The 60948-nt window shown below is 42.1% G+C and overlaps 2 protein-coding genes across 4 annotated transcripts; one reads left to right on the top strand and one right to left on the bottom strand.

The window, feature by feature from the left end:
• Positions 1-2671: 2671 nt before the first annotated feature.
• On the top strand, positions 2672-5856 carry ckma (creatine kinase, muscle a). The gene is made up of 8 exons (XM_030746450.1): positions 2672-2813; positions 3994-4201; positions 4298-4452; positions 4569-4701; positions 4811-4982; positions 5114-5237; positions 5336-5525; positions 5615-5856. The coding sequence occupies exons 2-8, from the start codon at positions 4009-4011 to the stop codon at positions 5791-5793; spliced, it is 1146 nt and encodes a 381-aa protein (XP_030602310.1). The 5' UTR covers positions 2672-2813; positions 3994-4008; the 3' UTR covers positions 5794-5856.
• Positions 5857-12269: 6413 nt separating this feature from the next.
• On the bottom strand, positions 12270-51099 carry mark4a (MAP/microtubule affinity-regulating kinase 4a). Of its 3 annotated transcripts, XM_030745939.1 has the most exons (18): positions 50487-51098; positions 47943-48140; positions 46342-46395; positions 42791-42839; positions 41068-41133; positions 31641-31711; positions 31491-31547; positions 30757-30993; positions 25852-25971; positions 25670-25769; positions 25447-25556; positions 24602-24788; positions 24118-24329; positions 22975-23078; positions 17233-17517; positions 13434-13516; positions 12806-12850; positions 12514-12716 (listed from the first exon to the last, which is right to left on the bottom strand). In XM_030745939.1, exons 1-18 carry the CDS (start codon positions 50538-50540, stop codon positions 12652-12654), a joined length of 2097 nt encoding a protein of 698 aa, XP_030601799.1. In that variant the 5' UTR covers positions 50541-51098; the 3' UTR covers positions 12514-12651. The 3 variants fall into 3 exon arrangements, with proteins under 3 accessions (XP_030601797.1, XP_030601798.1, XP_030601799.1); XM_030745937.1 differs by lacking the exon at positions 13434-13516 and having other exon boundaries at positions 12270-12716; positions 24118-24344; positions 50487-51099; XM_030745938.1 differs by lacking the exon at positions 13434-13516 and having other exon boundaries at positions 12270-12716; positions 50487-51099.
• Positions 51100-60948: the final 9849 nt, after the last annotated feature.

The following is a 60948-nucleotide window of genomic DNA, read 5'->3' as shown; positions in this document are numbered from 1 at the left end:
CAGTATCTGATAATTGCCATATCAATTATAAGTCAAGGGTTTCAGATCTCTGTAGTGCAGGGCAACATTTTTGGATGCTCAAAAGTAATTGGACCATCAGCTGGCAGGCACTTTCATGAGGTTCTTTCCCTTTTCAATTTTAATAAGCAGGTAAAACATCTGGAGTTGATTCCAAGTGCTGACCTTGCATATTGTATCTTTTTACTGGAACTGTTGATATGAGGTCCAAACAGCTGTCAATGCAAGTGAAGAATGGCATCATTAGGCTAAAAATTACAAAATAAACTCACCAGAAAGACAGCGAAAACTTCAGGAGGGCCCAAATCACCAATCTGATACGTTCTTAAAAAGAATAAATGCTCTGACCTGGAAGATCACAGAAGACAACCAAAGTATATGACCATCAAATTATTATTTTTTTTTGCTAAGAAAAACCCCTCTGAGTGTCTAAACACTTGAGAAAATTCAGATTATCAGAATCTACAATCAAGAAATGCCCTCATTCAGCACAATACAGAGGGTTTACAGCAATATGCAAACCACTGGTTACACTGGAGAACAAGAAGACCAGAACAGACTTTGCCAGAAAGAGCTGAAAAAAGTGTTTATTGATGACGTGACTGCTCAGGATGAATTTTGAAGTGTACAGGGCTACGCTTTCTACTCAGCCAAATGCTGCTTCACACTGCAAATGGATAATGACCAAAAGCAACCCAAGAGTTTATCACGGCAGTGAAATGGGAAATTCTTCAATGGCCGAGTCAGTCACCGGAACATAATCCAATAGAGCATGTTTTTCAGTTACTGGAGGTCAAACTGAATGCAGAGAGACCCACAATCAAGCTGTCAACCCTTTAACAGCCGAAGGTGACTGCAGTAAAGGCCTAGCAGAGCATCTGGAGCGAGGAAACGCAGCATATGGTTCTTTTCATGGGTTCTAAACTTCAGGCAGTCACTGATTTCAAGGTCTATCTTAATTACTCCTGGCCCTGCAAACAGAGGTCTCGCTAGGGTGAAATATTGCATTCACCCATTTGTCATTCTTTCAGTCACAGAGTTGCTGATCATTCCCTAATGTGCAACCACAAGATCATGCTGTCTTCTCTGATGATTAAATCCAACTTGGCCAATCTGATTCTCCTCTGGCTTTGAAGAACAGAATAAACCGGATCGGTGTCACCAGGATTAGAAGATCCTAGATCCATAGATCACCCAGGTAATCTTTTAAGGTACTTACAATGAAAAGGCCTAAGAGTTTTGAGCTAAATGCTCACAGTGATTATGCTAATATCATTATATTTCTAAAATATAACCCCAATTCCAAAAAGTTGGGATGTTGTAAAGTGTAAATAAAAACAGAATGCAATGATTTGCAAACCAAAATTTTACATTCTTTTTGGAAAGAATGGACACTGCATCTTCCAGACTGAAGAGGAGAGGGACCACCCAGGACTATCCACGTGGTTATCAGCTTCACTTCAAAAGCTTAAACCACACACTGCATATATTACAACAGCATGGCTTCACAGTAGAAGAGTCTGGCTGCTGCCTGTAGCTCAGACCTTTCTCTAATTAAAAGCATCTGGCTCATTATGAAGCCAAAAATCAGACAAAGAAGATGCAGACAAGTATGAGATGATATTCTTCTCCCAAAAATCCAGCAGCTCAGTTCTCAGAGATTACAGACTGTTAAAAGATGACGCTGCAAAGGGTTAAACAGGGCCCCCACCTTTCTGAGATGTGTTGCTGCCAATAAATCTAAAATGACCTTTTGTTTTTACTAAAATGGTACATTATCTCAGTTTAAACATTTGATGCCTTTGCTATATTCAGTTGTGAATAACATATGGGTTTATGGGTTTATCTGCAGATATTGCACTCTGCTGGGACTGTTACATGTCCTCATGTAACATTTGCTTATTAGGTAGAGTACAGCTGATGCTGATAGAACTGTTTTGCAGGTATTTTGAATAAACGTAAGTATTAAATTAATTAAAAATTCCAAGTAGAAGAAAACTACAAAAGTCCCTCTGAAGGTATTCCTATGGTCAGTCGGGAACATGAATTGCATGGATCAAATTCCATGGTAGTCGATTACAAAGCAATTGAGAGATTTCAGTCTGTGTCTAATGACCAAACTCTGACTAATCACACTGCTGTTTGTTTGATACAGTGTGTTCATACCTTCCACAGTGCAACACTGACCAATCCAGCTTTGGGGAGGGGTGGGGGTGGCTCACCTTTAAGAAAGTATCAGTCAAATGCTAACTGTTTTGGATGAGCAGACTCATGTGTAGAGCATTTATATGTGACAGCCATTTGATAAGTGAAGAAAACACCAACTCTTTCTAACCTTCACACCTACAGTAAGGAGCCCTGATCTCCAGAGTGAGCTCGACAAAAGTGAAACTCAGCTTATTTCAGTGGCCTTTCCCCATTACCACCCCAACCTCACTCATGTGACCTCCTCCTCCCCCTTCACATACTCCCACAGTCCAACTACAGCTATGTATGGGCCAAGGGTGGGTGTGGGGTTGTGAGGAGGATGACAGGGGGTGAGGGTACAGCTGCAGCACCCGTCTTGAATGACTGAGCTGTAAATGTGTCCCTTTCATAAACTGTTCAGTATCATTGCAGAGGCTCTGGCCAATGAGGCTGCAGCAGGCACTAAAATGGCCAAGCCAATGGCCCTGTGTCTGCCCAGTATATAAACAGGGGCCACAGGCATCCAGAGTTGGGTGACCCCTATTTTGGCTGTGGTGAACAGGATCTGATCCCAAGGACTGTTACCTCTGTTCTTGTCTGGTGTGCAGGTAATGAAATGATTAGTTTTGTGGTGTTAAAGAAGGAGCAGGCATGGAGATGTGGATGGATTTGGAGAGCTATCCAAACATTTAAAATGGCACAAATAACTCTGTGTGGCTAGTTTTTCTTTAAATGAAGGATTGAGGACATGAAGGCCACGATGAAATCAAAAGATAAATGCAGAAGAAGTCTGGTATGCTACTGGCTAGCAGAGGTCACTGAATTTTGTCAGATTATTCTCAGTTCAGATTGAGCTTGAAGATGGTGCTTTAACACGCTGACAGATGGACTGTGTTTCTAGTGTTAACTTGTATGACTCCACTCATTGGCATATATTTCTCTCTTTTAGACAGTGATTTATGTGGACAGGTGCTGCACAGTTTGATACCTGTAGGGGAGACGGTCTGCAGACCCCTCTATGATGTCCTCTGTGACTTCTGCTATTTCAAAGTCACACTTTTGGTGCTTTTGGCTTTAAACTAATGAGAAAATTGCCATTTGAAAAAAGGTTACTGCATCACAACTAGTCTTATAAACCAGCTTCACCTGTTGGCGCAGATCATATGTCACGTAATGTAACAAGTGCGTCACTGCGGTCGGTATTTGGGTTGAAGAGCATATCATCATAGGATGAAACTAATTATGATAAGGTAATCAGAGTAATAAGGGCATGTCCATATGTTGGTGGATCATGGTAGATGAACAGGGCCGCAGCTTGTCAGACTTCTATCAGCGTAGTGACTGTAACTGATGCAGAGACACAGAGAACTTGTAGTGCGTTCAGAGAGCAGCCTAACCCTATGCTGGAAATTCATTTATGTGTATTTATGTGTCCACATGCAGTTGGGACAGCTGGATTGTACATTTAAAGCTTTGCTTGTAGATGCTGAGGACATAAAGGGCATGCAGTCAGATGTGCTTGTGCTAAAAATACCCAGCCAACAGGCGCTCCTGCCTGTACTCTGTTTCAAACGGACATCTGAGCTGCTGGAAATTGAGTGACACTTGTTACCAGCATTCCTCTGCCAACACCACTTAAAACTTAGCAGCTGTCCTGAGGAATGTCGCATATCTCCAAATGCTGCCGAGTCTTTGTGACGATTCAGACGGCCTTCACAGACTGTGTCAGGATGTAATGGTTTATTATCATTACAAAACTTGATTAAAGGCTTTTCCCTCACTTTGCAGTGTTAGAAAGCAATCATGCCTTTCGGAAACACCCACAACAACTTCAAGCTCAACTATACAGTTGACGAGGAGTTCCCAGATCTGTCCAAGCACAACAACCATATGGCCAAGGCTCTGACCAAGGAGATATACGGCAAGCTGAGGGACAAACAGACGCCCAGTGGCTACACTCTGGACGATGTCATCCAGACTGGTGTCGACAACCCTGGTGAGACATGTTTCATTCACGTTAGCAGGAAGAACATTCTTTTATTCATACTGCATTTAATAATCCCCCCCACTCTGACTTGCTCCCATTCTTCAGGTCACCCCTTCATCATGACTGTTGGCTGCGTTGCTGGTGATGAGGAGTCCTATGAGGTCTTCAAGGATCTGCTTGACCCTGTCATCTCCGACCGTCATGGTGGATACAAGGCCACTGACAAGCACAAGACCGACCTCAACTTTGAGAACCTGAAGGTGAACCAAAACACCTGCTGACTGATGTCATGGTTCAGCACATCTCCACCTGCAGAATCATCCATCAATTCAGGAACTCCATTTTCACGTGGCATTTAAATTTTCTTTGTCTTTAGGGTGGTGACGACCTGGACCCCAACTACGTTCTGTCCAGCCGTGTCCGTACTGGTCGCAGCATCAAGGGATTCACCCTGCCCCCCCACAACAGCCGTGGAGAGCGCAGAATCATTGAGAGGCTTTCCATTGAGGGTAAGCATTCATAAGATATTGATTGTGTCATGGAAGGACAAGCACTGCATTTTGTCCTCACTCATTCAGTGACAGAATAGCCTCATCACTGCTCACCTCCTAACTGCAGCTCTGAATAGCCTGGATGGTGAGTTCAAGGGAAAGTACTACCCCCTGAACGCCATGACTGATGCTGAGCAGGAGCAGCTGATTGCCGATCACTTCCTGTTTGACAAGCCTGTGTCTCCCCTGCTGACTTGTGCTGGTATGGCCCGTGACTGGCCTGATGCCAGAGGCATCTGGTGAGTACTATCAGTAAATGTTAGGGGGCTGGATGTGAAACATTTTTTCCAAAAACTCTGTGGAAATTTGAACTTTCATAATTTTTCTGCATTATTTGTGCATTCTCCTGAATATGAATCTCTTTGCTCAGGCACAACGAAAACAAGACCTTCTTGGTCTGGGTGAATGAGGAGGATCACCTTCGTGTCATCTCCATGCAGAAGGGCGGAAACATGAGGGAGGTGTTCAGGCGTTTCTGCGTTGGCCTGCAGAAGGTATGCAGATATAACAGACCTCGGCCATGATAATGTGGCTGAATGAAAACAGTGTAGATTGTTCAAGATGACTCCTCCTCCTCTTTCACTCCTGCCAGATTGAGGAGATCTTCAAGAAGCACAACCATGGCTTCATGTGGAATGAGCATCTCGGCTACATCCTGACCTGCCCCTCCAACCTGGGCACTGGCCTGCGTGGTGGTGTCCATGTCAAGCTGCCCAAACTGAGCACACATCCCAAGTTTGAGGAGATCCTCACCAGGCTGCGTCTGCAGAAACGTGGCACAGGTAAACACCCACCTGTAAACTTGTGGACCAGCTTGACCAGCCCGCTGAAATCTCCGATGTGAATCTCATCCTTTGTCCTTCCTCTTTAGGTGGTGTGGACACTGCCTCCGTGGGTGGTGTGTTTGACATCTCCAATGCTGACCGTCTGGGCTCCTCCGAGGTGGAGCAGGTCCAGCTGGTGGTTGACGGTGTCAAACTGATGATTGAAATGGAGAAGAAGCTGGAGAAGGGAGAGGCCATTGACGGCATGATCCCAGCCCAGAAGTAAAGAGTGACAATCTTCCGTTTTTCTCGTGACCATTCATGTGTAATCGAGCCAGCGGACGGGCGCGCAGAGGAAACAGCCGCTCACCAACAGACTCTTGACTCTGCAAACTTCTTTTTCTTTCTTCCTGCTCTTTTTCATTTCTGTCCTTTTTTTTTTTTTAAAGTTCTCCTGTGTTGGTTGGTAACATCCTGGGATCAGCCTCCACTGAGCTGGGCTTTGCCTGGCAAATGTGGCGTCACCTACTTTTTGTTATGAAAAGTAATGATTAGCTCATACTGCTTAATAAAAAAAGTCCCCCGAAAAACAACTATGAGTCATTTTTTTCTTTTTGCCAGCATGAAGGAACAGATCAAGGTCTTGAAAATTACAAGCTATGAAAACGATTAATTCAATTCAATTTCAGTTGTTATTTATATAGCTCTAGATCACAACAGTTGCCTCTAGGGGCTTTATATTGTAAGGTAAAGGCCCTACAATAATACAGAGAAAAGCCAACAGTCAAAACAAACCCCTGTGAGCAGCACTTGGTGACAGTGGGAAGGAAAAACTCCCTTTAACAGGAAGAAACCTCCAGCAGAACCAGGCTCAGGGAGGGGGGGTCATCTGCTGTGAGGGGGCTGAGGGGAGACAGACACACTGTGGAAGAGAGCCAGAGATTAATAGACACCAAAATGAAGGAAAAAATGCCAACATCAGTGAATTTTATTCATCTTCAGCTCCATGTTCTCCTTATACATCACACCCACTCATTTCAGGTTACAGTTTGCTTCTGATGGGAGGAATTAAACAGTAGAAGAGAGTAAAATTACTCGTACAGGTCAAACTGTGTCTCTCTTGCATATAACATCAACTGTATCCAAACTCAGTTTTGAAGTGACAGTGAATGTTAAATACTGAGCTCCTCGGGTTTCTAATACTGTCATCATTCCACCATTTAAACCAGACCAGTGATACACTTTCTCTGAGCAGATATACAAGCATTTACCCAAACACTCAGGTCAACAAAAACTCTTTTCAAGAATTTTTCACAGTAGAATCCACCGTAAGACAATGTTCATCCAACTTATACTACGAGTGAGCTGTTTTACAATAAGTTATTTGCTTTCTTTCTTTTTTTTAAACCCATTTTAGTTCAAAAATTCTCACTGAAATGCTCAGCAAACGACCTGAAACGTTTCTATGGCTTGAATGCAGACAAGAGATTTCGACATTGTTACTGGGACTAGTGTAAATTCAAGTTAAAACTGAGCCAAACTGCACAATTTATTCCAGCTGCTGCTGTCCTTGTGCAGGATCTAAAACTGAACAATGTTCTTATGTACGAGGTGCACTCAAAGAGTCCAGGGACTCCTGCTGCACACGAATGCAGCACGGCAACGTCACATGTACCGTATTTTCCGGAGTATAAGTCGCACTTTTTTTCATAGTTTGGCTGGGGGTGCGACCTATACTCCGGAGCGACGTATATGTGACATTTATAACACATGAACCAAAATACTCCAGCCACTTGACATCTCCGTGAACTGCAGCTTTAAGGCAGTCTTGCGTAACCTGTGGGCGCAGTGGATGATGGATGGAGAGCACAGCTTAACGGCAACTGGGAGAATGCGCCACCCAACTTTCCTGGAAGTCATTGGATGGATCAAGAAAACATGGGCTTCAGTGACAAACCATCCTGTTGGGATTCAGAAAGGCTGGAATAATTGGAACTGCAGCTGACGACGAGTCTGACTAACGCGACACAGAAGAGGAAGCGGCGCTTCGTCTACGGAGTGTACGGAATTGTTTAGAAGTGACACCGAGGATGAAGAATTCAATGGATTGATGGTTTGGTTAACTTGTTAGTATGTTCTTTATGCTATGGTTATCTGAATAACTTAATGTTACGTTAACATACCGAACACGTGTTCGTCATGTAGCTGAATGTGCTACGTTAGCATAACGTAGGCGTAACCGTGTTCGTCCTGTTCTTTAATCCATTATTATTTTAAATTGCCGTTCAAGATGGAATTTCTGCTCTGGGTCTCGGATTCTATCAACCCCCCCCCCAAAAAAAGTGCGACTTATAGTCCAGTGCGACCTATATATGTTTTTTTCTTCTTTATTATGCATTTTTTGGCTGGTGCGACCTATACTCCGGAGCGACGTATAGTCCGAAAAATACGGTATGTAAAAAGCGGGAACTTGGAGTCGAGACTCCACATGATGTCGGTCTATCAACATGGCAACCCGTGCTGGACAAAATTCTGTGATCACTTGCAGATAGGCTTTTGCAAATTATACCACGGGTCAGAAGCAGCATGTAAGGATCTCCATCTACAGGCACAGGATGATTCACACCCAGGATCTTCATTTCATTGGTCTATAGCTATGACTGGACCACGAGCAAGGCCAGAAACTTTCTTTAGAAATTTTCTTTAGCTGTGAATTTGTCCCTCAGTGTCATACTGTTCTACTGTAACATCCGATGGGAGAACATTCAGCTCAAATGCCCAGAATTGTGGTTCAATGGCTAAAAACATACACGTTTTGGGACCACACCAGCACGATCATCGCTCATTGCACACTCTACTACACAGACTCGAGCTCCTGTGACCTTGACCTCTTCAACACAAAATTCAGAATTCAAGTTGAAGGGTTTGGGACTTCCTGGTAGGATTCCAGAAGGAGACCTGGGAGCAATGCAATCTGCAAAAGGTCATAATTTGAAGGGGATAGCAACCAAATTTGAATCAGCTACAGATTTTGCTTTTCTTGGTGAAGTCTTGTAATTCTTTGGCTGCACCTCGTACTCTACATTGCGGTACATTTTATGGCATATCCAAAGACTTCTATGAACTCAAGATGGCCTCTTGAATATACTGAACTTCTCTTGCTGCAACAAGGTGGAGTGAAGTCTCTATCTCACATGAGCCCTTCTGTAATTTTTGTGAAAGGGGGAATAATCTGGCGCTTCATCGAGCAACTCAAGTCTAAAAAGTGGCTGTGTCTGCATTTCACAAAGCTTCCAGTCCAAGATGTGCATCACATTTCATTTTTTCCAATAAAACCCAAACTCTGAACTCATGCAAGATTGCAGGTTGGTTTTGTTCCCCATTATCACTGACAGAAACGGCTTTAATCTAGAATTACTTCCCTTGCTCTAGCTATAAATAAACCTTGAGCTCTAAGATATATACTATATTCATATATTTTATATACAGCCATCAACTGACTGATATAAATCCTGTTTTTTTTAATGATATTATTCTAAAAAATAAATAAAGTACCTGTGCAAATATCCACAAATTGAAGTGTTTCACATTTAAGACATTGGCGCCTTCCAGTGGCTAGTTCTGGGTATTACCTATACAGGTACACTGGAAGGAGCTGATTCAAGTCAAAGCAAAGTGCATTGAGGTCTATATTACCTAATGCTAATATACACCACAATGAGAAACGTCCAGGGAGAGGACGAGGACAGACTCCCGGTGTCCACTCTGGTGTCTGCTTCTCACCCTGAGGGGGAGGGCAGGTCAACATCAGCTTCCCCTGTTGGGCTACATGAACAGCAAACACCAAACTGGACTGAAAAATGTAGAACAATGTGAGCGAGTGGATGATGGCTGACCGTTTCCCTGCAAGAAAGAAAGACAAACTGGAAAAAGTTGGTGGTACGTATGAAGGTGGCAAACAGAAGGTCAGAATCCCTGTTAAATGTAGGGGTGTTGGGGAGGGTGTGGGAGGTGTGGGGGGTGGGGTGGGGGGTGTGGGTAGGGTCACCATGAGCAAAGCCACAACTGAGAGACAGTATTAACAGTAAATCAGCAGCCAAACAATATGATCTCTGTAGCCTACGCAAATATCACAGTACATTATTCACTAAAAACAGGGAGGGAGACTAGAAATCTTTCTCAGTTTTTTCTGTCTTTTTTTTTTTTTTTTTTTACATTAAATGTGTATTTATGAAGGCGCTGGGGGTAGTTCACTTTAAAGGCAACTGGACTAACAAGAAGAAAACACTGTCCACACTGCCTTCATCGCGCCTTTCTCACATACAGGACACTCTCCCTGATCCCCACAGTCATCAATAATGGACAGAGCAGTTAATACACCGTGCCACAAGAGAAAGAGGGTGGGCGTTAGGGAGTGCACGCCACCTCTGTGTGCATGAAGGTGTAATCTGAGAGGTTTCGCTGCTTGGCTGATCCGCTTTTGCCGTTTCCCACCGACAGAACTGAGACGACGACTAAGGTGAGATCACGACTGAGGTGAGATCGCGTGGCACGGAATAGACCCGACAGAAGAGCTGCATCGCACTGAAAATTCACAGACGTACAGCATTGCTCTGAGTTTGCTGCGGGGAGACTGGCTGCTGTTTCGTACATCACCTTTGCTTTAATGAAAACTGAGGGCCCTTGGTTAAGTATTTTCTACATCTACTGTGTCCTTTATTACAAGATTGTTAACGAAAAGTGATGAAAAGAGATTAAAAGTCAGTAAAATCAAGATGACTGAGTTGGCTGTCACTCACAAATGACAGACATTGATTTCAGCCAATCAGAGAGCAGCATTTGATTCTTTCAGAGGGTCATCAAAGACAACTTATTCCACTAAATTATGGTATGAGAATTTTCAGAGCCTTATCCCAGGAAACATGATCAAAACATAAACATTATTTCCCCAGTCATAGACTGAATATAAAAGATGGATATAGCCAGAGTGAAATTACCCATTGAAGCCTCAATGGTAGCGTTCTGGCGGCTGGTAGCATTTTGGAGCCTCTTAATTTTAACTCTCTCTATACACTATTGCATTGGACAACCAAGGGTGGCCTACAGGTCGCTACCATACACAGCATATTGGCTTTGGACTCTGTATGTCATATTATTTGCCAGATTATTTTATTAAAAAATATCCAAAAGGTAACAATTACTCAAAAATAGTTCAGAGATCCAGTTCAGTAACTCAAATTAACAGAGGTGAGGCCTAGCAGATGCCGATCAGCTACCTGTGTCTGCACACCTACAAATCAAACCATGTCCCACCTCCAGTATCCGTGTGGATGAGTTGTAAAATAAATCTTTTTTATGGACAGGGAAATATTATCTGTAAAGTCCAAAAAATTTTATGTACCGTACTGTCAGCATGCTTTTTAGTGCTGTGGAGTTGGGCACTTTAATATGGGACTCTAGGGATAGTGATGCACATTTGAAGCCTGCCTCCAGTGGCCACTAGAAGAACTGCAGGCTTTGGGACTTAAACATGAAGTTTCTTTCCATTTTTCATATGACCTGAACGACAGCTGGACAGCCACAGAAGGTCCAGTCCACGTGTACAGACCATCATTACTGGATGCCTGTTTTTTGCTTTTAAACAGACACTTTACCATCACGTATACCACCGTATATGTTCATCCTGTCTCACTGCACTGGAAGGGGAAGTTTGAACTGTGACAGTCACTGCCTCTACTCCATGATGGCAGCAGTTTTACAGCCACTGCCCACTGTGATGGACAGTCAGCTGATTAGGATAAGAAATGCTCGAGTGTTCTTCATGGTGAGAATGTTTTATACGCTTTAGGTAATCGGTACAGTTTTCACTCTAGAACTATTTTTCAACCAAGTCTAGATGACTAGCATTGACAGCCAGCCAGCAGCAATTCAACGATGAAAGGTTTGCTGGGATAATAAAAGCAGGAAATCAGCTGGATTCATTTAATTTAAAAGAAGACTGAAAAATGGAGCTTGACCTTACAGCTGAACTTATAGTGTATATTAAAAAAACATTAGTGACCACTGAGTAACATTAGTCAAATTTGAAATGTCTGTTCCTGTCGTGCAGAGAAACTAATGCGACTGACAGGCCATAACTCTGCACTCGACTCGAGCTCCTGACTGGCTGCTTCAACAGCCCGTCAACCCCACTCCCCTGACCTTAATCCGGTGCATTTGTCACTGCTGTATTTACCCAACTCAAAGCAACGTAACACTGCGGCTGCTCGTCTGATCACTGAATCCGACTATCTCCACATTTGTGCATGTTAATAGGTGGGGGGGAGGGGGGGGCAGTGTACATAAAGGTGACATATAAAAGAAGAGTTTAAAAAGAGGATGGTTGAGAAAGATAAGACAGCAGATGATTTTCTGTAGTGGTGAAAGTGACAGTGAGTAAAAACAATGATCAGAGCAATAAATAACAAAATAAAGAGTCATTATGGCTAGGAGTAGCAATAAAAAATATTCAACTAGATTCCATCTGATCCAGATCCAGTGGGTGCGGCAGCTCAGTGAGGGGGATGGCTGAGCTGTGTTGGGGAACAGAGTGGACAGAGAGGGGGGGTGGGTGGGTGTTATAGTCTGTGTGACTTTACGGATCAGATGTGTGTTTATCAGTGTGTGTGTGTGTGTGTGTGTGTGTGCGGGGGGGGGGGGGGGGGGGGGGGGGGGGGGGTAGTCTTGAAAGAGACAGAAGGAGACGTCCTTTCTTTCGGGTCCAGCCCCTCACCTCTTCTCTGTTTTTTGTTTTCTTTTTTAATTCCCTTTGCGCACACACACATCAACACTCACACAAAACCACGCACTCGTTTGCAAACACACCCTCCCAATCAAAGTTCAAGGTCCTTAGAGATTTGGGTGGCAATGTCCCGGAAAGCTAGCGGCGCCCCCCAGAGTCGCGTGTAGCGCACACCGTTAGAAGTCTCCGAGGTGCCCGTGGAAAGATGGCACACCTCAGCCTCGAAAGCCACGCGGCCCCCTGCCACGCCATGGGTGCAGGAGAGCAGAAAGGGGCCAGCATGGTGGACCTGACAGCCACATCCGAGAGCTGCCTCCCGCAGAGCCAGTACCACCTCCGCAGGGTCCCGCCGCCCACCACCTCTCAGATCCCAGCCACGTCCGACGGCCCGGGGCTCGGACGCTTTTTGATACCCAGGTAGATGGCAACTGAGGAGAGGGGAAAACGGGAAAAAAGTTCAGACACCGGACATCCTGTTTCTAAATGCTGTTAACACAGGCAGAGCATGCGTACTGACCTTGTGACCGCAAATCTCCTGATTCCCTCAGATTCATTTGCGACCCTGTTGGACAAACAGGCAGAGTAAGAGGTAATCCGCCAGAGTACAATAAGCCTCGTGACCAACCCACAACTCTCAGATCAGACGGCATTCAGAAGTGGATATTATACAGCGAGACCGAGCAAGCATCAGCAACAACAAGCATGTGATGCTGGAGAACAATTTGTCCTCACATATGCACTCCTCACTCACAACGTCTAAAGCATGCAGATATAAACACCGTCTTTCAACTTCTGTGTTACATTTGCATTCAGTTTACTCAACATCACACGGAGAAAACATTTAATGAGTTTCACCCTATCAACCACAAAATAGAAACACTATTTCTACAGGAATGCACAGGATGATAGTGGAGTAATTATAGTCTTTATAGACAATGACACTGATCCTTCCTTGATTGCAACCATGCTTGGAAACAAATGTGTGGGACCTGGACAGAATGAAGACCATTCAGAAGGCATGCAGACAAGCAGTATGGGGAAAAAAAGTCAGGCATTTCTGGACTTGAGCAAATTCCAGTGTGAGCAGGCAGACAGATGAGGCAGCACAGGCAAACAAGAAGAAAGAGAGAGACATGGAAACTTACTAACTGTTTTTGATCCTTGTGGAAGAGTACAACCCGAAACTGATTTGTTTGAGCCCTGGCGCTTGGATGGGTCAAGATTGACCCTGATGCCATGACACAGAGAAAACAGAACGAGATAAAGATGGAGAGAAAAAAGAGGGAGTAAAAGGGTAAGAGCGGGGGATTTGGGGGAGGAATAAGAGAGAATATAAGTAATTCACAGGAAAGCAAGTGGTGGAAAAGAGTGCAGCACTGCAGCTGATTGGCAAGGATGAAGCTGAGGTTTGATAAGATTAGACATGTGTGATTATGACTAGGAGGGAGAGGGGAGCAGAGGATAATCCAGGGCCACAGAAGGGCTTGCCAAAAGGCCTGGGTGAATTAAATGTTTTGATAAGCATGGATCCATACCCAGCCTGTGCTCAAGATGAAACACGGAACTTCACAACAACTCTACATGATTTTGTTTCATTTATTTGATGTCCTTGGTTTGAGTTTATAAGAATCTTACACCCACTGTGATAGCAAAGCCAATCATAAATCTTTAATTGCCAAAAAAAACCCCAAACAAACCAAAAATAACAAATAAAAATATATCCCTCTCAACAGCTTTTGACAGACATCTCATGTCTTCTTTTCAAGGACCATATGGGAACATGCAGAAACCAGAGATAGAATATGCAGAGTTAAGAAGAGCTACACTGTGAGGTAGTGTAATAACTTCATTAATGAAGACTGTATTCTACTGTACTGAAAATTTCCAGCTCATGTAGTTCAAAGTGTAAAAAACTGAATGAGCTTTTTAATACTGCAGAATTATAACAATAAACTGACACAATATCTTATTAAGTAAAATGCGTCTTATTAAAATCTTTATATTATTAGCTACACTTATGACACTTAAAGAAATATTTGGACATTTTGGGAAATATGTGCATTCACCTTGCTGAAAGTTATGTAAGAGAAATGATAACACCATCACATCTGTGTGCCGAAGTGAACCAGTTCTATGTTTGATGCTTTTCTGTCACAGACAAATTCCCCACTGGGCCCACGGGTGGTCTGTGTTTGTCTTTCAAGTTCGGGTCCTCTACCAGAGACCTGGGAGCTTTACGTAGTACCTTAGCTGTTCCTAGGACTGTGCTCTTCTGGACAGATATCTTGGATGTCATTCCTGGAATCTGCTGCAGCCGTGGCCCCGAGTGTTCTGATTACCACAGGGACCGCTGTTACCTGCACCTTCTACATCCTATCTAGCTCTTCTCTCAGCTCTTAGTATTTCTCTTTCTTACTGCCATCTATCGGCCTTCTTCCTCTGCTTGTCCACCACTACTATGTCCGGTTGGTTAGCCATCTGAATCAGGAAGTCCCACAGGATCTCAACCACATCTGGGGGTGTATCTTGCCTCTCTTCTTTCTCTGGTTTCTGCTGCCTGAGGTACTCACTAAGCAAATTATCAATTGTGGCCGTCTTCCTGATGTACTCATGGATCGTCATTTTATCTAGAACAGTGACACTCACTAGTCCTCAGCCACCTTCCTTCTGCTTAGAGTACACTCTCAGGGTGCTGGATTTGGGGTGAAACCCTCCATGCATGGTAAGGAGCTTTCTTGTCTTGTTCTCAGTGGCTTCTATCTCCTCCTTTGGCCAGTTTATCATCCCAGCAGGGTATCTGATGACTGGCAGGGCATAGGTGTTGATTGCCCAGATCTTGTTCTTCCCATTCAGCTGCCTCTTCAGGACTTGCCTTACTCTCTGCAGGTACTTGGACATTCCCATTTGCGTGTGGAACTCCAAGGTACTTGTAGCTCTCTTCAATGTCTGCAGTGTTGCCTTCTGGTAGTGCAAGCCCCTCAGTTCTGACTACCTTCCTTCTCTTTGTTACCATCCGACTACACTTCTTCAGTCCGAATGACATTCCAGTGTTATTGCTGTAGATCCTGGTGTGTGTATCAGTGAATCAATGTCTCGTTCACTCCTGACATACAGCTTGATGTCATCCATGCAGAGGAGGTGGCTGATGTTTGCTCCATTCCATAGTTGGTATCTGTAGCCAGTCTTGATGATTTTGCTGAGGGGATTCAGGTCTATGCAGAACAGCAGAGGGGACAGAGCATCTCCTTGGTAAATCCCACACTTGATGGTGACTTGCGCAATTGGCTTGAAGTCGGCCTCTAGTTTTTTTTTCCCCACAACCCCATTGAATTCCTGAAGAAGGCTTTTAGGTCCTGCTGATCTTGTAACGTTTTAGGCATTCCAGGATCCATGTGCAGCATTAAGTCATAGGCTTTCTTGTAATGAATCCAGGCGCTGCACAGATTGGTCAGTCTGGTCTTACAATCTTTGCTGATCGCTGTATTGACCAGTAACTGGTGCTTTGCTACTGGTATTTGTTACTGTCAATTCCGTTCTGGCCCTGCTCTTGTACTGAGCCGCCTGCCTGTTTGTCTTAGCTTCTATTATGCCTTACAGTAACTTCCATGTAGTGCTAAGGCAGGTTATTGGCTGGTTGTTGGATAGGACCTGTTCCTTTTGGAGATCCTTGGGGCTCAGGACTGTCAAGCTTTTGGTTAGCCATTCTGGGTGCATCTAATTGATTAGCAGTTGTTCATTTGTGCTGCCAGGTGCTCGTGGAGTGCAGTTAGCTTCTTTAGCCAGTAGCTGTGAATTATGTCAGGGCCTGCTGTTGTCCAACTTTAACTGGATCCTGTTCAGGGAGGTTGTTGTGGTTTTCTCTTAAATCTGCTGGCCACTGAACATTGTTGTTATGTGATGCCTCCTTCTTCATGCTCTTCCAGTATTGCTCTGTCTCCAGCCTTGGTGGTGGTGGTGGTAGTAGTGGTTCTCATATTGTTCCCCTGTCACTGGGAGAACACCTTGGATAGTTCAGTTGAGAATATCAAGTGTGAATCATGCACTGTACTAGAGTCCAAGCCTAAAAATACGGAGTTGAATTTAGCATAACTTTAAACATATTAATGCAGCCCTGTAAGAATTAAAATAATTCCAAGTTTAAATAGCATTCATAAATCTGATCACATATTAAATTTTTGCTGAAGGTCTCATCCATCAGCAATGCCATAAATTTAAGTAAAATCATGTCAAGTTCTATATTGAACTAGCACAGTAATTTTAGCCCTTTGTCATTGTTGTGGAATTTCCCTACAAGTACCCCCCCCCCACCCCCCACCCCAGCATCACATTAGCAAAACATAATACCAACACACTGTTAAAGTAGTACACATGTGTATGGTGTCTTCTCAGTAAGTAATAACATGCTAGCTGAGTGTGGTTCACACAGACAGGAAGCAGGGAGAAGCAATAAGACCAATACCAGAACTCCAAACAGCTACACCTTTCTTAAAGAGTACAGCTTATCTAATTTGTTCAGGGATCCACTTACTACTATTGCTACAGGCTATTATGAGTTTAGTAACCTAACCAAAGAAAACAACAGCTGGCTGATTTTACTCGAGTCTGTACATACTTGAAAAAGATAAATAATCTGCTCAAAACTAGATGTGAAAGTGTTTGGAAGTGAACTTTAGAAAAAGCCAGGATAGCTTTTACAATGTGCTTCCAGTCTTTATGCTAACGTCTCATGGCTCATTTATATTTAACGCATAGATATGGGATGGTATTAATGTTCTCATCTTGAGCCATTACTTTAAACAATATTATTCTATTTATTATTTATCACCTTATCAGTTACTGAAGGGGCAGCGTGTAGCAAGAGCAGTTTTGCCAGGCTGCTAATGTAAATAAGAATTTGTTTGCTATTCCGCCTGATGTAAGACGTGACATGCAGTGCAAGTCTACCTGCGAGTGAGTTTCGAGGTCAGCTTGGTGAAGAGGTTGGAGGTGGCCCTGGTGCGGGCGTGGGTCAATGGGCTGGCATCGTGGTGTGACAGGGTGGGTGAAGTAGGCGGGGCCGAGTAGACCGGGGGGCCACGATCCCTCAGCTGTCCCCCATGAAAGGTGCTGCGGATTGTGGAGCCTCGGGTCAGGCGGCATCGGTCTGAGGAGGAAGAGGAGCCTGCAGCTCCGGCCGCAGCGATGCTGAGCGTGGAGGGAGAAGCCGCCGGCATACGGTGGCCCAGGGAGCTGCAGGGGACAAGAAAATGAAGCTAGCTCAGCCATTAGGTCTCATTGATTTATCATTTTTGGTAAAGGCATGGTTTATTAGGACTACCACTTTCACTGACTTTAGGTAAGGAGTACAATTAGCCTTAAAATGCCTTACAAAAAGCAATAGCACATGACATATTACACTGTCACTATTTATTTAACAAAAGCCAAAATTCAGGAGCAGCGTGTGAAAAACTAAGTGCGCCCCATGATTCAATAGCTTGTGGAATCACTGTCAACAGCAATAGTTTGATGTGCCTGTTCTGACATTATCAGTCTCTCACATCGGTGTTGAGGAATTTTAGGCCACTCGTCCTTACGATGTTGCTTCAGTTCATTAAGGTTTGTGGGCGTTCGTTTATACACAGCTCTGTTAACCTCTCAGCATTTCAGCTGGGTGGAGTTTTGATCTGGGTCACTGAAACACTTCGACTCTTTTCTTTTTCAGCCATGCTGTTGTAGATTTGCTGCTGGTTTCAGATCATTGTCCTGTTGTATGACCCAATTTCGACCAAGCTTTAGCTGTCAGACACACGTTTGACTCTAGATTACTTTGGTATACAGAGCAGTTTGTGGTCTCCAAGGTGCCCAGGTCCTGTGGCTGCAAAACAAGTCATCACTTCTCCACCACTGCGCTTGACAGCATGAGTACTGATATGCTGTGTTCGGTTTTCAGTAAACATGACTCTGTGCATCATAGCCAAGCATCTTTACTTTGGTCTCATCTGTCCAATGGACATCGTTCTAGAGGTCCTGTGGTTGGTTCAGACAAAACTTTGCTAAGCTGTGCTGCCTCGTTCAATTTAGAGACAAAAAGGCTTTCTCCTGCCAACCCTTCCAAACAAGCCACACTTGGAGATTTAACATGCTAACATGCTAACTGAGGCCTGTAATGTTTGACATGTAGCTCTTGAATGAATGAATGAATTTATTTATTTAGTAGGGACAATGCACATTAAGAAACAATCCTGTACATGTGCCAGAATTAGCCAAAAGGCTATTTTTCATCTGTTGTCCCTGGACAAATCACAATTTGTCATGCTAAAAACAAACAAAAGTTATACAATCAAGATTAAAATGACTAAACTACACAAAATTGAAGGAGAGAAAATACAAGCAATACAAACAATACAATACAATAAATACATATGGAAACTACACAACAATTTTCATAAAAAGTATAAGTAATTAAAACTAAATTACTTGTTCATATTGATGCCACAGGTGGTCCCACGATTGGATTAGGAGAAGGTGTTTGTTATACAGAATGTTCACAGATGTGATGTGTTATGAACCAATTCTTTAGTTGTTTTTTAAATTGATTATAAGTGGCAGATGTTCTGATTGTTCCACTCCCGCGCAGCTGTAACCGAAAATGCACTCTGACCAAAAGCACTTTTCCAGAAAGGAACAACACAATCTTCCCGGATTGCCCCTCTTGTTAATCGAGATGTATTGTTCCTTATATTTACAAACAGAGTGAGTGGTGGAGATGACAGACCTTTAACAATTTTGTAAAAAAGACAGAGATTTGAGAATTTGAGGACATTCTCCCAACCCAAAAACCCATGTTTGTCTAAAATATTGCAATGATGATATCTTAATGGTTTTTTGTCCAATATTTTCATTGTTTGTTTGTATAATGACTCTATGGATTTCAGTGCTGTTGTATTTGCTTGTGACCAAGTTGTGAGACAATAAGTTAAATGTGCGATAAAACACATGCATGCATGAACAATTTAGAAGCCTGTAGTGATAACTGTGGTCTTATAAACCTAAAAATTGATAAAGTAAATTTAACATGATTACAAACTTTTTTAATCTGAGGTTTAAAAGTGAGTTTTGAGTCTATTATGATACCGAGATATTTACATTCATTCACAAGTTGTAGTTTTTCCCCATCCACATAAATATTTGCCTCACAATTTGGAAGTTTTGATTTAGAAAAGCACATTCCAACTGTTTTACTTACATTTAGTTTTAAGCAGGACTGGTTTAACCGCTCTGATACATTAGCCATGGATTGTGTAAGTTCACTGGCTACTTGAATTATGTTTGTGCCATGTGTGTAAATAACAGTATCATCTGCGTACATTTGAATAAAGACATTAGGACAAACTGAGGGAAGGTCATTTATGTATAGAGCAAATAACAACGGCCCCAAAATGGAACCTTGGTGAACACCTGTAGACAAAGGCAGAGAAGATGAAATGTAGTGACCAATTCTAACTGACTGTGACCGATGTGATAGATATGATTCTATCCATTTTATTGTATTTACAGAAAAATTAAATTTACTTAGTTTGGTCATTAGTATTTTATGATTTATAGTGTCAAAAGCTTTTTTTAAATCAAGAAATACAGCACCAACAACACCACCCTTATCCAATAAGTATTTTAGGTTTTCAATGAAAAAACAATTTGCGGTCTCTGTTGAGTGCTGAGCTCTAAAGCCAAATTGCATGGGGTGAAATGAAAAGGAAGAGGTGTTTAGATGTGCAATCATTTGTTGAGTAATGAGTTTCTCAGCTATTTTAGACACCGTAGGTATAATACTGATTGGTCTGTTGTTACTGATGGATAAAGGATCACCATTTTTATAGACTGGAACGACATACTGCCTCTGAGGAGGATTGATTTAAGAGTTTGGTTAATGGGGTTACAAATGTAGAACTAAGCTCTTTCAACATGAATGTATCCATACCATATATGTCTTTTGTTTTGGAAGGTTTAAGTGATCTTATTGTCTGTGCGACTTGAGAGTCTGTAACATGCGCTATACTAAAAGTTGGCTCTAGACTATTTATGGGACCCATATTTAATTTATTAAGAGGAAAACTCTGGGCAATCAAGGATACAGATTCGATAAAAAAGTCATTAAAAGCATTTGCAACTTTCTGTGGATTATTTGTAATGTCACCATTTATCTTTATTTCTACAAGCTTCTTTTCATTTGTGTCCTGTCCTGCAAGTTTTTTCAAGCAACTCCAGATTAATTTTGGATCTCTCTTGGCATTCTCCAGTATAGTCAAGAAATAATTAGCTTTGGCCTGTCGTATATTTTTTACTACTTTATTCCTAAGAGATATAAAGAGATTTTTGGCACTAGCTGACTTACTTTTGATTGCATTTTTTAATGCAAGATCCCTATCTTTCATAAGTTTCAGTATGTCAGAGTTTATCCAGGGCAGTACATTTTTCTTTCCTCTGTATTTAAGTTTAGAGCTAAAGCTTTTATTATCCTCTGTATTGTTGTTACAAAATGGGTACAGTCCATTTCACTATCAGACCCCTCCAATATTTTATCCCACTCAATCTGCTGAATGGCAGTTTTAAATTCTTCCTGTCTTTTTTTGGAATTCCTATAAACTGATGTTCTCTGACACAATAATTGAAAGCTTCCTGGCCACAAGTATCAAGTTGTGGTCTGAAAGAGCTGCTAGCATGTTATAGGATTTGACTGTTCTCTCAGGACGATTAGTGAATATTAAATCAATCTGTGTACTGCTTGATGAAGTGATTCTTGTAGGTTTTTGAATTACTTGGACAAAATCAAATTTGTCAGTTATTCTTTTAAGATTCTTTCTGCAAGAATTATCTTCCCAGTTTATGTTAAAATCGCCAAGAATAATGGTCTCCCTATTTAAATTACAATCTTTAAGTAATTTTTCAAACCTATCATAAAACCCACTATCTGAAGAGGGGGGACGATGCAATACAATAATTGTGAAAGACATTTGAGGAGATAACATAATATTTAAACCTAAGCATTCTAGATCATGCCAATTCAGCCCCTGAATTTCCTGACACCGAATGTTATTTTTTATATATATCAAGACACCACCACCCTTGGCTCCCTCCCTATCTCTCCTGAACGTGGTATAACCAGGGATGTTAAGAACTGCAGAGGGGGCATGTTTAGAGAGCCATGTCTCAGATAAACAGAGGTAGTCCAGATTTGAATTAAGTAACAGATGATTAAAACCTTTGGGCTTTGCATTTGGATCCCAAACAATTTTCGAGTTGTTGACAGTATGAAAAAACGCCCATTTACGGTTTTTAACAATCCCTGGGTTGAGCCACTTCCCGTTTACCCTATGCATTCCCATGGTGACTGATCGGCCAATCGGATTGTCCCTTAGCAAAGTTTGTTGTTTTGTGACCTGGTCATGTGTTCCGCTCCCAGGCGAAGCCACTGCCGACGCACTTAGTCTCTTCCGCTGACTCGCGTTCATCACCACCATTCGACATTCCCACACTCGCCCACGGATCCAACGTCATGTTATACGGCTCGCCAGCAGCCCTCCACGGTATCTCTTCTTCTGCCATGCCGCCGACGACTCTCCCTTCGATCAGCTCAGGCACAGTTTGTGCCGGGCACAGAAGAAGTGAATTAGAATGGTGTACAGAAGAACACTGAGGTGTACCTGATGAGCATACCTGTAAGGCAGGAATGATGCTTGAATCCATTGCTGTAATTGCCTCTTCCAGCTTTTTGGCGTGGGCCGAGCCCGGACAAGGGTGGATGTCCCCCGATAACATCAAACGAATAGTAATAATGAGTCCAGTGGTCAGTGGAGATTGTGTTGCTGTTGTTCTTTTAGGCTTCCTAGTCATCTTATTACATAGCGATGGGTAGACCAAAGTCACAGCCAGTGTATAGGTTCCATAACCGATGCTTGTCTTTGCTAGTTCATTGTTTGTTATTTTATTAACAAGATAATCATAAAATGGTTTGTCTTTTAAATCTTGTAGTAAAAGAAAGTCAGCAGCCCTCCGAGCTGGATCAACATGAACGGGCTTTGTAAAATTTAAAAACAAACAGTAAACCAAGAGCACTGTCCCTGCCCCACCTGCCATTCCTCCTGCAGCCATCTTGCTTGAGTTTTGGGGAATTTCTCTGAGCACTGCATGGTCTGACCTTGGCCAATCTGTCCACTCCTGGGCAGACTGGCAGCTGTCTTTAATGTTTCCCACTTGTGAATAATCTTTCTCACTGTACAATGATGGACTTTAAATTACTTAAAAATGGCCTTATAACCCTTCTCAGACTGACTGGCAGCCACAGTTGCTTCTTTAAGATCATTGCTGAGGTCGTTCCTTCTTGGCATTGTGTTAACACATAACTGAATGCTCCAGACGCATGTCTGCTTTTACAGAGATGCTCACACTTGCTGATGATCAATTAATCATGTGCATTTGATTAGCAGCACCTGGATACTACTTACTGTCTTAATTCCTGTGGAAGCAGTAAGGGTGTAGTTAGTTTTTCACACGTTCTGCACGTTAGCTTAGTTTTTGTTGAATAAATGGTGTAATATGTCATGTGTTGTTATGGCCTGAGAAATGCTGGTGCCCTGTCCAGGCTGCACCCTCCCTCTCACCCTATGGTAGCTGGGATAGGCTCCAGCCCCCTATGTCACAAAGTAGTACCTGTTGTCTTTGCCGTTCTGCAGAAGAGAGTGTCTGTCAGCGCCTGAACGGTCGGTGCACACATATGTATTCCGGCGTGTCATGGCGCTTCCAGGGATGTTATTCTATCCAGGGAGAAGAGTAATTTCAGAACACATATTATTTAAAGGTTTGTTAAGAAAATTGTGATTCCTAAAGTGTAGCTACTAATACTGCAATATGATCTGTATCAAATTCTCTGTTTATTTAATAAAGACAGCTGTAGTTGGATTTACACTGGAAACAGACAGGACTGTAGCTATGTAGTGAATATTGAACACCTAAAATGCTTTTTTCTATGTTACAATTGAAACACTGCAAAAATATGAGATAAATAATGATTATTACCCCCACCAAGGAGGTTATGGTTTTGGGAGGGTTTGTGTGAGTGCCTGTCATTCTATCTGTAAACATGATGGCTCAAAAAGTTTGGAATAAATTCTGAGTGGGGTCATGCTAACAATCCATTAACATTTGGCTTACGTCCACCGAGGTCTCCAAGCTCAACTTAATGAATCATTGGTTGAAAACTGACAACAAGCCTTAAAACTTAGAAACTTTGATTCTTACAAGTGTGGTGTGTATTGTAAACATATAGAAAGTACCGTATAAAGATTCAAAATATCACGTCACATTTGACCTCTGACCTCTCCTTCAAGGTCAATGGATTGATCTGATGGTCAAAGTTATAATAATGCTATATATTTAAAACTATGTTTATTACTGCCATTGTTTGTATTGACAACATAGGCATACAGAGGATGATATATGGGGATTCTAAATATCACATTATAGTTCAGATCCAAGTATCATGTCACCTTTGATGGAGTTAATAAGCATAACAGATCCCCTTTAAATTGGTGGTAGTAGTGCATATAGGAGAAAATGAGTGCAAGATCAGTCTGAAGTTCTTAGTTATTTAATCTCAATTCTGATTAAAAAATGCACAGAGTCCGACTGATGACACAGCACGATGTCTGTGTTTCAACTTAATTGAGAGGACGTCATGTGACATTCGTGGTTAATTATGTCAGGGCTGTTAGTAGTCTTCTTCTGGCAAACGCCTGTGCCTTTTGCCTTGATGGCCATCTTTGTCCCTTCTTGAAAAGGAAATGTGTCACTTACCGTGGTGGCAGTCATGTCTTTGCGGCGGTCTGGGATCTCAGACTTGTTGGGGTTGTTGGCACTGCTAACCATTGGGCTGGAGGGAGGTAGGCTGCGGCTCCCCATCACACTGCAGCTGGCCTTGCGCGGAGGCATCCTACCCTCCCGCAACTCCCGGTCGCCTGTGCTGGTCGGGCTCCGTTTGGGGTGCATGACGGGCATGGAGGGCCCGCCTTTGTTGTGGAGGACAGCAGAGCAGAGACACATAGAAATTCATATAAGGAATATTCTGTAGAATGGCCGGGTTACGCAAAGCAGGGCTGATTCACACAGCAAATCACAGCGCACAGACAGACCTGAAAAAAACAAATGCCCAGGAGTCCCAAATAATTGCAAATTTGATGGAAAACTTTGCTCAGGGCTGCATTATTCCATAACAGAAGAACCCTCCAGCTGCAACCAACAATTGCAGTTTATACAGAAAGAGTTCAGAGAAGAGACTCACAGAAGTCGCTGTGTCGTCGCTGCCTGTGGTAGGTGGAGGCACTACGCTGAGTCTTGCTATGTGAAGAAGAGGTGGAGGAGGAGGAGGAACCAGTGGCCGAGGAGTGCTTGTTAGTCCCGTTGGTGATGGGGCTGGGTCGTACCCTCGCCAGGGACAGGCTACTAGCGGTGCGGGCGTCACCGCCGTCCTATAATGTCCCGGTGAGATTGGATAGAATGGCGTTAGAAAGTGTGACAGACTGCTTGGAGAGATTACAGAGGGATAGGTTGTCACGGGAAGATGAACGTAGCCTGGTTCTAAGGTTTTTAAGAAACAAAGATTTGAGTCAGAATTTCCAATAAACCTCAAGACTTTCTGAACTCTGAGAAGAGATATGAAAAAAGAGATTATTGAAAACAAACAACAAGGAATAAAATAACTGCCACATATTACTGATTAAACATATATTAACACTTCCTGACTGGACCCATTGATCCTGGTCAGATACTGTTAGAGAACGTGTGGCTGTTGGGCTGCGGTGGATCCAGCCCACCATCACTTTCACTGAGATACATGTATGTTAGAGTTCAAAGTCAGAATCTCCATCTAATGACATTACCAGATCTGTTGTGTGGATATTTTCTGTGGATTTCGTTGATTCTAAATTGGCTGTGTGTGGATGTAAAGTAGATAAAGAGCTGTGTGAAAAAGGTAAATGTGGCTAATAGTGGTCAATAAGACTAGAAAAGTCATGTCAGTCCCTTCCATAAGCATTTATAACAGGTCATTAAGGACAAGGCCAGCCTGGTGTTTCACCTAACACGCATAAATAAATAATACAGGTAAGCTACGTCTGTAGAACTCACATCGCCTTTGCGGCCAAGCAGTAGGTAGGTAGCGGTGACCTCATTGTATTTTTGATTAAGCAGAGAGTCTTTGATTTCCTCTGGAGTGAAGCCCATCCCGACCATAACCTCTGAGCAATGCAAAAAACAAAAGTGAAAGGTAAGAAAAGCCACACTGGTGATCTCGTACCATCACTGCATAGACCTCAGGTTCAGTGGACAGGCTGACACCCAGCTGACTCACCTATGCGTTTTGGATCGCTGTAGTCCTCAACAGGTTCTACATGGGGCTTCAGCTCTTCCCCCTCATACCCTGAATTTATCCACTTGTCCTTCATGACTTGCTGTAGAAACAGAATCACAGAAGAGCTTCAGATGAGTGTGAATTTCACAGGAAGTCTGTTCTGTCCATGTTGCGATACTCACCTCGAGCGTGCAGCGTTTGGCGGGATTGAGCACCAGGAATCGGCGAAGGATGCCTTCACAGTCTGTGGACATATAGAAGGGCACGCGGTACTTTCCCCTCAGCACGCGCTCCCTCAGCTCCTGTTGGCCACACCAAATACATGTTACACAATCAGCATCATACAAGGGGAACAAGAACAAGCGAGTCCAGTCCAAGTCATTACTTCCTGTTTTGTCACATTTATCAGTTATTTGATGTGTAAGAAATATTGACAACATATCCACTGACGCAAGTCTGGTCGAGATGCGCTGCATAGACATTTAAAGCCTGCACCTCCTTCACTGCAGGCAGTATGTGGGGGTGCAGTCACATTTTGAGAGGGGTTAAATACATCCTTGTCTCCGCCCTTTGGGCAGCATTCGTTGCCATCTGCTAAATTTTGGCTAGAAGTACTATTTTTAATTTTTTTTAGGCAGCAGGTCCCACAACACAGAGTAATAACATTACAGAACACAAACAGAGCAGAGTGACCACAATGCCAGTACATGATATCTGGATGTGAATCTGAAAGGTCAATATTCTTCTTGAACAAGCTGTCCGGATGGAGTCTTTCCAGGCTGCCAACAGCCACCACGACAAAGCTGCTTGAATAAAGTGTAGCTACATGAGCGTTTATCTCATGTCAGAGCACATGGGACTGTTGAAGTATCGTGATCTTACCCAGGACATACAGAACACACGTACAGCACTGTATCTGCACGTTTCTCCAGGATCCAGGCTGCAGAGCTGGCCCTCGAGGTGACCAGGAGGGTTTGAACTTAAGCACAGAGCACGAGGACTGACAGAAATTCAACCACATGCTGACTGAAAACTTGCAATGCTGCAAATCTTTCATTCTCCAGGCATGACAGCATGTCAAAAACAACAAGGCTAAAATGAATGGCTTTATAGAGTGATGGCTGTGAACCACTCAAATCTGAAAACATACACTAAACGAAACAGAGAGTTTAAACTGCAGCCGTCTTGAATTTAGCGACTTTGTACTATTATTCAAATACCTTTTAATTTTAGTAGCAAGTATGCATGTTTTTGGAGATGTTAAATAATACATTACTTCCTGAAAAATGCATTGCCAGTTAGAAATGTGTTTTCATGGTAACCTGATCACACACGAGACGAGCCAAGAAGTAATAAACACATTTTTTAAAGACTATTTTTAAGCTTTTAAATTGGAGAGTTATTGCGGTTGGACCTCGGCCACCCTGAGTTCTGTCTATCAATGTAGTGTTCTGTGCTTACATACTATAAAGTATGCTATAAATAGTATATAAATGGTGTCATATTGGATAGATAAGGTTCTCAATATAATAAAAAATGTGAGATACTATTTCAGTGTACTAATTACTGTTAATATGCAATTTGGGATTCAGTCTAACCCTTCAGTCTATAACTAATAACTGTTGGATTTACAATATTTATGACATACATTAAACTATCATAGTCTGACATCTGCTCAGCTTATGGTGGGTATGTTGATATTGCTGCATATGTCAACCAACAAGCAACAAAACATTGCTTCACGCAGCATTACAGTAAACACTTTTTGATCAAATGACAATGCATACATAGTTCATTTGTAGCTTTAAATCCACTTGAGGCAGGAGCCTGTAATCAGATTCAACTACCTGTCTATGAGGAAGACAAGCCTCTGATGTGAACACACAGCCAAAAGTATCAGCCAATCACAGAAGGCATTTAAATCAAACATTTAGATGATGATATTCAAAAGAATATCAGCAGCTTATATCTGTGTCAGTGATGCCATTCTCTGTGACTGACTGAGACACTCTGAAGTACTCCACTTGCAAAAAGTCTTAAGACATCCAAACCACAACCTGTATCCACCTGATTTACAAACCATAAGCATCCCAAGAAGCGACTCTACAGATCTGTGCAGGGTTTGTGTTTGTTTTTTGAGTTCTTAGTGCTAAAAAATTGGGCAGAAAAACAGGTCTTTTGTACTTTTCTTCAAAAATCCCGTGGGTGTCTGTGGGGCAGTTAGATGGCACTCCTCTCACTCAAATGGCTACAGATCAAAAAGTGTGCATCTGTTGGCTTTGAAGAAGACACTGTTTGAAAGAAGACGGATTTTCCTATGATCTGGTGGTAAAATGATGGCTGTAGAGTAAAAACTGTGGCCTCAACAGCAGGTTTGTCTCCTACTCTATTAATTAGACAACTCCAGGCCTGCCATTCTCTTACATGGGGGAAATTTGGGGGATTTTGTGCAAAAATTATTAAATAACATCTTAGCATCTTCAACTCTGCCACCTCCAGCTCGGCCTCCTGTCTTTCTCAGTGCCACCGTCACCAAACCAAACATCACAGCAGGTCTCACTGCCACCTCGTAAACTGTCCCTTTCACTCTTCCTGCTCTCCTTCTATCACAACTCACCCCTGACATTTATCTCCACTCGCTCCGCCCTGCCTACACTCTCTTCGTCACTTCCCTTGTGCACTGTCCGTTGCTTTGGATGGTTGATCCCAGGTATTTAAACTCATCTGCCTTCACTACCTCTGCTCTTTGCATCTTAATCTTTCCACCTATCTCCCTCTCATTCACACACATGTATTCATCTTGCTTTTGCTGACTTTCATTTCTCTTCCTCCAGAGCATACCGCCACCTTTCCAGGCTCTCTTCCACCTGCTTCCTACTCTCACTAGATCACAATGTCATCTGCAAACATCACAGTTCACTGAGTCTCCTGCCTGACCTCATCTGTTAACCTGTCCATTACCACTGCAAACAAGAAGGGGCTCAGAGCAGATCCCTGTTGTAATCCCACCCCCACCTTGAACCCATCTGTCACTCCTACTGCACACCTCACCACTGTCTCTGTCCTCATACATGTCCTACACCACCCTCACACACTTCTCTGTTACTCCTGGTTCCTCTCCTGGTACCCTCTCATATGCTTTCTCTAGATCCACAAAGACACAGTGACACTCCTTCTGACCTTCTCTGTACTTCTCCATCAACACTCTCAAAGCAAACATCACATCTGTAGAGCTCTTGAAGTCATATTTCTGCTCTCTGATCATCATCTCTCTTCTTAACCTAGCTTCAACAACTCTTTCCCATAGCTTCATAGTTTGGCTCATCAACTTTAACCCTCTGTAGTCACTAAAGCTCAACACATCACCCTTGTTCTTGAAAATTGGTACTAGTACACTTCTTCTCGATTCCTTAGTCGTCCTCTCACTCTCCAGGATTGTGTTAAAGAATCTGGTTAAAAAGACCACTGCCCTCTCTCCTAGACATTTCCATATCTCCACAAGTATTTCATTTGGACATATGGCTTTCCACTCTTCATCCTCTTCATAGCTGACCTTACTTTTACTAATTCTCTGCACGTCCTGATTCACTAGCTTTTCTTTATCTGTCCTCTTCTCTCTAATTTTCTTCATTCATCTCCTCAAAGCCATGCTTCCATCTTCTCAGCACTCTTTTTTAGGAAATTTCCACCTTTATCCTTAATCACACTGACCTGCTGCACATCCTTTCCAGCTCGATATCTCTGCCTAGCCAATCAGTACAAGTAATTTTCACATTCGTTAGTGTCCAGCCTCATATATAACTCACTGTAAGCCTTTTCTTTCGCCACTTCTCTCTTTGCTGTGCGCCTATCCTCCCAGTACTCCTGTCTACTTTCTTCATCTCCCTCACTATCCCACTTTGTCTTTGCCAGCTTCTTCTGTTCAAATACTTTCCTATATAGTTCCTCATTTCACCACCAAGTCTCCCTGTCTTCTTTCTTCTGTCCAGAGGATAAGCACCTTCTTGGCAGTTTCCCTCACCACTTCAGCTGTACTTTCCCAGTTATCTGGTAACTCTTCCCTACCACCCAGAGCTCGTCTCCACTCCTTCCTGAACTCTGAGCAACATTCTTCCTTCATCAGCTTCCACCATTTAATCCTTGGCTGTACTTTCACTCACTTCCTCTTTTGATTTCCAAAGTCATCCTACAGACCAATCTTGTCTAGCTACATTTTAACCTGACACCACATATCATTTTAGCTCATCCATGTCTTTATGGAGCTGCTTTGTGCACTGGTGTGCAGTCATGTTGGAACAGGAAGGGGCCATCCCCAAACTGTTCCCACAAAGGGAGCAAGAAATTGTCCAAAAAGCATTAAGAGTTCACAGCAGTACCACGCTGGAATTCACTGAGCTCCTGAGAGCGATCTATTCTTTCACAAATGTTTGCAGAAGCAGCCTGCATGCCTAGGTGCTTGGTTTATAAATCTGTGGTCACGGAAGTGATTGGAACACCTGAATTCGATCATTTCGATGGGTCAGTGAATACTTTTGTCAATATCGTGTATACATCAATCGGCCACAACATGAGGACTAATATTTTATAGGTGTCCAAAACCTCTGAAATGTCAGGGAATGGATACCGGACCTCTGTATGAGTTCTTGGGTGCCTGCCAATGGAATACTACTTGAACATCCTTTGGAGATCCTCCAAACAAGCCTGTGTGGTTCTGGATTGTTTGATGCATTTGGTGGATTCTTGTTTAAACAGAGCTCTAAGGAGATTGGACACTCAGTCAGCAGCTTATTGAGCTCTTTCTGAACAGTGTTTGAGGTATGGGGAGGTGTTCTGTCTTGCTTTAGGAAAGAAATTACCACTTTGAAGTGCAAGGGGGGCTATTTGGTCTGCAAATAACCCTATTTGTACCTCCCACAGGGTGGACACTTGTCAAAGTTACAGTCACATGAATTCTGAGACCGAAGGTTTCCCGGCTGAACATTACATTAGAAGCGGATGATCAATGTTACTGCTACAACAGCCCACTGAGGAAAACTCGAGTATCCTCAGACAGACAGACAGATAGTTCCCTCTAGCCTTCCACTTGCCTTCAGGTTCTGCCCATCAAAGGGCAGCGAGCCGCTGACCAGCGTGTAGAGGATGACTCCCAGACTCCAGACGTCTACCTCGGGTCCGTCATACTTCTTTCCCTGGAAAAGCTCAGGTGCAGCATAGGGCGGTGAGCCACAGAACGTGTCCAGCTTGTTGCCCAGGGTGAACTCATTGCTGAAGCCGAAGTCAGCGATCTTGATGTTGGCATCGGCATCCAGCAGAAGGTTCTCCGCCTGACTCATACATCCATTGATGCAGAGGAGAATGCACGGATGGACAGCAGGATTGAAGGAGGGAGGGAGAACAGAAAAGTTGGATGGGGGAGAAGAGAGAGTAGAATTAGAATTTGGAGGAGGAGGAGTTGTAATGAATAAAAGTGCAAAGGGGACAGATGGGGAGAGGGGAGTCATACTTGTGTGTTATCCAACAACACAGATACTGGAAATGACTCATACTATAAGTATGTCATTGTGCCCACTGTGCCACTGTGCATTTAGGCTCTGGCTCCCTCCTACCCTCCCACATTAAAAAAAAAAAAAAACACCCTCTTCACTCATCAGTGTGATTAAGAAGCTACAGAACCCTTTTCACAGACACAGATTAAGACTACTTCAAGATTATAACTTTCAGTTCATGGTAATCTGTCAGTGAAAGAAAATTTCTAGTCCTAGACTAGCCTTAATCCCCCATCTCTGAAAGCTGCCCAAGACATTCCTCTGAGCTTCCTCACCTTCAAATCTCTGTGGACAATGTTCTTCGTGTGGCAGTAGTGGACAGCAGAAACAATCTGAGAACATGAGGAAACAGACACCTTTGAAGCACTGACAAGAAGATGGAACGACTGCTGTAAAGTGGGCATCAAGAGGCAAAATATTCATACTTGTCGAAATTTGGCTCTTGCTTCAACTTCCTTCATTCTCCCGTGAGACACGAGGTAGTCAAACACTTCACCTGAAAGTCAGCATATTGGCACAGTCAGGTAACAAAGAGAGAAGCATTGGACTATTAGTTAAATACACACTGCTGATATACACAATCAATTTCAATCACATCAGTTATTAATATTTAATAAGGTGCAAGTACTTTCAAGTATCACTTAATTTCATTGCCCTCAAATGAGGTAATCAGATGAAAACATACACTACACACAGACTTAAAGGAACAGTTTGATATTTTAGGAAATGCATTTCATTGCCAAGCATTATATGAGGTTTATACAGCTTTCATATCTGTCACTTTAATATCAAGCTGCAGCCAGTTACCTCAACATTAAGGCTTAATAGAAGTGGATAACAGCTAGCATAGCTCTGTTAACAGGTAACAAAAATTCACCTAAGTATAGCTTTAAAGTTCTTTACTCACCTCTGTTATCTTGTTTGATTAAGGCAAGACTATAACTTTGGAAAGAATAAATATTTTCTACTGTATGCGGAGGGGTTGTGATGCTACAGTCCTAATAGGTCTGGTATGCACAGTAGCTTAAAGTGGCTAACATTAACAAATGGCCCTAAAAGAAATGGCAGAATCAATGGGCTCTGTAATAATGACTGGATATTTCTCAAAGACCCTTTAAGACATAAAACGCAAGTTAGTATCTTTTTAATGGGCAAACAGACCAAATAAATAAATAAATACACAAATTCACTGACTTTTATTCAACATTTTTGTTAGTAGTTCCCAGGTACTTACTACGACCTGTATCCAAATGACGACTATCTATACCAGCATTAACCACTACTAACAGCAGCTAGAAACAGCTGTAACAACTGAAGCCATTAGGCACAGGTCTGATGGTGCCGGCCGAGACGCCACAAAAACTTGGTAAGTCTTTAATGCAGCCTATTCCAATGTCACAATCATCTCAACTGCTAGAAGCCTCGACACAAAAACCACTGAGACACTCATGTTTAATATTTTCTACCATCTTTTTGAAAAAACTGCATCCGTAAGCGTGACCACCTCAATAGAAGCAGAAGCTTTGGCAGTTTGCTGGTCTGGAGCATTCAGGTGTGTGCTAACCAAATGCCACAATCTTCCCAGGTAGGACTGTGCCACATCATATTGTCCACGATAATACCAATAAAATGTTTTATGTGATATGTCATATCACAATATCATTACTATAGCAACGCCATGGGTTTATGTCCCCTAGTGTGCAACAATAAGACAAGTCTGGGCATGTCCAGGAGGCAGTTTAGTACATAAAAAGAGAACTACTTCAACAACCTCCACAACAAAGCACAACAGTTTTCAAAATATGCATGAAAGCTGTCCCTGCAGCAGAAACAACAACCACTCGAGGCAAAAAACACACTGCCACATACAACCAGGCTATGAAGGAGGAGATACTAGCAGCTGGCGATGTGCAACCCAAAGTAAACAAAAGACTCCACCGAGTGTCCCTGGATACTCGCTAGCTGCACCCCATATGACAGGAAGAGCAAGGAGTGGATGGAAATTACTGATGCAGATACATGATGGAAAAGCAGCGCTTTAAGCAGCTGGTTAAAAAGTTTGACTCAACATCCCAGGCAGTGTTCATTTTGACAGCAAATTTTGATTTAGTTTTAGTCAGTCTTTTGACGAAAATGCAATTTTTAGTCATAATTTAGTCATCTGAATAGTTTTAGTTTCAGTCGACCAATTATCGTAAGAATATAGTCGACTAAATCTACAGTTGATTTAGTCGACTATAATATAAAGGCTATAAAATGTAAATGCTTTTTCTTCAGTTTCCTTGAATTAGTAATTATACACACTTACATGAAATTAAACATTTATTAAAAGTTATGGAATATTATTAATGCTTGAAAGACCAATACACACACAAACATATTGAACAAACAACATCTTTAGTTACCTGACCTTGTTTATTGAGCATAACAGTAAAATACTGATGAGTAGACCTGCTCTGCCTGAAACATTCACAGGCTAGTTTGGCCTTCATGGGTTTAGATCAAATCTGTGCAACTGTGCGTTTGAGTGGATGTTTTCCTAACTTGTCCCACCCTGTCAAAAAATGAAATCAGTTCTGATTGGATGTCGTCCCCGCCAAGCATTTTTGTCTCGTTTTCATTCGTTGACAAAAGTGTCAATTAATTTCATTATCGTTTTTATCCTTTTAGGTGGTTTTTATTTAGTTATCGTCTCGTTTTCATCATGAAAAAAAGGGTCGTTGACGAAAACTATGACGAAAATAGTTCGTCAACGAAATTAACACTGATCCCAGGTAGAAAATAGCTTTCAGTTTTATTGTGTGACAATACTGTGCAACTCCTGAATATAATGCTGTGTAATAAGTATTGCATAATGCTGCTGCTACCGGTACCCTGTTTCAATAGGCCGACGCTTAAAATTTGTGATTTGGGTTTGTTCTGCAGCCACAGGACCTGGACACTTTGCCGTCACCGAGTCAACCATGAAATGTTCTTGTATACCAAAGTATTCTAGAGTCAAATGTAAGACAGCTGGTTTAATGTCTAAAGCTTGGACAAAATTGGGTCATGCAACAGGACAGCAGAAATCTCCAACAGAATGGCTGAAGAAGTCCAGACCTCAACCCGACTGAAATGATGTGTTGGGACCTTCAGAGAGCTGTGCATAAATACCCACAAAAATCAATGAACTGAATCAACACTGCAAAGAACAGTGGACCGAAAATCCTTCACAAACATGTAAGAGATTGATAAAAATCATGCCGAGAATGATTAATGCAAAATATTGCTAAAAGTGATTTGACAAGCTATTGAATCATGGCACGTACTTCATTCTTCACATGACTCCACACAGTCCAGTAAAAACTCTTTCACATGACTGCACTCACATTTCTAGTGTTTAGCTAGCTAGGAAAACTACATGATCTGTAGATCTTTACATATACATTATCAGTCAAAGGTTGGCACACACTCACACTCATTCCTGTCAGTGGTCGAGTGTGTCCAAACTTTTGACTGGTACTGTAATTAAAATACATCACAAAACACTGAAAAAATACTGCAAAACAAATCCATAACCCCAAGACTGACCACTCATAATATTTATGTGCAGTAGCTTAGATGCTGTTTTAATGTCATTATGTTTGAGCATCTGCTATATTACGCACTCTTCAATATGTTGCAGAAAAAGACAGAAAGCATATTATGGTCTTCAAAGGCACTGTGACACATTACAACTCCCCAATACTTTCTGGTTTTTTTTACTGACTTAAAGTAATACAGGCTTAAAAGAAATCCACATTTGGATCTGTGCCTTTAACATTCTCCAAGGTCACGGTAAGCAAATGATAGGGTCTGGGACAAACACAGAAAAATGGGACTGGTGACAAGAAACTGACACAAATAGAAACAAATGGAAGGAAAAAGGAAAAGATCCTTCAGAGATGTGATGGTCTGGCGGGTATTGATTTATTTAATGTCTGTTTAAAAGCAACATTATTACTGTACTGAGGCTGCTCACTTATTTATGTTGTGGTTCCATATGCTATTAAGTTTAAATACAGAGCACCTATCAGCACATGTTCACAGTCATCTTTTTAAGTCTGTCTATCTCATATGGCCAGAGAACTGTTTACAGCACTGTATGTTTCAATATCTCATAGTACCTGAAAATTACATTAGGAATTTTGGTTAGGCATTAATTTGAATGGAATATTTCTATGGCCTACCAAATTTCACAATTTTGATTCAAATCAATAAAAGCTGTGATACTGTAGTTTTGTTCAGTTCAATTTTATTTGGACTATTGATCTGGTCAGTTAAGGAGCAGAGGGGGTTGTTAATCAGTTTCAGCTGCTTTGGCATTAATAATACGTATATTTCCCTGTTGTGTGATCATTAAAGTTTTATCTTATCTTATCAATAGATGCACTAGAGGGGAAACAATGAGACAACCTCCAAAACAGGAATGGTTTTACAGGTGGAGGCCAATGACATTTTCCTTCCTCATCTTTGTTTTTTTTTTTTATGTTGCATTTGGTTAGGGTCAGCGCCACTAGTGGTGGCACACCAGAAGGTTTGCTGTGTCTCCCAGCACAGTCTCAGAGCATGAAGGAGATTCTCTAGGAGAGCTGGACAGGGACGTAGGAGGTCCTTAACCCATCAGCAGGACCAGAACAGGATGAGCACTGCCAGAACTACAGTGACCTCCAGCAGCCACTGGTGTGAATGTCTCTGACCAAACAATCAGAAACAGATTGCAGGAGGGCGGCCTGAGGGCCCAACATCGTCTATGAGTCTCTACGCTCACTGCCCGGTACCGTGGAGCCCAACTAGCATTTGCCATTGAATACCAGAATTGGCAGGTCCACCACTGGAGTCCTGTGCTTTACACAGATGAGAGCAGGTTCACCCTGAGCACATGTGACAGACGTGAAAGGGTCTGGAAAACCCATGGAGAACATTATGCTTCCTGTAACATCGTTATGGATGACCAGGCTGGTGGTGGGTCAGGGGTGGTCTGGGAAGGCATATCCATGGAGGGACACACAGACCTCTACAGGCTAGGCAACGGCACCCTGACAGCCAACAGGTATCAGGATGAAATCCTTGGACCCTCTGTCAGACACTACTCTGGTGCAGTGGGTCCTCGCTTCCTCCTGGTGCACGACAATGCCCGGCCTCATGTGGTGAGAGTATGTAAGTCTTTATTGGGGTGTCTCTGAATTCAGCCTCTGTAGGTTGATTATTTTCTTTTCCATCAAACGATGTGGCATCCTTTCATTCCTGACACATTACCCAGTCCACATCAGTGTAGATATCCAGCAGGATATATCTAGAATTAGTTATGGTAGAGAAACAGAAACCCCTAACCCTAACCCTTCCATGTTAATCAAATGATTTATCTCAAGAACACCACTGATTGATATTCATAGATGACGCTCTTTTCTTAGTCTTTTCTTTTTGTCTTTTCCCAACGGTAAAAGAAGTAAAGATCTTAAAGGAACATGTTTTTTTTGCTACAATTCTGGTAAGAACATTGACAACACTTCACCATCTGTACTGTATGTATAAGGTTACAGCCGCGTTGCTCTGCTAAGTTAAGCTAACTGACTACTGGGTCTCACTTTATTAAGGCACACTATATATTATTCGTCAGACCTATTTTTATTATCCTCCTTCTTTCACCTGAAACATTTATGCATAGTTATATCAAAACGTGTGCCTGATATGACTATGATATAAACACAACTGCAAGTCCACCAATGACTAGCTAAAAAAACAAAGAAAAAACAAAAAAAACAAAATGAAGGTTTTGGAGTGGCCGAGTCAAAGTCCAGACTTAAATCTGATTGAGATGCTTTGGCGCGACCTTAAATAGGCCATTCATGCTCAAAAATCCTCCAATGTGACTGAACTGAAGTAATTCTGCAAAGACGAATGGGCCAAAATTCCTCCACAGCAATGTGAAAGACTCATTGCCAGTTATTGTAATGCTTGATTGCAGTTCTTGGTGCCAAGGGTGACACAACCAGTTATTAGGTTAAGGAGGTGATTATTTTTTCACCAAGGGCCAGGTAGGTCAAACTTTTTCCTTAATAAATGAAATGATCATTTACAAACTGCATTTTGTATTTACTCGGGTTATCTTTGTATAATAATAAAAATTTGTTTAATGATATGAAACATTTAAGTGTGACAAATATACAAAAACCTAAGAAATCAGGAAGGCGGCAAATACTTTTTCATGGCACTGTACATAATTTTTCATCACATAGCAGGACATCGACCCTTTTCCCTTTTTTACTTGCCTCCATACTGCTTTGGTCTTGTCACTGCTCATACCAAAGCTGCTAGCTTGCAGCTGGCTCTGGAGCTCTGGCTAGCTTTAGCTTTAGCTTTTTGTTAGCTATATAAAATATTCCAAAGGCTGGGTGAGGTGATTTAAGTGTCTGATTAGGTTTGTTATGAATGTTTTCATGGTGGTTCTCTTACGGTTTACCTTTGCAAAATTTGTGACTTCCTCACTCACAGTTGAAAATTTACAAATGGTCACAACCACATGCTAATACCATGTTAGTGTATGGCTATGAGTGTGCCGGCACTATTATGTGCATGCTGCACATCCATGAAACAGACTAGTTCATTATCAGACATATGTGAGATTGACTGGCTGGTCACCAGTCTGGGCCAAGCACACTGAAAATCAGCCAGTCCCGGTCCCTGGCCTGTTGATCGGTGCATTTCTAGTAATTTTCAGCACTCATTTTTGAGCAGCAACTAATGGTTTCAATCTCATGCCATTCTGCTAATTGTATATTATCAGAAATAATATACAAAATGTGAATTTCCACAGTTAACTAAAGCTGAATTTCTGCCTGTAGCAGCATTTTCCTAGTCAGAAATTTTTTCCTGTTATTATGACACCACATGAATGCACTAAAAGACTCTATACAGAAAGTGTTTATCAGGCACCGGAAATAACCCAGGAGTTATAATTTATTTGTACATGTGTAGTGTAAATAATATTCTATGAATGAAGATAGACAACTTGGTAAGCTGTAACAAAGATGAGTCAAACTATTCCTAAAAGCCATTTTTCAGATACTGAAGAACAATACTGCTGAAGCAAAACAGTGTTTTTTGGAAGGAATTAAACGCCCTAGACACTGTGTTTAGACACTGTTTCGCTCATCAATCTATTAACTGAGCTAGTAAGGCCTCAGTTTTGCTCATGGGGATCCCAATGGCCACTTGCAGTACTATGACTAAATCCCTACAGCCATAAAAACATGTTTATAAAAAAGAACATATGGATGTGATTTACTCTTTTTATTGTGAATATGCATTATGAGGTTTGATATTTGTGAAATTAGTTGGAGCCAAACAGGAGAAAAACAACTGTGCAGATGTAGTGGGCCACATAATATTAAAGCAAACCAGGAAGCTAATATTATTTTTGGCTCATAAGGCATGTAGTCAGTTTTCAGAGATGGAAAAAGTACAAAGCTGAGTAGAAGTACAAAAAAACGGGGAATAAAAAAAAAATCCTCTATTTGCTGTTGTCTACATTGTAGATGGGTGACTTTGCCTCCACACCTGAACAGGAAAATTCATATAATAGGATTGGTTATAGCGGTGCAGCGTGGGGGAAAGAATGAATCAGAAATAAGGCACAATATCTATTGTGAGCATCAGTAGATTTTGTGTACAGGCTGTGATTTGCTGCCTTATGTTGCTGCTCTTTGTGGATTTAGCCAACTGAATTAACAAGCTATAAGCTGATGTTACATGAGCTACCATGACTGATTTTCAGTCCCTAGACAGTATAAAGGTGGAATTCAGTGAGTGAATCTAAAAAGCATTATCCCTTTAAATTGAATCTGATGTCTGCTACCCTTGATATAACCTAACATTGACTACGAACACCACAGCTGTTCCAGTCCAACATGGTACATTAGGGAATGAAAGTATTAGATTACTGTACCCCGCCAAAATATATCATTATTCTGAAAAAACGTAATTATTCAAACGGAAATCCATGGGTGGTCTCAGTCAGGTGCAAAAACACAGCAAAATGTCATCTACAGCCTGTTTTCCCATATCTGTGTATACATACTATAACATGTATAATGTGCAGGGAACCGATGATTGTCGAGCATCCCATCAATGGCCGATACCAATTTAGGTTAGATCATCTGATTAGTTGCAGTGTTCACATGAATTCAGAAACAGCCAATCAGCATACTCTTCCATATGTCAAGTCAAGGTTTATTTCTATAGCACATTAAAAATAACCTCCGTTGGCCAAAGTGCTGTACAGGTCAGATGTCGGCATAGAGGCCGACGTTACTCAATTTTCCCGAGTTGTTTTGTTTACATATTTGTTGTGATAAGGAATACTATGGGCAGCCTTTGTGTGAAATCTTTCAAGGTGTTAAAGTCCTGTGCATTCAGTGGTTGAGTACAGGCCTGCTTCTGCTAGCTTCTCCCAGGCATGTTGTACACCTGATGCTTGACTTAAGTTGAGCAGCACACTGCTGACAGAAAGAAGCTTCTACCATATCAACGAAATAACTGACTTTATCTAGCAAGAAGGGAATACCCATAGATGCCAGATAGTGCTTTAAGGCCACTTTCCTCTTGCTTTCACTCCCTCGTACTATTTTACTAGTTTTCAATCATGAGCTTTGAGTAGTGACCAAAAGAACGAACTGCAGATACAAGCAGCAGAAATGAGCTTCCCACGAAGTGTGGCTGGCCTCTCCCTTACAAATAGGGTGTGGAGTCCAGTCATTCAAGGGGGGCTCAGAGTAGAGCCGCTGCTCCTCCACATCGAAATGAGCCAGTTGGTGTGGTTCAGGTATCTGAATAGAATGCCTCCTGGGAGCCTCTTGGGTGAGGTGTCCTACCGGGAGGAGGTCCGGGCAGACCCAGGACACGCTGGAGAGATTATATCTCTTGACTGGCCTGGGAACGTTCCCCCGGATGACCTGGAGAGGTGGTTGGGGGGAGAGGGAGGTCTGGGCTTCTCTGCTAAGGCTGCTGCCCTCACGACCCAGCCCCGGATAAGCGGAAGAAGATGGATGGATGGATGGATGGATGGATGGATGGATGGATGGATGGATGGAATAATGAAACAAAGCCTCATGTGTTTTCAGAGCTTCTTGGAAGGTAATCTAATACTTTCATTCCCATGGCCTTACTGTAAACTTGACCAAAGCTAGCACGGTTAGCTTTAAATTCAGTCTATAAAATGCCACTGAGCAGCCCTTAGCTTTAAAAATAATAATAATATTCTTCCTCTCCTTTCTTACATCTTTCTGTATCTCGGAGTGAATTTATCTCACATTCTGTCTCTGTGTGGGAAATAGAGCCTCTGTACCTTTAGCTAACAGACACACTACACAGAAACCGTTTGTGTGTTTGCTGATATTTGTTGAGCTGTTAGTATTGTTGCATTTAAAATTACCTGCCACTTTAAAAATGTCACTCTATTTATGCTCAATCCTCTTCAGCTGATGTATCCCAACCACAGCTTATGGACAACTGCACCAAAAATGCTGTTCTAGATTGTTCCGGCCCACTTTAATGCCCGAGTGCCGTGCTATGCTAATGATGCATTATATATATTTTTGCCTATTTCATCTTGTTGTGTGCAATAAGCAGCAGTGATGGATACATCTAAAGGATTGTCTTTTACGTGTTATTGTTTCCTCCATTTAGGTGCAAATCCTAATGTGTCATGTGAATGAGTCATGTACTGCTCTCACAAAATAAATTTCCTTTTGGAGCTTAATAACCAAATCTGTAAACCTATGCATAATTTGTGCTCCATCATAGCTCCATCAACATGATGGTTGATGTACCTACCTCCACTGGCATATTCCATGACTAGGTAAAGGGTCTTATCCGTCTCAATCACCTCGAAAAGCTGCACTGTAGGCCAAAACAGAACCAGATCAAAATCAAATTTACATTAACAAAATCTGTTATGTTATCAAATTGAACAGTTATCTGCCTGGCTCTCATGTGAAATTTGGATCTAGAAAATCCAACCTTCTGACCTCTATAGCAGTGGTCCCCAACCTTTTTTGAGCCGCGGACCGGTTTAGTGTTAGAAAATATTTCCACGGACCGGCTTTTAAGGTGTGGTGAATAAATACGTCAAAATAAATGATACGACCATAACCAAGTGTGATATTTTCTACGTATAATAATAAAAAACGTGAATCCACTTTGTATTCGTATGCAACTCTATCAGCAGCGTTCTCGTAACATCCCGCCTCAACATGAATAACAGGCTCTCTGCCCACAGCGCTCCCTGGTCAGCTGTTAGAGCCATGGTAAAACATGCCTTCAAAATAAGATACACCGCAAAAACAAATACAGTAGAAATCACCTCAGTCGGATTCAAATGGCCCAGTTTGGGGTCTATTATCGAATTTCGCTGCAATGGCTTCTGCTTCATCTATGAATTTGCTTCTGCAAATTTTATAATCTGAAATTTTACTCGTAAGTGCAAGTTTGTAGCTTACACTTGCCACGATTGTCCCCGGTGAAATGAACTGATATAAACACTAAAACAATTTCCAGGCGTTGTTAGTGTGTGTGTAGTTGTGCACGAACGAGCCGATGCATGGAAGTGGGCGGACAGGGCTGAGGAGGGTTTTAGCGCTAAACTCATCCAGTTTATGCGATCACATTTAACTGGAAATTTATTACAATGGGACCAGATTTTTCATCCGAGGTAGGTGAATATCCGACGGATTTATGTGATGATTTTATTGGAATTAATGTTAGAAAAAATCAGGACCTGCAGATGCCATCCAACTAGAGCGAAAACCCGATTTGTGTGACTTCGACTTAGGTGATTTTTACTGTATAAAGCGCATGAAAAATACAACTCACCATAACACTGAATCAGTGTAAGCCCCCTGAGCTTGTTTCTCTGATACTCATTTTTGCTGGCTTCTGGTTTGACTGGGTTCGGCCGATTTCACATGGAGCGTGGCTGCAGAGCCGCGGTGTCAAGCGCTGGAGAGTCAGTTTGATGGCTGGGTCTACCTCACTGCTATCCCCGGTGTTGATAAATAAAAATGGTAAATGGACTAGTTCTTACATAGCGCTTTTCTACTCTTGTTGAGCACTCAAAAATTTAAAGAAGCGTTATGTAGGTCAACCAACCGATTTCGTTAGACAGGCCTGAAGCTTCTGGGTTTAATTTTAGCGGTGACGTATCATGTGAGCAGAAACGTCTTGACACGTCAAGAGGAAGTCATGGAGGGAAGTAACGGAGCGAATCCGCCCATTTTTCAAAATAAAATATAGTTTAGGCGCAGATAATAAGTAAAACGGAAATAATTTAAGTTATTTATTGTTTATGTGCGGCCCGGTACCAAATGTCCCACGGCCCGGTACCGGTCCACGGCCCGGGGGTTGGGGACCTCTGCTCTATAGGAGGCCTGAGATGTCACTCTCAGCACTTCAGTCAATGCATGCACTAAAGCTTAAAAGTGATTTACTTCTGTCTGCTCACACATTCACATAAGTATCAAAGTACAATATGTGTTTGCATGTATGTACATTAACTTACCTATGTTGGGGTGATTTAAGCCTTTCATTATTCGTACCTCCCGAAAAAGCTGGAAGAAGAAAATAATTTTAATGTCATGATTAATAATAAGCCTCGTCTTTCACCACAGTGGAATTAGGTTCTCACTAGAACGGGTTTCAACTTTAGAACCAGCCACTATACAGTAGTGATGAGTGAATGTCATGCAGATATGAGTAGACAACAGTTTTATAAGCACACATGATAAAAATGTGAAATTGAGTACCAAAATATGGCAGGGACCCAAGACCAACTTTTCTCAACAACAGGTCAGCAATTGAACCAACAGCAGGATACCTTTGAGTGACATTAGATCTGGTAGTGAATACATGAATGGGTTACCTCGGCAGCCGGAGCCTGGAATGACCACAAACAACCAGCAGTTATCGTCAAAGCGATGAGCGATTCGCTTCCAGTGTGGACGCAGCTTTAAAATGTATTTATTGAGATCTGAGGAAGGGAGCTGGTGGGCTGCTTTCCCATAGACGTCTATACAACCAGACACCTGTTATAAAACAGAGTAACTGTCCCCTGCTGGTCACTGGCATCACAACATTGGCTTCACTTTTCAGAGTTGGAAGGTACATCCGTCGTTTATGTACAGTCTATGATCTGGATACACTACCCCACATTATAGCACAGCATTTATAACATATCTTTGAAAACATCCCTTCAGACATTAGTGAACAGAGTCCACATATAGTCATATTTTTACAGTACAGTAATGGGCAATTTATTTTATCATGAACAAACTAAAAGAGGAGCAGAGTAACTGATACGTCTGTCCTCATAATAACAACATTATCATTTTGAGAGTAATGCAAAGCTCACACACCAATGTAATGAATTTGGAGCCAAAATCAGACCAACTTCTACTCTGAGCCCGTCCACCTGCATGTGATACGTCCAGTGTGGGGTATGTATTTGTGCACTTCTGTCAGAGCAGCGCAGGGGATTTAAAATTTGTGCCAGCTCCCCCAGTTTCATGTACATGCGTTAACAGTAACACTGTTGGCGTGATTAAGCCATTCTAACCTCTTTTTTCTCACCCCTCTTTCCCATATCTCCCTCCATCCCCTCCTCCTCCATTCAATTCCTCTAGCAGTGCCCCAACATCACTGTTGCCATAGCAACCCAGGTATTAAGACCGGGCTCTTTCCCAGTTTCTCCACCTACGCTAGAGGGAATCTTGGGATACGTAGTGCTGAAGTGTCTCATCATCCAGGCCATCCCATCGATTCCCTGCTCATCACAGTGAGGCTGAGAGAGTCAGATCAGTCAAAACAAAACAAAAATCCCCCCCAGCAACATGTTTGACCCCCACTGCAAAGAAACAGCAGGCCTGTCATAGGATGCACGTGAACGGCTGGCTGTAGCTAAGACAGAGCAGAAACACGCTGTTTCAGCTCTGTCAGTTTCAGCTTGGATGTGTTGTGTCTTGAAAACACACTTGATTTCAGTCAAGACTGCTGTAAAAAAAAAAAAAAAAGAGGACAACTATTTTGATCTGCAGTAATTTATACTTGGTGGCACTGGCTCTGTTCTGTGGCCTCCCCACCCTTCCATCACATGCATGGAAAGCAGGAGGCAGGGAGAGCAGCAATAAGACCCCATCACAGAACACAGCGCACAAAAGGTATGACATTAATCGAGTCAGAAATAGCAAGAAAAGGAGGATCGGGAATGGCAGTGGGTTGCAAAGTGGCATGCAGAGTGTAGCAAGTGTGGACAAGTTAAAGCAGCTTGAATAGCACGCCCTACATGAGACTGACCAAGTAAATATATAGAAAGGTATCAGCTAACCTGTCAGCTGATGTGGTTTGTCACTGAAATCAGCTGATCTGCCAGGACTGCAGTTGAGCTTGACTTTGTAGCCTGCCTGAACGAACACACGATGCTAACGTTTTGGTTTTGTCACCACTCTCTTTCCTTCTCCACTCTACCATCCACACTGTGCTCATATAATCTCTTTCCTGTCTTCAATTCTAAGGATTTTCACTAGGTCACAGGTATGTAAAAAGAAAGTCAGTTATAATCACGGGCCAGTTGTTGAGTATTCTCTCTGACTGGTGGAAAAATCATTCACTTCTCTCTCACTCCCTCTGTCCTGTCCTAAATGTTACTGTCTCCCACAACAGCCAATCCAGTCCAAGAAAAGGAGCAGGCAGGAAGATGGGATCACATGGAAGATTACAGTTCCTGCAACGTGGGTTTTACTCAAGCCAGCTAAGGCAAAGAAACTCCATTTTCTGTCATGATGATTCTAAGAATCAGGATCACAGGAAGTAGCTGATCAAAAGGGCAAACTTGCATTTATGCACTAAAGCCTTAATAATACTGTAACAACTCAAGGTCTCTGCTGTCACTCTACTGAAGATATAAATACAAAAAATGAAATCAAATACAAAAACAAACCTCTCTATATATTTATAGAATCTTTAACTGGTGTTTCTTCTGGGCAGATCTTCTTAGACATTTTGGCAATTGAGTTACCCTCCACATTAATATAACCAAGGTCTTATATCATATATAACTGGTGGTTTTACTGCATCTAGTGAGACATGCAGATGTCTTCCAGTCAAACGAAATCACACACGTACTACACACAAATGAAGCTGGATTATTTCATCCCTGATTTGATCTTTCTGGTCTGCTCACTTCTTGCCCACAGGCAGAGGAGCTTGTGCAGGCCGAGGGAAGTAGAGAGACTTATGGCTGAATCATGTTGACACTTTGGCCCATATGTGGATATTATAAGCAGCAGAACATGACACCTGCATTTTTTGACTGTCTAAGCTTCTATTCACCTTTTATTCTTCTATCTCAGACAGCTACATGAGGCGCACAGTACCAGGCAGACGAGGTTTTAATTAATAAGATGGAGATCTCCTTGTTGTGTTTGGATATCCAATCCAGGTCTCCAGCTCCTGCCCGTCTACCCTAGATGCTCATGTATTAAAAAAACACAAATGTCCACAGTTCAGGTTCACATCCAGCAGGACGGTGCCATTCACCTGACCAAACCCAATCCATTTTGTAACAGTCCACCTCTGTGATTGTAGAAGTCGTCTGTGCTCTTTGTGATCCACAGAAACACACATTCAGGGATGGCAAATTAAGAAAAACACAGATGCACAAAAATGAGGAAGGCACAGGTTGTGCGACCATGGTTTCTGAAATACGTCAGCCCTCTCAGGGCAGCGATTAGCCCAGAGAGAGACAAGAGTTGATCTCTGGAGCAGAGGTCTCCTCTCACTCCCATCCAGTCCCCAGCACCTGTCAAACAGCATCACATCCCATGAGCCCTCTCTCTATCAGCTGCTGTCTCATTCCCATCCCTTCTGAGGGGGCAGAAGCAGCTGAGGATAAACCTGAACCACTCTCTAAACCCCCAACAGAATCAGACACATTTCAATGCTTTGCTTCTGCTTATGAAGACAAATGACATCAAGGTAGTGTGTGTGTCATTTTTGTACCTGAACACATTACACATCGATTCCCCAGCCCACGAGTATCAGAAAGGGAACACTCACCTTTTGTAGGCTGGTTGGGTTCAACTGAGTTTTGTCAATGATTTTTATGGCAACCTGGAAGAGACATCAAGGAATTTTGGATGAGTAAAAGAAACAATAACACCACTCTTATATGATGCTCTGAAGCTTTTCCTACTGATATAAAGGACCCAGCACCCAGAAATGTAGAAAAATCTCATTCTGAGAAGAGTATTTAAATCATCTACTACAGCAAGTAAACATGGACTGAGGCCACTCTGAACGTTTACTTCAACAAGCTGTCGTCCTATGAATTTGAGTGGTTTTAATCCTCACTGACTGCTAACCCAGGCTGTAATGAAAGTTCTCTGCCAGTCTGGTTTCACAGCGTTTTAGGTATCATACAGACTGGGGCTGAAAATCCACCCTAAAACTAATCAACACCCCATCTGCACTATTTTACAGTACACCAGTTCCTGCTCCATATCATGCAAACTAGCATCCCTAATGTTATTTTTAATGGCGTATGACCAGACTCTGTTACTGGGTTTTTGCAGCTGATTCTAATAAGAATTTTTAAAAGATATACGGTATATACATGCATTTAGTTAAAGGAAAATTTAAGAGGTCATTGTTTATTACGTTTTCAGCAATGCACTTCATAAACTAGTTAGCTGGTAGACATGAAAACGCTGCTGTTTGCTCAGCTGTGCTGCAGGAGAGGATTCCTAAATTAGTCTGAGAGGTTTCATATCAGCACTTATCACACAAAGAATACACTGGCACCAATATATGTGTGACAGGTCAATACTGGCCGACATATATATTGGTAAGATTCTAGTTAAAAGCGATCTGAAGCTTTGTTAAATAAGCAGTTTATCATAAAATGATGTCATGGCGAGTCATAAAGAAAACATGCAGTCTAAATTGTTGTTACTTTATTAAGTGTAATGTGATTATTTAGTCCAGTGTTTAAATGTAGTTTTCACCCAAGCCATGGGTGAAATATCCTTAAAGAGGCCTATTATGCTTTTTGTTATTTCCTGTCATACATGCAGCGTTACAACGGTGCAATTTCATATGATGGGCACAACTAACCCCTGAGCTCCACAAGCAGCAGTTTTTTCTACTGTTGGATCTCTATGAAGTCAGTTGTGCACACGGGTCTGGCTGTGAGCACATTAGCCCCTCCTATCTGCTGTTCAAACCTTTTGTTTGTGAGGGGCAGCCAATCAGAAGAAAGATGGCTTAAAAGGAAGGGCTTCGCTGAGGTCTATGAAGTATATGATAAGGATTATTTTTTTAACTGAGAGTCCAAGAATAAAACACGGAGCTGAAAATAAGCATTAAAGATCCTCTCTAAAGATGCCGGTATGTTGATAGAAGATAAATCCATCTACTGGCTCAAAGAAACTTACACAAATGAATTTAGAGAATGACTGATTCAGAAGGCAAAATGGGGTTTTTAGGAAATATGTTTAAAAGGAGGGTCCTCCTGAAGACTTAATACTGGACTCAAGATATCTTAAGGACACCAGCACACCAGCCAAGTGTTACCTTCCCTCACCTTGACACAGTCAGTTTTTCCCAGTCATACCCACTACTTCCTCCCACCCTGGATCTCTGCTTCTCTTGTATCTCACCTCCCTGCCCGTCAAGATGTGGCGGGCCAGCTTGACCTTGGCAAAGTTTCCTTTGCCGATGGTCTTGAGCAGACGGTAGTTGCCTATGTGCGGCTGTTCGTCAGAGCAAGAGGCAATGGAGTTCCTGCACCGGGCACCCAGCGAGCGGCTGGACTGGCTGGTGGCCTTATCTGAGCGGCTGGCCCCCAGTGACACATGCTGGAAGAAAATGAAGGGGAAGAGATTAGGTCACTGTGCCAACAGCAATATCACACAGAGCAGCAGCAGCAGGCTGGTAAACCTTAAGGATGGCCTGTACCCTCAGAGGACTGATGGGCCTCCAGAAGTAAAACGCCCTGCATTAGCTAGCCCCTGCAGCCTCTTCAAGCTGGTCATGAACTTTGTCTCCAAACAAGAAGAAGATACCGCTCTCTTTTAGTTGCTAAATTGTGCAGTATAACACATACTGTATAAGTGACAAAAACCACACTGGTAACAATACTTACAATAAGGAGCCCAGCTTTGTATATCATCTACTGGTAGGCTCATAATGACAAGTTGGTGCCATATCCCATAATCATTCCACCAGATGTTTGACCCATAAAGACAAAGAGCAACAACCCTGAGCTCATCTGCATGTGAACACATGCCACTCATTCCTGGGCTAACAGCTGCTGTCCAACACAACATGCTGTTTCCATTTTGGGTTCAGCATCATCTTGTTCAGAGCTCTGCTACTTGACTACTGAGAGAGGACTTCATTCAGTTTGACAGGGGATACAGGTAACACTGTTGCTGTAATATGTGGTAGCCCTGAAGCTTTCACAACCCTGTAAACAGTTGATCCTGGACCCAAATGCTTCAGAGCACTGTGGTGCAGCTCTGATAGTCTCAAGATTGAGTCACAGATCATTTTCAGCAAGGAAGCAGAGCAGAAGAGAAAGGGGAAAACAACAATGTGCAATCACACAAGTAAAGCTTGATATAGCCCTGTATGAAACAGCTACTTGTCATGTGACAAACAAAGGAAAGATATTAAAGGGGGCAGAATAAAAATATATGGTAGGCAATGAAGAGGTATCACCTCTAACTGTATGTGAGAGGAAGGAGTTAAAACAACAGCAACCAAAAAAACAGGGAGCAGATGCCGGCACAGTGGTCCCTGGCCAGGCCCGGGCCCTGAGGCATCACACTTCCACCCCCCCAGCATGTCATCTTGCTCTTAGTTTCACACACAAACAGAACCACACAGCCTTAAGCCCCACCTTCAGACATTCCCTTCCATTCTTGCTTCCAGTCCTATTCCTATGCCCCACCTCGGTGCCAATTTGGACCCTCTGTCCCTCTCTCTGTCTCCACAAACTCCATGACCAAACAGCTCCAACCAACATCATGGGCAGCACACACATGCATGCATGGTGAACAACTGAGTGCATTAATCCCCCTGCACTGTGCGTTGCACATAAAGCCAATCCTCACCTGTGACTGCCAATATGGCAAGACAACATTTCATCCACTCCATCCACTCATCTGTCATCATCGCTTAATTGTGGTGCAATGACAGCAGATCCAGATCAGGTCTAATGGAGGGATCTCCATTCACAATCAATCATGCACCTCGTAAACTCACACACTCCTGCACATCCACTTCCACACGCACACATCCACACATCTATTGGCTTAACCATCCTTCTGTGCTGAAAGCTCTGCTAACAAACAGATGGGGTGGGGGTGGCTGGGTGGGGGGTGTTTAGGGCAATGAAATGACATAATGCAACATAAATCAGTCATGCCCCCATTTAGATAGATAGATAGATAGATAGATAGATAGATAGATAGATAGATAGATAGATAGATAGATAGATAGATAGATAGATTCTACATATGCAGAACCTGTTCGGTGTCAGCTTGCTTCTTTTCTGCAGGCCGTTTCTGTTTTTCCACAGCATAGAAGGTATGGCGCTGTCTGACACCCACTGGCTCTGGGGTTGATCGCTTTGTAGGCTGCGCAGCAATGGACTGCACATCATTTTACGCAGTAATCCCCTGGCTTCACCCGAACAGCCCAGATATTCTCTATACGTTTATTTTGGCCTCCTGTGCCGCTCTCGTCCCACCCATCCAATTTCTAGGGAACACACACACGCACACACACATAGCAGCAGCAGCAGCAGCAGCAGCAAGGAGTATAATGTGACATCACTATCTCTCCAAGCCTTATAATAAGAGGTGACGGCTGTTTTTCAGGCTTTCTGCGCATATCCGCTGAGCGTTATCGTATGCGGATGGACCCATTCCGGGCTGTTTGCCTGCCATCAGCTCTTTCCCTGCATAGACACTCAAGGTTAGCCCCTTTCCAAAGAGCCTGCTCTGTTTAAATATCCGTCCAGTAACCCTTCCCTCAAACGGGATAAACAGCACCATCTATGACCCCCTCACCATCCGCACTGTGAATGAAACCACATAATGCCACAGCCACACATGCGAGGAGATCTTTGTTAAGGGATGCACGATTTATCGTCTGCATGCACACAAACACAGGCTGCAGACTGGAATTGCACTTACATGGTCTCCACTACTCCTGTCGTTTCCAGACGGTAATGCAGATCGAGAAGACATGTTGTTTTCTTTCTCCTTTTTTTTTTTTTTCCCTGAGTAAGAATCACGGCGAGCGTGTGCGGATGATATTTACAGGGTCCACAGACGGAATAACATCCGCAGATATGACCCACCGTCCCAAATCAATCTGCCTCTTCTCCCACCGGCCGAGCCACGGTCGAGAGGAGACCTCTGCCTATCATGGCAGCAATGGGTATGTGGAAGGGGGGTGTCCTCAAACAAGCTGCATGTTCCACCATGCACTATAAAAAAAAAATCAAGGGTGCAGCAGATGCAATGTAATTCAAATCCCGAGCACTGAAGAAGTGCTAAAATGCGGTGATGTTTGGACGGAACCCAGCGTCTCTGTGGCGACTCTCCACCTCCTGCCTCATCCTCATTTCGCCATACAAAACAAACACAGCTCCCTCTGGATGTGTGTCATCTCCGTCTGTCATAATACCGACGGACAGAATCTGTCGCCTTAACCCTGCAACGCCAGTGCAAGCCGCTCCGCCGTGCAGCCGGAGAACGCGGCTTTACGGTGCAGCGCACGGAAAAGGCCGAAATGTTCAGAAATCGGTATTCCCGGTCGGTGAGATGCGCACCACCGAAAAGTCAAGAACAAGTCACAGAGACGAGACTTCCGGTCGGTTTGGGGGTGAAAGCCTTCACGGCAATCACACCAGGAAAGCCTAACAATACGAAAGTTAATATGTTCGAGACAAAAAGGTTCTAATATCTATTATCCGCTTCTTTATGTGGAAGGGTGAGGCCCTGGGGTCTCTCTCACGGAGCTTTCAGCTCAGTATTAAACACTTATTTATTGTTTTGTGGTGAATTGTTATGCTCCAAGGTGTACCTTTGTGTTACGTCTTGTGGTAAAGGAAAACACAAAATCAGGCACCAAAAATCAACATATATGCAGTGATGCTCTCGGGCATTCTTAATCACTCTCAAATTATTATTCCCCCTTTTTTTAATATTCATAACATTTCCGTATATTCACAGTTTAGCTGTGACTGAAACAACTTGTCCTCTGCATCTCTTCCTCTGCCGTCCTCATCCTCTTCATCTACACTTATGTGATGTGGGGGAAAAAGTGTTTATTATTGTTGTTGCTGTTGAAATTATGTTAGGAGGACATGGGTTGTTGTGACAGAGGAGGATGCTAAGGATAGGGGGAAATGGAGGCAGATGATCCGTGTAGCTCACAGAGGAAGAATTATTGGAATTATGCTAAATGGCTGAAAGCGCCATTTTAAATGCACCATTAGTAGAATCCAAGAATAAAATGAGAACATAAGGTCCTCTTTAAAAAGGTAAAAACACACATATATATATATATATATATATATATATATATATATATATATATATATATATATATATATATATATATATATATATATATATGTAGTGTGTGTGTGTGTGTGACCTCTAATGTAGCTACAGAAATGAACCAATGAGAGCGCAATGCAGGCTGCTCGAAGCATCGCCCTCCCTTTATGCTAACCGAGGCAAAGACAAACCAAAGATCTCCTAATCGAGCAACTTTACCATTTTATTTTGGAAACTCAATTTCCCAACTTCCTGTCTGAGATGTCGAATCGTATTGCACTTGATGCGACTGAGATGCGCCACATCAGAGATGCTGACAGGTCCAACACAACACAACCCACTACCGGTTACACCAGCGTAGTTTTGTACGTAACTGAGCATAAACTATCCAAAGATGGCCGAAGTGCGAGGCTCCTCCATCCAAAGCAGTGATTCATGAAGCAGTCCTCTGCCTTTGTAAGACCTGCTGCTCATGACGGGCAGTCTGGCGGGGGCCCGCGCAGGGAGAGAGATAGTGTTGCTGTGGGTGCCAGGGCTCTTCTCTCCATCAGAGCGAATAGTTTAAAAAGACAGAGGCATCACTGAGTGCTAACATGAAACTCTGTGTATAATGTAATAAATTGCTCAGAAATTTTGCACAGGGACTGGGAAAGTGGTTTGAAATTGTAACTAGGCAAATGTTACAATGTTACCTCTGCACAACACTCCTAAAATTACACGTTCTAAACATTTCAGAGGTCCGCAATAAAAAATAAAACAGTCTACAATAACACTACTTCATACTCACTGCTCAGCTCTGAAATAATGATGCTTCCAGGTTCCCTCTAGGCTAACGGCCTTACAGTATATAAGTGTGTGTGTGTGTGTGTGTGTGTGTGTGTGTGTGTGTGTGTGTGTGTGTGTGTGTGTGTGTGTGTGTGAGAGAGAGAGAGAGAGAGCACAAGCGCACTCTGCTGCTACAACCTGCATTATTTCTAATGGCCAGCAGGAGGCGACATTTATGGTTGTGAAAGCTGTTTGGGTATGCAGAGGTCTGTGATAAAAGAGCCCTCATCTCCCATGATTTATGACCTCAGTTAATGCTTTTCCAATTCATTTATATTCTCAGTTACTAGTTTCAGTTTGTATTGAATGCAATTTGATGTTTATTTTGTAAATTATTGCCCTCATTAGTTTCTAGAAGGATGAGAAAGAAGAGTATATTTTAGTTGCATACTTGTTGACTGACAGTTTGCTGCTGTATGTATGCTACTCAGTTTCACAGTTGCTCATGACACCCTATTTTAAAAAAGAGGATTTAATGGTGATGCTAAAATCAAGACTTTAAACAAAGAACGTTACAAACCAGTGTATGGCATCATGTTGGACATGTCCATCTTTAATATACATTCGAGGGTCCATGCTGGCTTTGTGATAGAACAACACAGTCATGACATGGAGATCTGTGCAGAGGTACTGTGGCTCATGCCTTGTCTGTTTATCAGGTCTTGTACTGTACAGTGCATGTATGAGCATCTCCACAGCTCTATAGTACTATTAATTGAGAAGCTATAGCAAGATAGCTAGCTGGCCTGTTTAGCTCTTAATGGCACTGTGCTCTAACAGCCTCTTTGCTTTGGTAGAGATGGATTTGCTGCATTTACTAAAGAACTCTATAATAAGCAGATTTTGTCACTCTAATTCATCTCCTAATCAAAAACTCGACTTTTCAGCTTCTTCTGGTTTCCTGAACCACAAACCTGTTTGTCTCTGTTTCCTCGCCCTCTGATGCTTTATTATACTTCTGCCAAGCTGTCCTCTGTGCGGCACATACCTGATGGCCTATCATTGGTTTCTAAGAATGGAGGCCTCTGTTGAAGGTGACACCCAGACTTTAATTAAATGCTGCTTGACCTACTTTTACTACAGCCATTCCTGAGAAACTCAGCTTTGTTATTTCCACTGACCCTCCAACAGCTACACTGTGATCTTCCTAATAGTAGGCTAGTTTTACTCCCTGCACCCTCTCACCAGACTTCCTTTAATTTGGGAGGCAGCAGAGACAGTAATCCATCATGTTTTCATGGCACTCCTGTCTGCTGTCTTCTAGGAGGCCTGTCCTGCAGGTCTTACTACCATCCCACCTAAAAACCTCAGCCAGCTTTTCCCTGTTTGGGTCACAGCCACCCGATCATACTCCCAGCATCCAGTCGCTCACAAAATCACTTAGGTCTCTAAACATTATAGTGTTTAGTGCAAAATATTATTGTTCTCAGTAATGAACATCTGATGTTACCAGAAGAAAATTCCTGCATAATAGTTGGTGTAGTTGGTTAAATCATCCACAATCCTTACCAGGTAAGTAGTTCAGTAGTTGAGAATAATATTTGCCAGTGTAAGTTTCTAAGAATTTAGTGATTTTATCACCTACTGTACAAAAACCAGACTGAAAGCCAACAATGAATCAATCTTTGGGTCTTCAGGCAGCGCTGAATTAAAAAAAAAAGTTTATTTAGTGGAAATAAGCTTGGGAATACTTCGGAAAACCACTGTTAGTGGACATAGTTTGCCCCTGTATCCACATATACAAGTTAAAATGTTTTAAACCAGCACTGCTGACTTCTCTGGACTCAAACTCTTTTAAGATTGAGACAAAGAGGAAACCTGTCCTAGATCATCAGTCTTGTTATCAGTGCAGTCATATAGTTCAAAAATATGTGACTGATGCCCTTAAATTAGCTTTGAAAATTTGCCTGTGAGTCTGCCACTGAGGGTTATAGCCTTAAAAGTTGTGGGACTATTATCCACAGCTTCACTGTACTCGGTTTATACTTGGATGGCAGCAATAGCCCCTCATCCTGAAATTAAAAAGGAAATGACTGTTATTGCAGATTACGCTGAATTAAGAATGTGAAGATAACTAGCGAGGCTAATGTTGGTGTATTGTGCCATCTTACTTTAGATGTTAGCATGCTAACATTTGCCCATGTTTACATGTAGACGCTGCACGACTCGCTGCTGTTCACTGGAACTGTGCCAACATGGCCGCCATGTTGCTTAGCTGGGGCAGGGCCTGTTAGCACATGTTAATCTAGGGAGGCAGAGATGTGTATACAATTCAAAATTATTATAACTCACTGAATTTTCAAACTATTTTCAAGTGTTGTTTTAAAAATACAGTTTTTTATATGAAAATGTGACAATTATGCTGATAGTAATCATAATAGTTCTTTAGTATAATGTTTAAAATTAAATTTACAGTTCTTTCCAATTTATATTTGAAAAAAACAGCTAATTACTAATAATTTATATATTCATTTTATGGCCCCCCAGCTAAAATACCATCATAAAGGTGTTTCACTTATGAACAACCAGCCATCTGGGATGGATAAAATGGGTCTTAGAATTTTCTGGATGTATATGCAATAGCTCATCTTATCGGTCACTCTAGTAACTCAGCTTTCAATATTATTTCCATTTAACATATGAAAGCTAACATGTAATTGAGTTGAGTAGAATATTATTCAGAAACTCCTATGGTCATAAAGGAATGTCCAACTGTAGTTCTTACCATGTTAATGACAGTCACAGAAAGTGATGGTATATTTATTATGAGTTTAGCATTTCTTAGTTCTGGTTCTTACGTAGCCTTTTGCTTTTGAACTGATATGCTGAATAAAGTTATTGAGGCTCATATGCACCCCATCAAGATCTACTGAGACCTGTAATTATTTCTTCTAGAACTTCTACTTCCAGGAGGTCACCTAAAGATTCTACTGCTGGGAGGCTGAGGGGGAGCACTGGGGGCCGACAGCATTTTCATCATCACTTTTTATCATTGCACGTTAATCTCATACTTTTTCAGAACTGTACTTTCTGCTGAGTTTTCTGGTGAAGTCTGGCCTTCTTGTTTTTGAGTGTAACCAGTGGTTTGCACCTTGTTGCAAACCTGTATTTCCATTCGTGTCTCTAGATTGTAAACCTTGACTTGGTTAGTTGTTTTTCTTAACCATGGAAATAATTCTGTTTTCATGTACTTTAGTTATCGTCTGTGGTCTTCTCGGCCTTCAGGTGTTGCTGTCCTGGCCGGTGTGTTCCTTCTTTTTAAGAATGGACACAACTGTTTTTGGGCCTCATATTTAAAATTGCAGTGCAAAGTTATATAATTCTTCAGCATTACGTCTGCTTTGTTTGTCATGAAATATGGGAACTGGCCTCACCTGGCCAATTACTTTGGAGCCACTGAAAATGAGGGCCTATGTATAAAGATGGCTTCAATTCCTAAACAGATAATGCAAAGTTTTTTAAAACTCTTTGAATTGAAGTATAAAGTCTGCACTTCAATAAAATCTCGATTGATTTCAAATCTATTCTGGTGGTACACAGAGGCAAAACTACAAAAATTATCCAACAAATTTTGAAGCTAACTGTATTTGACTCAGACCCACAAATGCTCACTGACACTGCAGGAGAAGTGAGGGGAGTCTAAAAGTCACTAGAATCAACACTCTGGGTGGGGACTGTGATTGTCTACACAAAATACACGATAGTCAAGCCAACTGCGCACAGATGGCTTTACTGATAAAGCAATCTTGGCATCCTTACAGTTATGCCACTGGCTTGGCTAAGAATCAAGAGGCATTATGTAAATTCATTAGGTGCACCCAATACACTCAGGCATATTGAAGGAATGAATACATCTGGATAAGCACTACAGAGTGCTTGATCACATCATGGAATTATATCCAGATCACCCATTTCTGGATGATGCAGATGGCACAGAATAACACAGCCATGGGCTCAATCAGAGACTGAGGCTCATCTATAATGGTTGATTTCAGTCCACCACAGAAAGACCAGCATCGATGCATATGATGTGAAACTATTATTCTTACAGAATATAATGACTAAAAGATACTTGACACAATTTAGAAATGATGCCCACAGTACGTCCATGTACCACAGATGAAAAGTCATCTCAGCTTCGTGAAGGTCTGTAGTTCGGTCAAGCAGTGCTTCACAAAAGCCACCAGAGGGAGACAATGTGTACCTAATGTTGTTGCCAACAGCTGTAATCAGAATTCAAAGTTATAGAAGTTAATGGTTATGAAGCAATATATTGGCAAATCACTTTAAAATCAATGACCGTAATGTATCACAATTTGTATGATTAAATAATCATTAGGTCTAATTGCTGGGGTCATTTGGGCTCATGAGACAAAAAGTGTGGGCTTCTGTTGAACAATTAACTCAAAATCTTTCTGCTGACTGGGCACAAGAAACACACAAAGTTATAACCAAACATAAACAACAGTGTTGACACGATGTATCTATGCCAACCTTTAGTTTTACCTCTGACCTCTGGTGTGGATTCAGTGGTTTGTTTGTTTCGGGCAGGTCTGTGCCCTGCTGCCCCTCAGCTGCTGTTTTCTTCTAAGATCCACAGACAGTGACCTGTTGTGTAACACACAAGATAACGCGGGGTGCTCACACACATTTATTGATGAGAATGAAAAAGATAAGGTTCTTATGTCAAAGGTCTAACAGTACAAGTGTGAGTAGGAAGGGAGAACCAGCACACCGTCAGCAGGAGACAAGAGAGGATGTGGAGTCATTAGGCTCAAATTTGACCTCTCTGCTGGTAAATGATGGTGTAGTGGAGGTCAGGAAGGGGTGACAGTGGCTGATAGAGCCTCGTGTACACTCACAACACACTCAGAATTTTTTTAGATGATTTTTAAAAGACATGATTGGGTATTACTGCACAACTAAAAAAAAAGACACTTTTTAAACTACTCACAAAATTACTAACTACATTATTGTTGGTTAGCATGCTCAGAGTGGAACTGCCAGAGACCAATTAAACCTCCAGTAAGTGATTCAGAAAATGACTGCTGATACCTTATTATGAGTCAGGCAGACACTGATGACAACTGCAGCCCTACCAAAACCCTTTAAGCTAGTCTGAGCAGACAACTCGAGCTGCACTCCATCATGCACACTAACTTGCCTCACTCTCCTCATGCCATATACCAAACACCTCCCCAGTTTGGTGGTATTTTTAAGCTGCAGAATTTCCCATCTGTCCCTCAGATATAGCACTGTTGCTGTTGTCCAGCATCACTGCCTGCTCTTTCAGCCCCTGCACCATACTAGCATCTACCTTTAAGCTCCAAGGAGACATTTCCAGTCATGGTAAGATGTTAATTCTAAGGGTTTACGTATCAGGACATAATAAAAAAAAATCTAGTCCTCATCAAGTCTTAAAATTAAATACAAGCTGAGCTGAACACAAGACATTACATGTTACACAGTGTCATTATTTATTTAACAAGTCAAAATGTGGAAGCAGTGTGTGAAAAACTAAGTACACCCCTGGATTCAGCAGCTTGTAGAACCACTTTTAGCAGCAATAACTTAAAATAATCATTTTCTGTATGACTTCGTCAGTCTCTCACATTGTTGTGGAGGAATTTTGGCCTTGTTTCACTGAGGATTCACAACAATATGTTTCTGTATAGCTCTTTTATATTCTGGACATTGACTGGGCCATTGCAACAGCTTGATTCTTTTTCAGCCATTTTGTTGTACATTTGTTGCTGTGTTTGGGATCATTGTGTTTTTGCATGACCGAATTTTGGTCATGATTTAGCCTTTGTAAAAGCACAGACTCACATGTGTCTCTAGAATACTTCGGTATACAGAGAAGTTTATGGTCGACTCAGTGACTGAAAGGTTCTCACAAGCCCGAATCATCACCCCTCCACCACCATGTCTGAGTGCTGGTATGAGGTGTTTGTGCTGATATACTGTGTTTGGTTTATGATAACCATATCTCTGTGCCTTATGCCTTATGGCCACACATTTCTACTTCAGTCTTGTCTGTCCAAAGGACAGAGTTGTGGTTGGTTCAGATGTAACTTTGCAAGCCTAAGCTGTGCTGCCGTGTTCTTTTTAAAGAGAAGATGCTTTCTCCTTATAAACAACTATTGAACTTTAACACTTAACAGGCCTGTAGTGTCTGAGATGTAGCTCTTGGGTTTTTTGTCATTTCTGTGAGAACGGCACTGTCTGACATTTGGGTAAATTTACTCCACTCCCGGAAAGATTGGCAACTGTAATTGCAAATGTTTAATGTTTTCCAGTTGTGAATTATCTTTCTCACTACAGAATGATGGACTTCAAATTGTTTGAATTTGATGGGCAGCCACAGTTGTTTCCCTAAGATTATTGCTGATGTCTGTTAGTATACACCTGCTCCAGATCAGCAAACTACCAAAATTTCAGTTTTTTTATAGGGGTGTTTTATATAGTGCCAAATCACAACAAGCAGTAGCCTCACCTTATATTGTAAGGTAACCTTACATAATTACAAATAATAATAAGTACAAAGAAAATCCAACGGTCAAAACAACCCCCTATGAGCAGCATTTGGTGACAGTGGGAAGGAAAAACTCCCTTTAACAGGAAGAAACCTCCAGCAGAACCAGGCTCAGGGAGGGGGGGTCATCTGCTGAGGGGAGAGAGAGACGGGACAAAAGACACACTGTGGAAGAGAGACAGAGATTCATAATAACTAATGATTAAATACAGAGTGGGGTATAAACACATAGAGAATCAAAAGTGCATCATGGGAACCCCCCCAGCAGCGTAGGTCTATACCAGGATAACTAAGGGAGGGTTCAGGGTCACCTGATCCAGCCCTAACTATAAGCTTGATCATAAAGGAAAGTTTTAAGCCTAATCTTAAAAATAGAGAGGGTGTCTGTCTCCTGAATCCAAGCTGGGAGCTGGTTCCACAGAAGAGGGGCCTGAAAGCTGAAGGCTCTGCCTCCCATTCTCCCGCTGCAGGCGGCGCGAGTTTGAGTCCCAGCTTGTCGCCAACTTGCTCGCGTGTCTTCCCCCGTATCTTTCCCCCATTTCCTGTCTCTCTATACTGCCAATAAAAGCTACTGTGGCCAAAGGGAAAAAAAATGCTTTTCAGCATCAGTCTGAGAAAGGATGTTTCTAATTTTAGAAATATTGTGCAAATGATTATTCAAGACCTTGTATGTGAGGAGAAGGATTTTAAATTCTATTCTAGATTTAACAGGGAGCCAATGAAGAGAAGCCAATATGGGAGAAATCTGCTCTCTCTTTCTAGTCCCTGTCAGTACTCTAGCTGCAGCATTTTGGATCAGCTGAAGGCTTTTCAGGGAGCTTTTAGGACAGCCTGATAATAATGAATTACAATAGTCCAGCCTAGAAGTAATAAATGCATGAATTAGCTTTTCAGCATCACTCTGAGAAAGGATGTTTCTAATTTTAGAAATATTGCACAAATGCAAAAAAAATCAGTCCTACATATTTGTTTAATATGTGCATTGAAGGACATATCCTGGTCAAAAATGACTCCAAGATTTCTCACAGTGTTACTGGAGGCCAAAGTAATGCCATCCAGAGTAAGTATCTGCTTTGACACCATGTTTCTAAGATTTGTGGGGCCGAGAACAAGAACTTCAGTTTTATCTGAATTTAGAAGCAGGAAATTAGAGGTCATCCAGGCCTTAATGTCTTTAAGACATTCCTGCAGTTTAACTAATTGATGTGTGTCATCTGGCTTCATTGATAGGTAAAGCTGAGTATCATCTACATAACAATGAAAATTGATGCAGTGCTTTCTAATAATACTGCCTAAGGGAAGCATGTATAATGTAAATAGAATTGGTCCTAGCACAGAACCCTGTGGAACTCCATAATTAACCTTAGTGTGTGAAGAAGACTCCCCATTTACATGAACAAATTGGAGTCTATGAGATAAATATGATTCAAACCACTGCAGTGCAGTACCTTTAATACCTATAGTATGCTCTAATCTCTGTAATAAAATGTTATGGTCAGCAGTAATGATGATAGGACTGCTTTGAGCAGTCTTGTAGGAATGGGGGTCTAATAGACGCATTGATGGTTTGGAGGAAGTAACTATTGAAGTTAGCTCAGAAAGATCACTCAGCGAGTGTTTGATTAGCAGCACCTGGCTGCTACTTACCCTCTGAACTCCTATGGAAGCAGTAAGGGTGTACTTAACTTTTACACACAGTACTTCTGGCTTTGTTAAATAACTATTGAC

The sequence above is a fragment of the Archocentrus centrarchus genome, chromosome 14, assembly GCF_007364275.1.
Source record: "Archocentrus centrarchus isolate MPI-CPG fArcCen1 chromosome 14, fArcCen1, whole genome shotgun sequence".
Classification (NCBI taxonomy): Eukaryota; Metazoa; Chordata; class Actinopteri; order Cichliformes; family Cichlidae; genus Archocentrus; species Archocentrus centrarchus.
The sequence above is the reverse complement of the archived record's forward strand: the minus strand, read 5'-3'. Positions and strand labels throughout refer to the sequence as shown.

Coding starts and splice junctions, on each gene's coding strand:
- mark4a (XM_030745937.1), bottom strand. CDS start 50,540: ATGTCTTCTCGATCTGCATTACCGTCTGGAAACGACAGGAGTAGTGGA. Junction 30,994..31,490: donor TTGTCCACAGAGATTTGAAG/GTGAGGAAGCTC, acceptor TGTATGAGTCAG/GCGGAGAACCTTCTGCTGGA. Junction 12,717..12,805: donor AGGAGATTTGCGGTCACAAG/GTCAGTACGCAT, acceptor CCCTCTCCTCAG/TTGCCATCTACCTGGGTATC.
- ckma (XM_030746450.1), top strand. CDS start 4,009: ATGCCTTTCGGAAACACCCACAACAACTTCAAGCTCAACTATACAGTT. Junction 4,202..4,297: donor GACTGGTGTCGACAACCCTG/GTGAGACATGTT, acceptor CCCATTCTTCAG/GTCACCCCTTCATCATGACT. Junction 5,526..5,614: donor TCTGCAGAAACGTGGCACAG/GTAAACACCCAC, acceptor CTTCCTCTTTAG/GTGGTGTGGACACTGCCTCC.